The sequence below is a fragment of the Coregonus lavaretus genome (genome assembly GCF_964263955.1).
Source record: "Coregonus lavaretus genome assembly, contig: HAP1_SCAFFOLD_3645, whole genome shotgun sequence".
Taxonomy (NCBI): Eukaryota; Metazoa; Chordata; class Actinopteri; order Salmoniformes; family Salmonidae; genus Coregonus; species Coregonus lavaretus.
The window spans coordinates 1-52,500 of NW_028163082.1; the positions used below are offsets into that span (position 1 = coordinate 1).

Consider the following 52,500-nt stretch of genomic DNA (forward strand, 5'->3'; position numbering starts at 1 on the left):
TCAAATGTTAATATGAAAAATATTAGAAAAATGTATTGGTCTTGCAAATTAATTTCCAGGCAGACTACCGAGTTTTGTTTCCTCACATGTTTCGCGCTGTGGTTGCCAGGCGAGTTCGCTCATTCCACCTACGCTGCTACTCAGTCAGGCAGGTACAGAACTGACTGATTAGGCGCCGCCAAACGTCACATCAATAGCTAAAATGCCGGTAAAATGTAGATTCAATCCTGCCTTTTGTGCATATGGAACATTTCTGGGATATTTTATTTCAGCTCATGAAACATGGGACCAACACTTTACATATTGCGTTTGATAGTTTTGTTCAGTATAGTTTACCCACCTTTTACCACTACATCACTGGACCCAACCAACACACACAGTATAAGGTGCAAAAAATACATCAGACTTTGACATGGTGAGCATGGGTGAATCGGCCCAGAAGAGTCACATGAACGGGAAAAGACACAACGCTGCATCCTGCGCTGGTGCCAGTTCAACATAAAAAAAAGTTTTCTCTGCATCAACCTCCAGAGTTTTTTTGCTAATCGCCTCATTCACGGGGCGCCCGCGATATTACGCTTTATCAAGCGGCAGCCGTGCTCCTGCCGTTCTGGTGGCCGTTCACATGCTGTTTTTCTCACACAGCCCACACGCCCTTCTCCCGACCGGCGACACTAAAGCTGCCAGTTGGAAACAAGACACTTTTTCGTAGCTATTAAGTAGTAGATTCCCAAATGCCCAATAAAAGCACAGGCATTAAGCTGGAATTGTGTAGTAATGTGACTAGGACATGTGTTCACCACTCAAATCATCACTACTCAAATCATCACTACTCAAATCATCACTACTCAAATTACAAAATCATCAGTACTGACTTACCACTCATGTACAGTGGGGAAAAAAAGTATTTAGTCAGCCACCAATTGTGCAAGTTCTCCCACTTAAAAAGATGAGAGAGGCCTGTAATTTTCATCATAGGTACACGTCAACTATGACAGACAAATTGAGAAAAAAAATTCCAGAAAATCACATTGTAGGATTTTTTATGAATTTATTTGCAAATTATGGTGGAAAATAAGTATTTGGTCACCTACAAACAAGCAAGATTTCTGGCTCTCACAGACCTGTAACTTCTTCTTTAAGAGGCTCCTCTGTCCTCCACTCGTTACCTGTATTAATGGCCCCTGTTTGAACTTGTTATCAGTATAAAAGACACCTGTCCACAACCTCAAACAGTCACACTCCAAACTCCACTATGGCCAAGACCAAAGAGCTGTCAAAGGACACCAGAAACAAAATTGTAGACCTGCATCAGGCTGGGAAGACTGAATCTGCAATAGGTAAGCAGCTTGGTTTGAAGAAATCAACTGTGGGAGCAATTATTAGGAAATGGAAGACATACAAGACCACTGATAATCTCCCTCGATCTGGGGCTCCACGCAAGATCTCACCCCGTGGGGTCAAAATGATCACAAGAACGGTGAGCAAAAATCCCAGAACCACACGGGGGGACCTAGTGAATGACCTGCAGAGAGCTGGGACCAAAGTAACAAAGCCTACCATCAGTAACACACTACGCCGCCAGGGACTCAAATCCTGCAGTGCCAGACGTGTCCCCCTGCTTAAGCCAGTACATGTCCAGGCCCGTCTGAAGTTTGCTAGAGTGCATTTGGATGATCCAGAAGAGGATTGGGATAATGTCATATGGTCAGATGAAACCAAAATATAACTTTTTGGTAAAAACTCAACTCGTCATGTTTGGAGGACAAAGAATGCTGAGTTGCATCCAAAGAACACCCTACCTACTGTGAAGCATGGGGGTGGAAACATCATGCTTTGGGGCTGTTTTTCTGCAAAGGGACCAGGACGACTGATCCGTGTAAAGGAAAGAATGAATGGGGCCATGTATCGTGAGATTTTGAGTGAAAACCTCCTTCCATCAGCAAGGGCATTGAAGATGAAACGTGGCTGGGTCTTTCAGCATGACAATGATCCCAAACACACCGCCCGGGCAACGAAGGAGTGGCTTCGTAAGAAGCATTTCAAGGTCCTGGAGTGGCCTAGCCAGTCTCCAGATCTCAACCCCATAGAAAATCTTTGGAGGGAGTTGAAAGTCCGTGTTGCCCAGCGACAGCCCCAAAACATCACTGCTCTAGAGGAGATCTGCATGGAGGAATGGGCCAAAATACCAGCAACAGTGTGTGAAAACCTTGTGAAGACTTACAGAAAACGTTTGACCTGTGTCATTGCCAACAATAGGTATATAACAAAGTATTGAGAAACTTTTGTTATTGAACAAATACTTATTTTCCACCATAATTTGCAAATAAATTCATTAAAAATCCTACAATGTGATTTTCTGGATTTTTTTTTCTCATTTTGTCTGTCATAGTTGACGTGTACCTATGATGAAAATTATAGGCCTCTCTCATCTTTTTAAGTGGGAGAACATGCACAATTGATGGCTGACTAAATACTTTTTTTCCCCACTGTATGTAGTGAAACGTAGAACTTGTAAGGTAGTGATGAATACTAAGTTCATTTTTTTTTCCTCAATGAGGCTGTAGCGATATACTGCCACCAGGTGGTGACTAGAAACAATTACATAATATGAACTATTACAATTTGATGGTTCTTGAAAATATATATGAATGCTTGAAAATGTACTTGAAAGTCCTTGAATTTGAATTGCCACTGTCTGTACGAACCCTGTAGGATGTTCGGGGTGATCATGAAACATGATAAAGATATTGTATATGCTTTATTGTTTTACAGTTTTAACCCCACCTTTCTGTCCCTGTCTTTCTACAGATATGTCCAACCATCCCTAAGAGTCAGTCCAAGCCTGAACCCACACCTCAGAGCAAAGCCAGCAAAGCTCCTCTGTCCATCTTTGATGACGAGGAGGAAGAGGTGAGAAGATGAGCCTGACCTATATCAGTCCATAAAATATGATTAATTTGCATCTTCATATCTAACCACTTCCTTTCATCATGCAGGATCTGTTTGCGTCTGCAAAGAAGTCTAAACCAAGCCAGGCTGAAGCCGTCACACCACATGTCAAAAAACATCTCTCTATCGCCCTCTTCAGTGATGACAAGGTAATGGGAGGGAACGGAACCTTGCTACATAAACTTCAGTTCAACTTCAGCCTTTCAGAAAATAATGCCTAGCCCCCTCCTGTAGCCACTCCCCCTTTGGTATTCACAGATCTGAAATAACTGGAGAGGTGTGTGGGCAATTCCACGGTAACGGAGTGATACTGAGACTCCGTTTTTACCATTTTAAAAAGGTATGTAAAAAAAATAAAAAAAAAATAAAAAAAAAAAAAATGATTGCAAAGTTAAACAAACCATACAACTCTAGGCACAAGGAAAACACATTTACTTGAAGAACAGTACAGATGTAAAGTTTGGTAACAGAATGAGGGCACCAACAGCACAAACTGTCATTCTGTTACCAAACTTTGCATCTGCACTGTTCTTCAAGTAAATGTGTTTTTGTAACAATTTCTGTGGAAATTGTTAAACGTTGTCCTTGTGCATAGGGTTGTATGGTTTGTTTAACTTTTTAATCATTGGTTTTTGTTTGACATACATTTTAAAGTGAAAGATCTGAGTCTCTGCATCAGTCTGTAACCGTGGAATTGCCCATAGCCAATATGGTGATGGCAACTCCATCCAATGGGCTTAGGACAGCTTCAGATATGAATTAGCTTACAACCATCCTATTCCTACAAATCTGCAAACACCAGAAGGGTATGGGGCAAGGGCCAGATTTTGAACCGGGCTTGATAGTGAAGGTTGTCTCTAATACTTCAACAGATGCTATCTATTTAACCCTTTGTATTCTGTCTGTATCAGGACCAGTGGATGAACTCCAAGCCTAGTGCTGGTAAGACAGAGGGTAAGACTGGAGGGATGAAGTCCAGTGATAGCGCCCCATCTAGTCTACCCAGTGTCATAGCAGCTCCTAAAGACAGCCTGTTCGATGAGGATGATGACGATCTCTTTGCTACTACCAAGGAGTCGAGGTAAACTTCATATCCATAGTAGACAACAATGGAGACATTATGGTAAAATGTTTGACTAGTGCCCCCCCAAAAATACAAAAACATGGTTGACTCAACCTATAGTTAGGGTCTTAGTGTCGTTTTGATGGGTGTAAATGGCTGTGTTGATGCAGTCAGAAGAAGCCACAGAGAGTGTCTCTCCTGTTTGAAGATGAGACTGAGGATGATGAAGATACGCGATGCCTCTTCGGCTTCAAACCAGCCGTCAACAACAGCTCTACTCTAGCTGACCCTAAAGTAAGCCTGGGTTACAGATTCTGCCTGTGTCACAAATGGCACCCTATTCCCTATATAGTGCACTATATAGGGAATATGGTGCAAATTTGGGAAGCAGCCACTGTCATGAATGAATAATCTATAGGTGAAAAGCCTTTGAGGGAACAATGGAATTCAGTGATATGTAGGCTCTTATCTATTATTTTAAAACAATGAAAATATTGAATTAAAATGTGTTTTTATTCATGATAGTTTTCTTGAGAAAGTACAGTTTTTATGTACTCTTCATGGAATATATGTGTGGTAACATCCCTGCAGTGATATGTACAGTGCCTTGCAAAAGTATTCATCCCCCTTGGTGTTTTTTCCTATTTTGTTACATTACAACCTGTAATTTAAATTGATTTTTATTTGGATTTCATGCAATGGACATACACAAAATAGTCAAAATTGGTGAAGTGAAATGAAAAAAAATAACTTGTTTCAAAGAAGCCCCTAAATAAGATCTGGTGCAACCAATTACTTTCAGAAGTCACATAATTAGTTAAATAAAGTCCACCTGTGTGCAATGTAGGTGTCTCATGATCTGTCACATGATCTCAGTATATATACACCTGTTCTGAAAGGCCCCAGAGTCTGCAACACCACTAAGCAAGCGGCACCATGAAGACCAAGGAGCTCTCCAAACAGATCAGGGACAAAGTTGTGGAGAAGTACAGATCAGGGTTGGGTTATAAAAAAATATCAGAAACTTTGAACATCCCACGGAGCACCATTTAAAATCCATTATAAAAAAAAAATGAAAAGAATATGGCACCACAACAAACCTGCCAAGAGAGGGCCGCCCACCAAAACTCACAGACCAGGCAAGGAGGGCATTAATCAGAGGCAACAGAGACCAAAGATAACCCTGAAAGAGCTGCAAAGCTCCACAGCGGAGATTGGAGTATCTGTCCATAGGACCACTTTAAGCCGTACACTCCACAGAGCTGGATTAAAATTTAGCTTTTTGGCCATCAAGGAAAACGCTATGTCTGGCGCAAACCCAACACCTCTCATCACCCCGAGAACACCATCCCCACAGTGAAGCATGGTAGTGGCAGCACCATGCTGTGGGGATGTTTTTCTGCAGGGACTGGGAAACTGGTCAGAATTGAAGGAATGATGGATGGCGCTAAATACAGGGAAATTCTTGAGGGGAAACCTGTTTCAGTCGTCCAGAGATTTGAGACTGGGACGGAGATTCACCTTCCAGCAGGACAATGACCCTAAGCATAATGCTAAAGCAACACTCGAGTGGTTTAAGGGAAACTGTCTTGGAATGGCCTAGTCATAGCACAGACCTCAATCCAATTGAGAATCTGTGGTATGACTTAAAGATTGCTGTACACCAGCGGAACCCATCCAACTTGAAGGAGCTGGAGCGGTTTTGCCTTGAAGAATGGGCAAAAATCCCAGTGGTTAGATGTGCCAAGCTTATAGAGACATGCCCCAAGAGACTTGCAGCTGTAATTGCTGCAAAAGGTGGCTCTACAAAGTATTGACTTTGGGGGGGGGGGGTGAATAGTTATGCACGCTTAAGTTTTCTGTTTTTTTTGTCTTATTTGTTTCACAAGAAAAAATATTTTGCATCTTCAAGGTGGTAGGCATGTTGTGTAAATCAAATGATACAAACCCCCCAAAAATCAATTTTAATTCCAGGTTGTAAGGCAACAAAATTGGAAAAATGCAAAGGGGGGGTGAATTCTTTTGCAAGACACTGTATGTATGGTTGAATTTTAAAAAACTAGTCATTTACCCCGTAGCTCATGCCCTTGTCCTGTTCCCCAGACTCCTGCTGTGGCCTCCCCAGCCCCCTCGCTGTTCCACACAGACAAACCTGAGGAGGTGACGGCACCTCCTTCTCCCCCAGTGGATAAGAGGCGTGCAGAGAAGGAGAGGGTAGCGAAGGAGGGTCCTGAGGTACAGCACCTGTCCTCTCCACTAGAGGGCAGTGAGAGTAAGAAGAAGCCATTAGGGGCCGTCAGTCTGTTTGGAGGGATCAACGTGCTGGGAGCAGCCAAGGTGAGACGCTACAGAAGGCTCAGGGTAGAAGTTCTCTCTAAGCTCATCTAGGATCAGCTGAACTGAAATTTTGCCATAACCTAGTTTTGGTCATTTGGGTCGTTAATCAAATAATCTTTCCTTGATACCTCACATCCTCTCTCCTCAAAACGCATTGGAGAAGAAAGCCTGAGGGGAGGGACCTTGGACCTTCTCTTCCAATATGGTTGAGGAGGCGGCAAGGAGAGAGGAAAGGTGAATTGAGATGGAGCCCTGCTCCTAAGTGTGAGGTGCTGTACTCACTCACTCTCTATCTTCCTGTCCCTTAACAAGCAGACTAAGAGCCCATTGGACGAGACGGATGGTGATGACTTCATGTCTAAGGAGGGCTCGCCCCCCATGGAGAAGGAGGCCAAAACGAAGAACACTGTCAGTCTGTTTGATGACGAGGAGGGTGCTGACTGGACTGCCCCTGTCTCCATACCTAGCAAACCAACTGCCAAAAACACACTCAAGGTTTGTCTGGGTTCGTTTATTCATACTACTGACAATTCCTGTGTGTGTGTGAGTCTGTCTGTCTGAGTATGTGTGTAAATCCTGTGTCTGTGCGTTAGCCTGCAGAGGAGCGTCCTCGTACCAAGAGCAGCACCGGGGTGTTCCAGGATGAGGAACTGCTGTTCAGTCACACTCAGCAGAGAGACAACGACCCCGACGTTGACATCTTCGCCACGCCTGACAAGTCTGTGGTGAGTTCTAGGGACAGTAGACTCAGTGAGAGGGGAAAGGTGTTAGTGTTGGGCTAGAGCAAAAGCCTGCACTCACCAGGACCAGGGTGGATGTCTTGTATTGCATCAGCACATTGACGTGTACTAGTTGCTATTCCTTTTAGTGATAAATTAATTGTACTAATGATATTGGTGGTGATAAAGTGCTGTGTTCCTGTCTCAGAGGTCCAGGCCCAGTAATGATAATTGCTCAGTGAAGTCCGGGCCCAGCTCAGTGAGGTCGGCAGCCCCAACACTTTTTAGTGATGAAGATGGAGATTACCTCTTCAGCTCTGTCAAGCCCAAAGCTCTTCGGCCGGTTCCCTATTCTAAATCCCCTCAATCAATGAAAACAATAGGAATACAACTTGATTAATTTACTGATGACTGCACATCCTCAGTCCTTGTCTTTTATTTGACCTCAGAAAGTATCGGAGAAGCCCAGTAAACACAGTAAAGACGAGCCATCCCCAAAACCTTCTGTGACCGCACCAGTCACAGGGAGTGAGGTAAGGCTGATGAAACAAAGAGTCTTAGGCAGGCAGCCCAATTCTGAATATTTTTTTTTACACTAATTGGTCTTTTGACCAATCGCATCAGATCTTTTCACATCAGATTTTTTTCAGAGCTGATCTGATTGGTCAAAAGACTAATTAGTGAAAAAAATATCAGAATTTGGCTGCCTGTGTAAATGCAGCCTTAGTGCTATGCAGTCTATGTGATTGCCCATGTGTTTCAGAATTTGAAGGATATCTATAGACAGTAATGCTCTCTCCTCTCAGTTGAGACTTATTATACTGTGATATATTTCAAAGGAGTGTTATCCAGGCTGTTACATTGCTTTTGGAGATACTCCTGTCTGTGTCTAGATTACTTAAAGGTCCAGTGCAGTCAAAAACTGGATTTTCCTATGTTTTAGATATATTTCCACACTGAGGTTGGAATAATATTGTGAAAATTATGATAATGTACTTTTAGTGTAAGAGCTGTTTGAAAAGACCACCTGAAACTTCAGCCTGTTTTGGTGGGATGGAGTTTTAGGCTGCCTGGTTCCAAACCTCTCTGCCAATAACAGCTAGTTTTCCCGTCCACACTCAGACCACTCCCAGACAGTCCTAGCAAAATTATTGGTTGAAAAATTGCTCTTAGTTTTGTTTCTTATTTTCAATTAAAACGGTCAAAAATCACAGTAAGTTACTTAATTGTAATTTGATATTCAGATAAAAACAGCTGCATTGGACCTTTAACCTGATCTATGTTGTTCAATTGCACAGAAGCCGTCACCAAGCCCTGTAAAATCTAAAGAGCCTTCGTCATGGATTGGAAAACTCCAAGTAAACATATATATATATATATATATATTTTTTTTAATCAGTCAACGTTTTACTCTATCTTTACTCTTTCTGAATGAGCATTCATTCTTCCAACGTGTTTTCTCTGCCAAACATATTTGAACCTCTGCCTCTGCCTTTGACATGAAACATGTCGTCTTGTCTTTTCCACTGCTGGCATAAAAGCTAAACTGAGACAGCGTGACTGTCAGATTGATTCACATAATATTTTGTTTTTTACCGTCAGTCTGAAAGCGATTGCTCAGCCTTTCTTCTTCCTGAAACTGCATGAATAGATGTCGTTCCTACGTCTACATTTTTTCTTTCTTTATTCTTGGGCTCTCTTTCCTCTGTTTGTCTACAGCTTTGTTCTGATGATCATGAGGGACTGCATTAACCAAATTACTTGTAAATCCAATTATATAATGTGAGGACCATTCGCATGTGTCCTCACTGTGCTACAAACCCTCTCTTATAAAGGACTTTAGTTGGTGAACAAATGTGTTCCTCCTCCCCACTTTCAGACCAACCTGGTGATCAACCCTGCTGCCAACCTGCCCGGCGCGGTCCTACCAGGGATGAGCCCGAGCCCCAGCCCCAGCCTCACCTCCTCAGGCCTCAGCCCCAACCTCACCCCCAGTCTGCCAGGGACCCAGTCCCCTAGCGACGGAGGGGTTAGCTTCGACCACCCAGTCCAGGTGTCCGTGCTACAGAGTGCCAACAAGGTGGGTCAGAGGTCAGGCACTGGGGTGTGGTGGGCATAATGGAACACGGTGGGAGAAACAAAGAACGCCTACTTTTGATCCTCCAATGATAGAAATGTATAAAGCTCTAACCTTGTATCTTGTACCTTCCTGAATAAGCCCCTGTTATGACTCTGTGTGTCTTCTCTTCCTGTAGGGCCGAGCTAAAGGCTCCAGCCACCGCAGGCCCCAGACCAGGGCAGCACGGCAGACGGCAGCTCAGAGCTCTGTGGACCAGAGAGACCAGAACCAGGGAGAGGACCGGGCCGGACCCAGCCCAACCCTACCTAACCCAACCCAGCCTAGCCTGGCACTATCTAACCTAACCCTGCCCAGGCCTAGTCTACCCAACCAAGCCCCAACCACTGCCTTACCCTCCTCCTTACCTGCCTCCCAACCCACGCTCACCGATGTCTCTGTCAGACCGTCAGTGCTAACACTAGCAGTGTCCAACACCCCTCTAAAGAGAGAGACTTCTAAGGGTAGCAAGGTGAAGGTGCTGCCTTCTCCCGACGAGGCTGACCTGTTTGGCTCTGACAGCCTCTTCGGGTCTGTCCCTGCCCTAGCCCCAGCCCCCAATAATACCACCCACTCACCCAAACTCACCACAAAGACTACAGAGGGCGAGTTGACTCCGAAGAAGGAGAAAGAAGCGACCCCTCCGTCCCTCTTTGACGACCCCATGGGTGACCTTTTCCAGAAGGTGAAAACGAGGTCAGCTAAGAAGGCAAAGGCCTCTTCCTTCCTGGAGGATGAAGAGGATATATTTGTGCTGGGAAAGAGCTCCACTCCCACTACTAACATTACTGCTGGGGGGAAAGTCACTAAGGCAGGGGGCAACTCTACTCCCAAACAGGACCTCTTCCAGGTATTGGTCATGATGATCAATATTGTCAGTCAATTGACCAATCAGTCAGTTTATTTATTTATTTATTTATTTATTTATTTATTTATTTATTTATTGTACAGCCAGGAATGTACAATATCTTACAATCATTGAAATGTTAGTTTATTTTTCATCGTACTAGTTGGGGGGGGAAATATCGATAGTTACATATCGCAATATTATTTTGGACAATATTATATAGATACTTTGACTGAGTATTTTTATTTTGCTAGGTAGCAGTCGGTGGTACCTGTGCCAAAACTCCGGTATCTTTCATCCTATAGCTAGTTCTCCAACTTCTTTTTAAATAGTGAGACAACATGTTTTTATTTTCCTGATCAAAACTAATTTTGTAACATTAGGAACACCTTCCTGTTAGAGTTGCACCCCCCCCCCCCCCCTTTTGCCCTCAGAACATCCTCAATTTGTCAGGGCATGGACTCTACAAGGTGTCGAAAGCATAGGGATGCTGGCCCATGTTTCCCACAGTTGTGTCAAGTTGGCTGGATGTCCTTTGGATGGTGGACCATTCTTGATACACACGGGAAACTGTTGAGTGTTTTTTTTTTAAACGGCAGCGTTGCAGTTCTTGACACAAACTGGTGCACCTGGCACCTACTACCATACCCCGTTCAAAGGCACTTACTTTTTTGTCTTGCCCATTCACACTCTGAATGGCATACATACACAATCCATGTATCAATTGTCTCAAGGCTGAAAAATCCTTCTTTAACCTGTCTCCTCCCCTTCATCTACACTGATTTGAAGTGGATTTAACAAGTGACATCAATAAGAGATCATAGCTTTCACCTGGATTCACCTGGTCTATGTCATGGAAAGAGCAGGTGTTCTTAATGTTTTATATACTCTGTGAACAATATGTTACGAACATCATTGCAATAAAATCGCAATATCGAATCGCAATACAAATGGAATCTTGAGAATCGCAATATCGGCACCTAAGTAGCATGATAATATCATATCTTGAGGTCCCTGGTAATTCTCAGCCCTACAGTACATTATAGTAGTCTAAATGCATTTGGTCTGGCTCAGCGCATGCTGACTCAGCCTATCTGCTTATCCAAGAGTCACGATCTCTGCAACAGGAGGTGGAGGGAAATCCATATATTCCTTGGAAAGTGTGTGTGTGTCTGCTTCTTGTCTGAATATGTCTGTTTCTGTTGTCCCAGGATGAAGCGGAGACTCCACCCAAAGCCCACAAAGAGAAATCCCTGGATGCCAGCCTGTTTGACGACAACGTTGACATTTTTGCTGATTTGACAGCCACTTCAAAACTGAAAGAGAAGAAGTCCAAGAAGGCGGAGACTAAATCAATATTTCATGATGATATGGGTGGGTGTTTACAGAGCATATATTTCGGAATATCTAGGTTTTGCATTGTTTGTTGTTCCTCAATAACTGTTTCAACATGCACCACAGACAAATATAGGTATGCGTGCGCACACACATACACAGTCTTACAATGCCATTGCCACCAGTTTGAACTGAAACATCTACTGGACATGCTTTCTCTCCACAGATGATGTCTTCTCTCCCAGCACTGTGAAGCCAATGGCCAAGCAGCCTCCATCCAAGTCCAAGAAGAGCCCTCCCTCCCAGGACACCAGTGCAGCGGACGACTCGGGCAACATCTTCGACGACCCTCTCAATGCTCTGGGCGGGAACTGAACCGTGGACCGTTCCTGAGGAGCTAAAAGTTTGAGTCCCAAATGACACCCTATTCCCTAGATAGTTCATTACTTTTGACCAGGGCCCATAGGGCTTTGCATCCCAAATGGCACCCTATTCCCTAGATAGTTCATTACTTTTGACCAGGGCCCAAAGGGTGTGCTCTATGTGGGGAATAGGGTGCCATTTGGGATGCAGTCCCTAATTGTACAGAAAACCTTTTGTTGTTTTGTAGGACTGAAAAAGGGGTTGGAGATATTAACACTGTTCTTTATAGAGACGGTTTATATAAAAACAATCCATCGATCGACGTAACCTCGGATGGAAATTAAAACCCAGGTAGTAGGGGATGATTCTGATACTCATCTCTGATTAATAACAAGTAACTATTTGGCTTTATTTAATTTCCATGGTAGCAGCACTCCTTAGTCGTCATTAGGCCAGCTGCTAATAAATAAATAGTACATTATTTATAAATGTAGTTGAAGAGCTCTCTGTGTTTTAGCATTGCCATTTTGAGATTACATGTCGTCATTTGGCTGTGCCATATCACGGTTATGAAGTAATTGTTTTTCAATTAATATGAAATTGTTAAATTTGCCTATGATGAATGATTTTTTTTTTTTTATAATTAAAATAATATCTTCTGAAATTTGAAAAGTGTGTGGTAAGTTTGTTTCTAAGATCTGCAGCACTACTTTAAAGCCATTTAAGATGATGAATAAGGAAGCTGGACTGAAAGAGGAACAGCTGTTCCTAGATTTACACCGTTCCTTCCCTTTTATTACAATTCTACTAATGTGCTCTAAAAACAAGATTCACTGCCATCTCTCGACTGCTAGTCAACTTTTAAATGTTGACTAACTGCAATGGTACATTTAGAGGATTCTGCATCATCGAAATAGGGGCCTACATTTTATAATGCTAAGGAAAATCTATATTTTGATCCATTAAATTCTATCACTGATGGTATTTAAGTTTCAATTTCCACGTTTTAATGTCTCATGCTCAAGTACAGTGATGCCTTTCTTGCAAACTCAAAACCCAACAATGCAATAATCAATAACGATGTAATACTAAAAATAAGGTGGAACAAAAACACACAAGATATAAAAATAAGAACACAAAGTATGTCAGCATACTATATACAGGGTCAGTTCCAGTACCATATTTACAATGTGCAGGGATGCTGGATCGCTAGAGGTAGATACTGTATGTATATGGGTAAGGTGACTTGGCATCAGGATATATGATAAACAGAGTAGCAACATATGATGATTTGTATGTGAGTGGGTGTGTGTGAGTAGAGTTAGTATAAATGTATGTGCATATTATGTGCATGAAAAATGTATGCACTCACTAACTGTAAGTCGCTCTGGATAAGGGCGTCTGCTAAATGACAAAAATGTAAATGTGTGTGTGAGCAAATGATGGAGTGAGTGTTTGTATGTGTAGGGCCCTGTGAGTGTGCATAGAGACAGTGCAAAAATAAGAATAAAATACAGGGGTCAACTCAGTCTGTGTAGCCATTTTGTTAGCTATATAGCAGTCTTATGGCATGGGGATAGAAGCTGTTCAGGAGCCTGTTGGTATCAGACTTGATGCACTGGTACCGCTTGCCGTGCGGAAGCAGAGAGAACAGTCTATGGGTTGGGTGGTTGGAGTCATTCACGATTTTCTGGGCCTTCCTTTCACACCGCCTGATATAAAAGTATTGGATGGCAGGGAGCTCGGTCCCAGTGATGTACTGGGCTGTCCACACCACCCTCTGTAGCATCATGCGATCGAGGTAGATGCTATTGTCATACCAAGCAGTGATGCAGCCAGTCAAGATGCTCTCAATGGTCCAGCTGTATAACTTTTTGAGGATTTGAGGGCCCATGCTAAACCTTTTCAGCCTCAGGGGGAAGAGGTGCTGTTGCGCCTTCTTCACAACTGTGCACGTGTGTGGACCATTTGAAGTTCTTAGTGATTTGGACACTGAGGAACTTGAAGCTCTCTACCCGCTCCACTGTAGCCCCATCGATGTGGATGGGGGCATGCTCGCCCCCCTGTTTCCTGTAGTCCACGATCAGCTCCTTGGTCTTACTGACGTTGAGGGAGAGGTTGTTGTTCTGGCCCCACACTGCCAGGTCACTGACCTCCTCCCTGTAGGCTGTCTCATCGTCGCCGGTGATCAGGCTTACCACCGTCATGTCGTCTGCAAACTTGATGTTGGTGTCGTGCATGGCCACACAGTAGTGGATGAACAGGGAGTACAGGAGGGGCCTAAGCACACACCCCTGAGGGGCCCTTCTGCGAGGGTCAGCGTGGCAGAGGTGATGTAGCCTACCCTCACCACCTGGGGTCGGCCGGTCAGGAAGTCCAAGATCTAGCTGCAGAGGGAGGTGTTCCCAGGGTCCTAAGCTTGGTGATGAGCTTGGAGGGGACAATGGTGTTGAACTGTAGTCAATGAACAGCATTCTCACATAGATATTCCTCTTATCTAGGTGGGTGAGGGCAGTGTGGAGTGCAATTGAGATTGTTGTCTATTGATCTGTTGGGGCGGTATGCAAATTCGAGTGGGTCTAGCCTCTCAAAGCACTTCATGATTACAGATGTGAGTGTTACTGGGCATTAGTCATTGTGGCATGAAGCCTTAGAGTTTATGATTGCTTAAAGAGAACTTGTACACTTTTTTATCTACTTATTCAAATGTTGAGAGCCAACCGTTAGCATTATTCCATGAAAGGTTAGTATGTTAGGCTATCAGTTTCTTTGTCCCCTCGAAGCCGGTGTTCTTTTTCTAGCAGAAAGGGTCAGTCTCTGTGACCAAACAACATTTGTCCCGTCTCTGTCTACTCCTCATTGGTTCACCTAGACTTTTCTCGAGAGAACACGTTGCGTCATAGGATGCCTTTGTTGTCAATCAAGAGAGTCACAATGAGCTGGTCCAGGAGCCTCCTGTTTTTTTGACAGGTGAGATGAGTAGAGTTCAAGAAAACCTATCACAGTTCATGGGCAATAAGGATAGCTTTCGGCTGTCCTTTTTATTTTTTAAACATGAAGACAAGCAGACCCTTTGAATGATCTAATCTAGAATGTCGAATCTGAAGAGGAGAGTAGGCGTAGCTGCTTGCTAGCCAGCCATCGACCCAAGCAAGGTAGCCATTGTTTGGTTTGCTAAAGTGGTTAGCTAGCTAGCTAGTCGCAATCTATTTAATCGAGTTAGGTTAAAGAACTTGCTAGCTAGCTAAATAATTAATGCATTTAGTTTGCTAATACTGTCTTTCATTTGTGTTATTGTTTTATGTCCAGCTAGCTAAAAGACGGAGTGTTTGTAGTCTTGGGACGCCAGCCAGTTGTTCATCGCCGGTGTACTCTTGCCAGCTAGTCTTGGGATGCTGTTACGGTGAGTTCAAAACGCTAGGGTTTCTGTTGAGACGGAGAGAGAAAAGCTATCTGTCTGGTCATGTATTAACTAACTAAGTAACGTTCGCTAACTAGCTAGCGTTGAAGTTAACATCCTTTGTCAAGTATTTGGCAAGTGGTGCCACCATCCTGTGTAGCAAGTAAGCCGCTGATAAAGGAAAGATCAAGACCCTTTGTTTTCACGATTGACACACATTTGCAGCAACTAACTGTTCAAATGGTATAATGTAGCCCTAAACATTGGGAATACAGTAAACTTGGTCTTTACAGTGTTGGTGTGAAAGGGATCTTCTCAGCTGAAACGACAACAAATACACAAATCCCATCTCTCTAGTAGTACACTTCACCGATTCCCAACCTCACCCCATCTCTAGTCGTTTGAGTATCAATCAGCCCACAACTTTACATTTTAAAATGAAATATTACTGCAGTCACATAAAATACGGGTTAACTGTCAAGGGGCCTACTATCCCCAATGCCTGCATGGAGCGGTCTGTGTTTGACACCATACACTCCTCCCAATGGCTTAATGTTCAATTCTTGGGTGACTCTATTCTCTGTGTATGTCAATGATGTTGCTCTTGCTGCTGGTGAAGCTCGGATCCACCTCTATGCGGACGACACCATTTTGTATACATCTGGCCCTTCATTGGACAATGTGTTAACAAACCTCCAAACAAGCTTCAACGCCATACAACACTCCTTCCGTAGCCTCCAACTGCTCTTAAACACTAGTAAAACTAAATGCATTCTCTTCAACCGAACGCTGCTTGCACCCGCCCACCTGACTAGAATCACTACTCTCGGCGGGTCTGACCTAGAGTATGTGGACAACTACAAATACCTAGGTGTCTGGTTAGACTGTAAACTCTCCTTCCAGACTCACATTAAGCATCTCCAATCAAAAGTTAGATCTAGAATCGGCTTCCTATTTCGCAACAAAGCCTCCTTCACTCATGCTGCCAAACATGCCCTCGTAAAACTGACTATCCTACCGATCCTTGACTTCGGCGATGTCATTTACAAAATAGCCTCCAACACTCTACTCAGCAAATTGGATGTAGTCTATCACAGTGCCATCCGTTTTGTCACCAAAGCCCCATATACTACCCACCATTGTGACCTGTACGCTCTTGTTGGCTGGTCCTCACTACATATTCGTCGCCAAACCCACTGGCTCCAGGTCATCTATAAATCACTGCTAGGCAAATCCCTGTCTTAACTTAGCTCACTGGTCACCATAGCAACACCTACCCGTAGTCTGCGCTCCAGCAGGTGTATCTCACTGGTCATCCCCAAAGCCAACACCTCCTTTGGCCGCCATTCCTTCCAGTTCTCTGCTGCCAATGACTGGAACAAACTGCAAAAATCTCTGAATCTGGAGACTCTTATCTCCCTCACTCACTTTAAGCATCAGTTGTCAGAGCAGCTTACAGATCACTGCACCTGTACACAGCCCTTCTGAAATTAGCCCACCCAACTACCTCATCCCCATATTGTTATTTATTTAGCTTACGTGGTTAAATAAAGGTTAAATAAATAAAAATAAATGTAGGCTAACAGCTGATCAGCTAGCTAGACTATAGTGCAGCCAAGAGCTGTGGCCTGCGCCTTGCTCTCTGCTGAATGTTTCATGCAGGTGCTTATAAAGACTTACACTTCTCTTTTCAATTGTACTGTACTTTCTTGATCTAAAACTATTGCTCTCTCATATAGGCCTATTTAAGGTGACAGAGTTGGTGACATTTCAATGTGTGTCTTTGTCTGAGAATATTTTAGCATGCATTTCTTCCTGAATGACATAATGGAATGCTCTGCATTCTGCTCACTGGTGGGGGTATTTTTGGTATTTTGGTATTTTATTAGGATCCTCTTTAGCTGTTGCAAAAAGCAGCAGCTACTCATCCTGGGGTCCACACAAAACATGAAACATTAACATTAATAGACAAGAACAGCTCAAGGACAGAACTACATACATACAGGCCTCCTTGCACAATGTAGGACCTATATTTTTCATGTTGATTGTTTGTTGTCAGGGAAGTACAGGTCTCGTTACCTACCAGGTGCATACAGACATGTCAACCACCCCTCCTTTCCAACTCCCCTCAGAATCACTGTTTTTTTTTGTCAACTGTTATGCCTCATGGTGTCGGTGTATGAGGAACAAAAAGGGATGACCTTAGACTTAGAAGAAAGGGCAAGATACTGAGACCTCGCTCTCTCTCTCCACAGCTTGGGGCTTCCTGCATGATGTGTTACCGTGGTGACAACGGAGAACACCCACACCCATCCCCCTCTCCCTTCTCCTGGGCCGCCGCCCCTCCCACGCCCCCCTCCCCCTAAAGCAGTCCTGACCTCACCAAGATGGACAGGAAGGAGCCGCCTATCTATAACGACGACAGTGTGGGGACCTTTCAGTACAAGTTGCCGTTCTACGAGACCATGGAGCTGTTCATCGAAACTTTGACGGGGACCTGTTTCGAGCTGCGTGTCTCGCCCATCGAGACAGTCATCTCTGTCAAGGCCAAGATCCAGAGGCTGGAAGGTACGGTACATAACAGTACAGTAGTCACTTTTACTGACCCAGCATGTAGGCTATACGGCTATACTGTTTCCCCTTCCGTTACTTAAGCAGGATCGGCTCCCTCCCAGTCTAACACTGTCTGGCGAAATGCGACCTGAAAAATGGCCTATTGAAAAATGATCTATGAATATTCAAAAGCTCAGACTCAATACAATACTAATCCTGGCTGCCTGGAATAAGAAACTATAAAGACGCATGTTGATAATCACCTTCTTCTTGCACAGAAGATGAGCCAAGCAATACGAAATACATTTCTAAGCCAAGAAGAGGGATGGATACAAATGTATTCCAATGCAAAGAATGGCTTTCTGTTTTAGTAGAAACATTTATATCCTCACAGCTTCAGACTCACTATATCACCCCGCTGCTCTGCCAAGCAGACAAAGGCTCTGGTTAGTTGGCTTCCCACACACACATTAAACCCTGCCTTATTTAATACAACCACTTTACTTTTATCATTTATTTGGCCTCATCCTCCATCCGTCTTCCTTGAGAGCTCGATAGAGCACTGCACGTTTGGGATATAAAAAGCCCCAAACGGCCTCATCAATCCAGCCACGGCTGAGCTGAGCTGGGCCTGGTGAGGTGGGAGGCTCTGGGAGACAGTGTGTTTAGTAGTGATGAAGTACAGCTGGGTGGATGGAGGCGTTCGGGAGAGGAACATCGGTTGCGTCCCAAATGGCATCCTATTCCCTATATAGTACACTACTTTTGACCAGGGCCCATAGGGGAATAGGATATATAGGGAATAGGGTGCCATTTGGTACGCAGATTGTGTGTATATTGATGCCGGTTGTAAAAAATAGGCGTTTATGATGCAGCTATGCATGTTCTTCATCAGGTGGTACGACAGCCTATCGGAAACTGTACGACAGTACGACAGCCTATCGGAAGAGGCAGAGGGGAGTCGATCTGTTCTGAACGGTTGTCACTTGGTTGTCAGTGGTGTGGTAAATGGTACCAGTAACTGAATCTGTGGAAATTGATTCACCTCACAAATCATGTTCTTATTAAATTATATTGCAATGGCTATTTATATACAATGCTCTTTAAGAATCTTTGTTGTTTCTGGCCCCATATGTTAAATCTTTCATTTAGTTCTTATCTAAAATAGCCATTATTTGATTAATGTTCTAAGATAATTGACAGGATCATGCAATATCTTACAATATTGATCACCACAAATTGGCTTTGTACAGTTCAAGATGACTCACAGCCTGGTAAAAGCGTAAATCCCTTTTAGCTCTTGCTTACCACTTGCTTCAGCGGTAGGCCTACCTCCCAAGCCTTGCTTAAATGTTCATCCTTTAGTTACAGCCGTTTAGCTCCTTTCAACTGCGGTGTGATTTACAGGAAGCTCAGGTTTGAGATAGCGAACAGACTCTAGTGTTGACAACAGAGAGGTGAACGTCTCTAGCTGAGATGGACAAACAATTCCGTCAGGAGCCAGACTCTGAGAGAACTACTCTGGATGCATCTCAGTAGTCTACTGTAGCCTCCTGCTTGTCTCCTCTCCCTCATCCTACTCTTTTTGTTTTCTTTAGGGGGTAGATCATCTTTAATATTGCAGATAGATTGTAGCTTCCATCAATGTAATTTTCTGCATCACTTCCAATCCCCCATATATTTTTTTGCAAGTGTGTGTGTGTGTGTTATTGCCATCTAGCTGTTCTGTTAGACCTTCTATTTCCTTTGTTAGTATGGACTCTTTTGACCTAAATTGCTTTTGTTTTTGAAATGAGTACTGAATTGCATGGCCTCTAAAGGCACATTTTAAAGGTGTCCCATACAGTAAGGGGATTAGTTGTACCTATGTTATGTCGGAAAAAGTCAGTTATAAATTCCTCTGTCCTATTTAAAAACAAGTTATTATCCAATAGGCTTTGATTACATTTCCAATATCCTCGCCCACGTGGAAATTCCGTAAGAATAATGTATATGCCTATTATCTGATGGTCCGATCACATTCTGTCCCCTATCAACACTTTTTAATCTTCTGGTGACAACGAGAATGACATAAGAAAGAAGTCAAGACGACTAGCTTGATTGAGCCTCCGCCATGTACACTACCACTCAAAAGTTTGGACACACCTATCCATTCAAGGGTTTTTCTTTATTTTTACTATTTTCTACATTGTAGAATAATAGTGAAGATATCAAATCAAGTTTTATTTGTCACATACACGTGTTTAGCAGATGTTATAGCGGGTGTAGCGAAATGCTTGTGCTTCTAGCTCCAGTAATATCTAACAATTTCACAACAAATACCCAATACACACAAAACTAGTAAGGAATGGGATTTAAGAATATATACATATATGGATAAGCAATGACAGAGCGGCATGGACTAAGATACAGTAGAATGTTATAGAATAGAATGCAGTATATACATATGAGATGAGTAGTGCAAGATATGTAAACATTATTAAAGTGACTAGTGTTCCATTTCTTAAAGTGGCCAGTGATTTCAATAGGCAGCAGCAGCGTCTAATGTGCTAGTGATGGCTATTTAACAGTCTGATGGCCTTGAGATAGAAGCTGTTTTTCATTCTCTCGGTCCCAGCTTTGATGCACCTGTAATGACCTCGCCTTCTGGATGATAGCGGGGTGAACAGGCAGTGGCTCGGGTGGTTGATGTCCTTGATGAACTTTTTGGCTTTCCTGAGACATCGGATGTTGTATGTGTCTTGGAGGGCGGGTAGTTTGCCCCCGGTAATGCGTTCGGCAGACCGCACCACCCTCTGGAGAGCCCTGCGGTTGTGGGCGGTGCAGTTGCCGTACCAGGCGGTGATACAGCCCTACAGGATGCTCTCAATTGTGCATCTGTAAAAGTTTGTTTTATGTGCTAAGCCAAATTTCTTCAGCCTCCTGAGGTTGAAGAGGCTCTGTTGCGCCTTCTTCACCACACTGTCTGCGTGGGTGGACCATTTCAGTTTGTCTGTGATGTGTACGCCAAGGAACTTGAAGCTTTCCACCTTCTCCACTGCGGTCGTGTCGATGTGGATATGGGGGTGCACCCTCTGCTGTTTCCTGAAGTCCACGATCATCTCCTTTGTTTTGTTGACGTTGAGTGAGAGGTTATTTTCCTGGCACCACACTCCCAGAGCCCTCACCTCTTCCCTGTAGGCGGTCTCGTCATTGTTGGTAATCAAGCCTACTACTGTTATGTCGTCTGCAAACTTGATGATTGAGTTGGAGGCGTGCTTGGCCACGCAGTCATGGGTGAACAGGGAGCACATGAGGGGGCTGAGCACGCACCCTTGTGGGGCCCCAGTGTTGAGGATCAGCGAAGTGGAGATGTTGTTTCCTACCTTCACCACCTGGGGGCGGCCCGTCAGGAAGTCCAGGACCCAGTTGCACAAGGCGGGGTTCAGACCCAGGGCCTCGAGCTTAATGATGAGCTTGGAGGGTACTATGGTGTTGAATGCTGAGCTATAGTCAATGAACAGCATTCTTACATAGGTATTCCTCTTGTCCAGATGGGATAGGGCAGTGTGATGGCGATTGCATCGTCTGTGGATCTGTTGGGGCGGTAAGCAAATTGAAGTGGGTCTAGGGTGGCAGGTAAGGTAGAGGTGATATGATCCTTGACTAGTCTCTCAAAGCACTTCATGATGACAGAGGTGAGTGCTGCAGGGCGATAGTCATTTAGTTCAGTTACCTTTGCTTTCTTGGGAACAGGAACAATGGTGGCCATCTTGAAGCATGTGGGAACAGCAGACTGGGAAAGGGAGAGATTGAATATGTCCATAAACACACCAGCCAGCTGGTCTGCGCATGCTCTGAGGACGCGGCTAGGGATGCCGTCTGGGCCGGCAGCCTTGCGGGGGTTAACATGCTTAAATGTCTTAATCACGTCGGCCATGGAGGAGAAGAGGCCACAGTCCTTGGTAGTGGGCCTCGTCAGTGGCACTGTGTTATCCTCAAAGCAGGCGAAGAAGGTGTTTAGCTTGTCTGGAAGCGAAACGTCGGTGTCGGCGACGTGGCTGGTTTTCTTTTTGTAGTCCGTGATTGTCTGTAGACCCTGCCACATACGTCTCCTGTCTGAGCTGTTTGAAGACATCAAAACTATGAAATACCACATGGAATCATGTAGTAACCAAAAAAGTGTTAAACAAATCAGTATATTGTATATTTGAGAATCTTCAAATAGCCACTTTTGACTGGTACTGTTCTCTCTCTCTCGCTCTCTCTCTGCGTGCTGTGCTCTCTTGCAGTCAGTCAGTGGGAGGTGTGTTAGTCAGGGCTGCGTGACTGGGCATGCCTCTTCACAATAGAGTAGCATGGCACTGCTCTGGCCCACTCACAAACACTGGGCACCCTCCAGCACTCACTGGGCCAACAAGTGCATTCAACGTGGGGAGAGGAGCTGGAAAGAGGGAGTGAGGTTGCATCCCAAATGACATCCTATTTCGTGCACTACTTGTGACCACAGCCCCTATACTGTATAGGGAGTTCGGTGCCAGTTGGGATGCTGTCCTCAAGTACCCTAGCATGGTTGTAGAGCAGGGATGGGCAACTGGTGCATGCGGACCCCTTTTTGAAGGCCCTCGGATAACTTTTTTTTTTTTGGGGGGGGGGGGGGGGGATGGGGACATTTAGGGGGGAACTCAGTTGGGTTCTTAACTTATTGTTGCGAGGTAGAATAGTAGAATACACAAGGTGCCATTTGGTTGTGCACCAACAGTTTTTCTCTTAAAGTATGTCAGTCACTGTTAGTCACTCAATTAGCCCATGTCAGCAAACACTATTCTAACGGCCAGCTATCTAAACTTGTAGTAATCAAGGTGGAATTAGAGCCCGGGGCCCCCCATTGATTTTGTTAGTCAGTCTCAGGTATCATATTAAAAACTGCAAACATTTCTCTCCACCGTATGGTAAAATGTGTAGAATTGCACAAAATTAAAACTAAAACCAAAAAAATGTGTTTTAAATTAGTTCTAAAATTCTGAATCTTCTCTCTGCCCGATGGCAAAATGTGTAGAATTGTAGCAAACTAGCTTTAAAACAGCAGCATGTTCTCTACACTCCATGGTAAAATGTGTAGAATTGCACGAAATTCCCTTTATTAATTTCTCTCCGGGTGTGGGGGAGCAACTGCGGCACCTCATGATGAGTTTGGATTTTTAGTGGCCCCCACCCCATCAAAGTTGCCCATCCCTGCTGTAGAGAGAGGGAAGAGAAGGCTCAACTCAAGTACCTTAGCATGGTTGTAGAGAGAGGGAAGAGAGTTGCCTGTTAATGCACTGCAGGCGTCATGCTCGCTAGTTATGCCCATTTTGATCTATCGAGAGTGTTTTCACTCTCAAGTCAAGTGCTCTTCTCTAATGGTCTTCAGAGTGGAGTTTGCATTGTGGCCTGAGTCTGTCTGTTGTAGCATTCTATGTCCTGTAGTGGGCATGAATGAGTCGTCTTACTGGTCTGTGGTGATGGTGTTGCTGCTGCTGGAACGGGTTTCTCCTAGCCTAGCTTTCTGCTAGAGCGGAACATGTTGACTGTCTCAAACTGACCTCAACAAATAACCAGAAAATGTTTTCCCTCCAAAGAATACATCTGGACCCATATTCATTAAGCGGCAGAGTATGGGGTATCAGTCGATTTTAAATCAATTCATTAGGCCTTTATCTATGGATTTCACATGACTGGGAATACAGATATGCATCTGTTGGTCACAGATACCTTAAATAAAGAAAGTAGGTATCAGTATCTGGTGTGACCACCATTTGCCTCATGCAGCGCAACACATCTCCTTCGCATAGAGTTGATCAGGCTGTTGATTGTGGCCTGTGGAATGTTGTCACACTCCTTTTCAATGGCTGTGTGAAGTTGCTGGATATTGGCAGGAACTGGAACACGCTGTCGTACACATCGATCCAGAGCATTCCAGACATGCTCAATGGGTGACATGTCTGGTGAGTATGCAGGCCATAGAAGAACTGGAAAATGTTCAGCTTCCAACGATTGTGTACAGATCCTTGCAACATGGGACCGTGCATTATCATGTTGAAACATGAGGTGATGGCGGCGGATGAATGGCACGACAATGGGCCTCAGGATCTCGTCACGGTATCTCTGTGTATTCAAATTGCACTTGATAAAAATGCAATTGTGTTCGTTGTCCGTAGCTTATGCCTGCCCATACCATAACCCCACCACCACCACCATTGGGCACTCTGTTTATAACGTTGACATCAGCAAACCGCTCGCCCACACGACGCCATACACGTTGTGAGGCCGGTTGGACATACAGCCAAATTCTCTAAAACGACGTTAGAGGCGGCTTATGGTAGAAAAATGAATGTTCAATTCTCTGGCAACAGCTCTGGTGGACATTCCTGCAGTCAGCATGCCAATTGTACGCTCCCTCAACTTGAGACATCTGTGGCATTGTGTTGTGTGACAAAACTGCACATTTTAGAGTGGCCTTTTATTGTCCCCAGCACAAGGTGCACCTGTGTAAGGATCATGCTGTTTAATCAGCTTCTTGATATGCCACACCTTTCGGGTGAATGGATTGTCTTGGCAAAGGAGAAATGCTCACTAACAGGGATGTCAACATATTTGTGCACAGCATTCGAGAGAAATAAGCATTTTGTGCTTATGGAACATTTCTGGGATCTTTTATTTCAGCTCATGAAACATGGGACCAACACTTTACATGTTGCATTTATATTTTTGTTCAGTGTATTTGTCATGACTTGGCAAAGAGCTGACAAAATGGATTGTAATGACTCCGCCTCCCACTGGATGGAGCCAGAGAGACGTTTATTCAACAGAGAAGCCTCTGAGTGTCCTAGAACTGTCTTTTTTTTGTGTTCTGACTTATAAAACGGTGGGAAATTAATAAAATAAGTCATGTGAACATATTATCAGTAATTACCAGTAAATCTAGTGCCTGAAATCTTAAGAGGATACTGAATAAGATTATATGGACGGGGGACCTGATCCTACATCACCACTCCTACTCTGAGACACTTTGTGAATATGACCTCATCACTTTCTGACCATACTAGAAATGACAGAAGTATGTTTCTTGTTGCCTGGCTACCCAGACTCCTTGCTACGATCAAAAACTAAGCCACACCCACGGACGTTAGTTTCTTCTCCGCAATGAGTCTGAATCGGAGTACCTCCCCGACCCTTCACAAAATGCCAACACATTCGGGGCCATCTGATTGGTCCAGAAACTGATGGGTTGGGCCAGAGCCAGAACACGTGTGGGTAAAGCGGCGGTTTTAAAATGTGTCATTGGCTTTGATACTCTTGATTGGTTAGAGACGATCCAATCGCTGATGACCTTTGTTTTGTACAACGCCCCTCGTCAACACAAACAACTTCAATGATGGCAGTCTCAGACTAAAGTATGTAGCGATCGAGAGAGCAGAGGAAGAATTGAGTGTGAGTTGTCAGGCTATGGTTCTTCTTCCTCTTCTTTACTTTCTAAAAGCCTCAGTTACAGTTGATTTCTCAGTGTCTTGTCGTACTTCTGTTCGTGGATGTTCTGTACTGTAATTCTTCCTGTGTAGTTAGCCTAAAAGGTTGGTGGAAATGGGAGGGGTGTTCTGTACTGTAATTCTTCCTGTGTAGTTAGCCTAAAAGGTTGGTGGAAATGGGAGGGGTGTTCTGTACTGTAATTCTTCCTGTGTAGTTAGCCTAAAAGGTTGGTGGAAATGGGAGGGGTGTTCTGTACAGTAATTCCTTACTTGGTTATGAGGTTGGGGTGAGAGAGGGAAAGAGGGAGAGATCTTGTGTAAACTCACATCTGTCTGTTCTGTTGTCTTCCTCTCTCTCTCTTGTGCCCCCCTCCCCCCTCCTAGGTATCCCTGTTGCCCAGCAACACCTGATCTGGAACAACTTGGAGCTGGAGGATGAGTACTGTCTGCATGATTACAGGTGAGTTTACCTAGGTCATGTTCATTTGGCACCAAACTGAATGAAACAGGCTGGAGCTACCTGGACTTATTAAGAGTAGGTCATTTAGCTTTCTGTTGTAAAGCATTTTTAAATGTTTCCCGTTGCGTGGCCTAATTAACACAACCCTATTCACAACCCTTTTTATTTTAATTTATTTTTTACTCTGGTTAGTTAACTGGGAACCTATTTTCATATACAGCAATGCCCTGTAAATGAACCATCAACTTTGATCTCGTAATTAGTGGTTAATTGAAATGAGTGAAGTGGAAGACTTGACTATATGCTTTGAAATGAATTCCCCTTGTAGTGAATCAATGTTCTCCCCAAGTCCTGATATCAATGAACCAAAGATGGCGAATTGGCTACAGTCACATATTGAATGTGTTTGGAGCGCTAGCTGATCCCCGTTGAGTTGTCAGTTTTATTAGATACAGACCCACTCTACAGATTGCAGATGGTGGTTGCGTCATGAATGCTTGTCGCTTAATTTTCCACATGATCGGTCCCCGGTGTGATTTAGTTAGGTCTGAACAAAACATCCTTTTGAAGTCTCAGAAATGGAGGGTGAGAGGGGGTGGATTTGCATAAAACTGACGTTCCGTTACAATTCCAATGGAATTCCCAGACGTGTGCATAAGTTCATCTGGAGCGCAGACTGACTGAGGAACAATGTTTGTTCCGGAATAATTATCGTTTTCCCAGTCGACGTTTCCAGGGTCGTGTTTATTGGGCACCAACCGTAAGAAAACCAACTGAAACAGGGAGGGACTACTTTTTTTTTTTTTAAGATGATGCTAGGTTTTCCGCTGCGTGCCCTAATGAACACCACATGTGCTTGAACGATCCAGCTAGCTGTAGGGCAAAGCAATACGATGATAGCTTAACCGATCCTTCCAAGGGACTTGGGACAGCTTCAACCAACCATAATTGCTGACATTTATCTTGTTGTCTGTCTATGTGTCTGCAGTATTGCTGAGGGCTGTACTCTGAAGCTGGTGCTAGCCATGAGAGGAGGACCCATCAACACCAGGAGAGGTAGCTAGGGGGAGATGGGTTGGGATTTCTCTGCCTTCACTGCTGGACACCCATAAGTATTCACACATAGTCAATTCACCTATTCTAGTCATGTAGCCTCTAACAACATGTTGATTTGATGAACACTGCCCTAACAGTCTCGACTCTCACCCTAAAGTCCATGAAGTGATTGGTTGATTCTCTCTCTTGGGCAGTGTCCATGAAAGACTTGGTGTCTGACTGACTGACTGACTTGTTTCTCTCTCCCTCAGTGCCTGTTGAGGACCCAGTGAAGGAGATCGCTGAGAGAATGGAGGAGGGCTGGGAGAAGAGTCTGCCTAGCAACAAGCAGGTCACCTTCCTGGTGTACCGAGAGGGAGACCAGCTCAACTTCTTCCGGGTCGTCGACCGGGGGGACGGAACTCTGACCCCTGTCTCAGAATCACTCAGGTGAGCACCGTCCACTTTCAGATAAGTGCAATACCAATTTCCCAGTCCAAATTCAACTACATTATTTTCCACTCTGAGGCAATATACAGGTCTTAGATCCATGTGCTTTATTAGGAAGGGTAGGTGGCAGGTCCAAAGGTTAAGCGTAGGGAATTACATTGTTTAGGAGTAGGGACAGTATTTTTTTATGTCATTAAAATGACAGTTCTACACAGAGACAGTCCAAAAATAGACTTGGTTTATATTCTTCCTCAATAGATCTCTGGTCAAGGTCAATGTCAGGATGGGTGAATGTGTGGCATCATTCTGGACTAAAGCATCACTCTTCCCCCGTAAAAGGCCTGTCCATATGTGATCTTTTCATTTTCTGTCCAAGTAGTTAATGTGTGTGTGTTCCAGTGGTGGCTCGGTGTACAACATGTACGAGGAGGAGGAGGAGGAGGAGACGGTGGGCTTGGCTTTGGGACAGCCGTCCCTGGAGAACTCCATCACCATGAACAAGATGAAACTGCTCAAAGCCAAGATGGAGGACATGAACATCAACAAGAAGGTAGAAAGATTTTACTTCCTAGTTCTTTCCTTAGAATATCATTATTCTCTATCCATTAACACGGTTAGGAAAGACGAGAATATAATCTTTATTATCCAAAGCATTTTACTGGCAAAGTGCAAACTAAACCTTCAAAATGCAAGTCCAGGTGACGACTCAATGATTTACCAATCAACTTGCATCTCAAATAAATACTAATTTTCTAATCAAAATTAGTCATTCTCTGCCTCCCCTTGCTCGAACTGATCCCCTCAAACACGCTGTATGACTGTCTCTGTCTGTCTCCCCCCAGCCTAAGAAGTCTGCTGAGTTGAAACCTCTGTCACCCGTCGTTCCCCGGCCCTGCCGCAACTTTCTGGGGCCACCCCGACACCCCCGCCTCTTCAATATCCTGCCCCAGATCAACCAATCCCACCACTCCGCCTCACACTTACCTCCAATCAGGGACCAGGGATCCGCAACTCCCTCCCCTCCCGTTGCTGCTACCTCCGCCACCCACCCGTCAATCAGCGGCCAGGCACCGCCCTATTTCTCCTCCTCGTCCTGTTACATGCTCCAGGAGGAGGAGCCATGGGAGACCAGCCCCAAGTCGATCCGGCCCCCTCCCAAAGTTTCCCGGTTGGACATCGGCAGCACCAGGCTCATGAGGGACTGTGTGTACCCGCAGCTCCCCGCACTCCCCAGCAGGGGGCAAGCTGAGGGGGCAGTGGAGCTGCCCGACCCCAGAGGAGAGGCACTGGGGCTGGAGTTGCTGGAGGAGGTTGCAGGCCTGCTGGAGCCCACACCGCCTGGAGCTCTGTACGGAGACCTGCTCACTGACCCCCTCATCCTGGACATCTCTACCCAGCCAGAGGAGGGTTTGGGTGGGTTGAATGGGCTAGGAGCCCTGGAGGTTGGCGCAGAGCACCAGCACCAGCTCCCCTCCACCCCCTCTCTGCTCTCACAAGCTGAGGGGATGAACTCTTTAAACAACTGGGCGATGAGTGGTTCTGATAGGTTAGCCAGCAAAGGTGAGAGGACACAGTTACTAGGTAACACCCTTCATCATATACCCGACTCTCCTTCCCCCTCCCCCTCCTCATCCTCCCCCTCTAGTAGACGGAGACTACCACAACCCTTTGAGTTCACAGGCTCAGCAACGTCAACCATACGACCCAATCCCCCCTCCTCCCGCCCCACCACTCTTCTCTCCCCTGCTCCAACTCTCCCCTCCGTCTCTCTTCCACGTGGCTCTCTTCTGCGAGGCATCAAGGTGGACTCCTCAGGCAAGCGGCCGGAGATGATGAGTAAAAGTGAGGCACGGGGCGTCACCAAGCTGACCAACCAGGCCTGTAAGAACCCTCTCGGGTCCCTCGGCAACACAGAGCTCCTGGCCTCCTTGTCCTCTTCCTCCAGGACCCCAGGTGGCAGCAGCAGCAGGGAAGGCCTGGGACAGAGCCTGGGACTCGGTTTGGGGCTGCCCGCTGTTGGGGCCGGGCTGGGCAGGCTAGGCTCCATGGCCCCCTCCCTCCAAGCCAACATCCAGCTGCTCCAGGAGGACCTGATCCGACGAATGTCCCCACTACAGAGAGCGACTGCCTCTTACATGGTGAGTCGTGAGGACAGACTATTGAGATACAACCCAGCTAGGCAGGAAAATGGGTACTATCCACAAATAAGGACTCGATGTACTGCCTAAATAGAAATGAACAAATCAAAGCAGCACAATGATAGTGTGTTGTATTGTGAGGTACAGTACTCTTGAAACACTACATAGTTTGTGCGTAGCCTGAAATCTATAACCTGTTTTGCTAACATTCCACTCCTACTGTGTCATTGCCAAACATTGCTTAGCATGACAAGGAGCGGAATGATGGCTAAACAGACTTATACCCAGGCTAGTTTGTGCGGCGTCGATGTCCTTGTATTGACCTTGTCTGAAACCTCCTCTCGTTGTTCCAGGCACCCAACAGCATAGGATCAGCTGGAGGCTCCAGTTCAATAAGGAGACTAGGTGAGTGGGGAAACCCTAAAAACCCAGGGATCCGGGTCTGCTCAAAAGTAGTCCAAGTAGTGCACTAGAGAATAGCATGCCATTTCAAATGCAGGCCCCAATCAAAAGTAGTCCGCTATATACTAGGGTCGGTCTCTCCAACCCTGTTCCTGGAGAGCTACCGCCCTGTAGGTTTTCACTCCAACCCTGTTCCTGGAGAGCTACCATCCTGTAGGTTTTCACTCCAACCCTGTTCCTGGAGAGCTACCATCCTGTAGGTTTTCACGCCAACCCTGTTCCTGGAGAGCTACCGTCCTGTAGGTTTTCACTCCAACCCTGTTCCTAGAGAGCTACCGTCCTGTAGGTTTTCACTCCAACCCTGTTCCTAGAGAGCTACCGTCCTGTAGGTTTTAGCTACAACTCTAATCTACCGCACCTGATTCTAATTATTAGCTGGTTGATAAGCTGAACAAGGTTAGTTACAACTGGTGTTGGAGTGAAACAGGGGGGTAGCTCTCTGGAAACAGGGATGGAGAGCCCTGTACTAGGGAATAGGGTGCCCTTTCAAACGCAGACCCAGTCTTAATAGAAATATCTATTTGTCCTGTAATAAGACAGAATGAGACTTTCTCAGATCATAATCTCATTGAATCCAAGAGGAAATGTGGTGGAAAATATCGAAGGGAAATTCCAAATTTCATGAGAATCCCAAGTTCCAAATGTTATGAGAAACACCCAAACTATGTATACCCTCTTTATTGAGATGAAAAAAGCTGCTGGCGCGTTTTCAACCCAAGTCTTTGTGAAAGCAACGTGTGTAATCTAGTAGCCCAGCACAGGGTCTGTAGTAGAACGCATAAACACACAACACACACACAGTCAGACAGACAGAGAACAGCTCTCTGACCGACCCAGGGGTAGTCGTAGGCTGAGGGCACACGCATACAGACAGACACATTAGTGCATGGACAGACACGTCACACATACGTATACGCATGTACACAGTAACCAAGCAGCTCACTGACCTAGGATTAGTGCCAGTGAGAACACACACACAAAGCAAGTACATTTTCATGCAATTATACACATTTTGCCATGGAATGTAGAGAAAGTGTTGCAGTTTTAAAGCAAGTTGGCTGCAATTCTACACATTTTGACACTGGGCAGAGAGAATATTTAGCAAGTTTATAACTAATTTCATGCAATTCTACTCATATATTTCCATGGTGCTGAGAGAAAAAGGAGCTGTTTTACAGCTAATTTCCTGCAATTCTACACATGCTGCCATAGGGTGGAGAGAAATGTTTGCAGGTCTTAATGTATCTGAGTGAGGGACTAATTTGGCAATCTAAACATTGTTAGTTGACATGGGCTAATTGACTATCAGTGACTGACATAACGAGAAACTGCTGATGCAAAATCGAGTTTCGAAATTGCACCTTGTTTAGTCTAACTCGAAACAGTAAGTTGAGACCCTGACTGAGTTCCTAAAATTATATCTAAAAAAAATATTGATCCAAGGGCCAGTTGCCCGTCGCCGTGTTACAGCCTGAATTCAAAATGGATTAAATAGTAACCCAGAATGACAACGTGAAAACATGTTTTTAGAAATGTTTGCAAATGTATTGAAAATGAAATACAGAAATCTCATGACACTCCAAATTGAGCTCAGGTGCATACAATTTCCTTTGGTCATCCTTGAGATGTCACTGCAACTTGATTGGTGTCCACCTGGGGCCAATTCAACTGTTTGGACATGATTTAGAAAGACCCACACCTGTCTATATAAGGTTCCACTGTTGACAGTGCATGTCAGAGCAGAAACTATACCATGAAGTCCAAGGAACTGTCTGTAGATCTCCAAGAGAGAATTGTGACGAGGTATATACTGTATCTGGGGAAGAGTTTAAAACAATTTCCGAGAGCACAGTGGCCTCCATCATGGGGAAATGGAAGAAATATCTAACTACCCAGACTCTGCCTAGAGCTGGCCATCCGACCAAACTGAGCAACCGGGCAAGAAGGACCTTGGTCAGGGAGGTGACCAAGAACCCAATGACCACTCTGACAGAACTACATAGTTCCTTGGCTGAGATGGGAGAACCTGCCAGAAGGACAAGTCTCTACAGCACATCACCAATCTAGACTTTATGGGAGAGTGGCCAGACGGAAGCCACTCCTGAGAAAAAGGCACATGACAGCATGCCTGGAGTTTGCAAAAAGGCGCGTGAAAGACTCTGCGATCATAAAGCAAATGATTCTGTGGTCTGATGAGACAAAAAAAAAATTTAGCCTGAATGAAAGCGCTATGTCTGGAGAAAACCAGGCACAGCTCATCACCCGTGTAACACCATCCCTACCGTGAAGCATGGTGGTGGCAACATCATGTTATGGGGATGCTTTTCAGAGGCAGGGACTGAGTGACTGGTAAGGATAGAAGGAACAATGAATGGAGGCAAATCCTTGATGAGAACCTGCTTCAGAGTGCAAATGACCTTAGACTGGGGCGACAATTTACGTTCCAACAGGACAATGACACCAAGCATACAGCCAAAGCAACGCTGGAATGGCTTCAGAACAAGAATGTGAAAGTCCTTGAGTGGCCCAGCCAAAGCCCATACTTGAATCCCATTGAAAATCTGTGGAAAGATTTGAAGATTGCTGTTCGCCGCTCCCCATTTAACTTAACAGCGCTTGAGAAAATCTGTAAGGAAGAATGGGAGAAAATCCCCAAATCCAGATGTGCAAAACTGATACAGACATACCCAAGATGACTCAAAGCTGTAATCGCAGCCAAAGGTGCTTCTACAAAGTATTGTCTCAGGGGTGTGAATACTTATGTAAATGAGATATTTCTCTTTCATTTTCAATAAATGTGCAAAAATGTCTAAACATGTTTTCACTTTGTCATTATGGGGTATTGTGTGTAGATGGGTGAAGGGAAAACATATATTTAATCCATTTAGAATTCAGGCTATAACAGAACAAAATGTGGAATAAGTAAAGGGGTATGAATACTTTCTGAAGGCACTGTAAATTACCAAAGTTACGATAGATTGCCATAGATTTTCTGTTGATTACCAAAATGACTGAATATTCCAGTAACTTTGGTAAACTACCGGTAGCTTTGCAACCCTACAGGGGAGTATTGTGAAAGCAGCCAATGCATGTTGTATGAGCACTGCAGCGTGGCACGGCAATGGCATTAATTAATTATACACTACGTTACAGCTGCAGAATGAGCACCAGACACAATGACCCATACACACTATGCAATGAGCCAAGGACAGGCTTGCAGTACATGTTTGAGATTGGATACATTGCTGTCGGCCTGCACAGATCACTAATCTGCAAATGACCTTGCATCCGAAATAACTACTCATTATGTCATCAAGATTAGCGATTCTGTGTCTCGTCTTGCTCAAACTGATTCCCTTCAAATAGCTCATCTTAGTGCGGATGGCCTTTGAGTACGTACCAGTATTTCCTCTGGAAAATGTGTAGCAGTGCCTCTGGAAAATGTGTAGCAGTGGGGGGTGGGGGGGGGTGGGGGGGTAGCGTAGGTGCAGTTCAAAGGAGGGTCCCTCCTCCTCCCCCCTTGTTTTGGGGTTTTGTGGTCTCCCCCAGAGCAATTCTATGTAGAAGGACTGAGAAGCTCAGTTCTGGTGACTTTTTAAAAGGACATTATATTCCAAAATGAATGAAAATGAAATGATGCTGACACCATCTAAAATATAATTTCTACCTCCCAGAAATTAGCCCAATAAATTATTTAAAAGTGGCAGTATGTAACTTTTTGGGCGACGTGACCAAATTCACATAAAAAGGTGAGTTATAGATCTATAATTCTACCTTTAAGGAAGTCTAAGAAGCGTTAGATCTGTTCTATGTGCGCTGTTTCTATGCTTCCTGTTAAGTTTTGTTTTTGCATCTTTTACTTTCGGTTTTGTACACCAGCTTCAAACAACAATATAAACTGAAATTAGGCAAACTATTTGTTTTCGCAACCAGGAAATGGCAGAGTGATTTCTGCATTGTGCAACTTTAACATATTGGACCATGCATATAGCCTATGCATGGTCCATATTATTAGGTATGCTATTAGCAATAAGCATTATCACCTGTAGCCCAACTGATGCAAATCAAATCACATTTTATTGGCCGCATACACATATTTAGCAGATGTTATTGCTGGTGTAGCGAAATGCTTGTAATGCTTGCAGCATGGTGGCTATAAATAAATAGTCTGAAGCATGGAGTTGCCTATCTGCATTTAGTAAGCATGTATTGATGAATTTTATGTCCCAAAAAACTTGCATAAACACAGTGATTATAATGTACCTGTAGGGTAACTTGGGGTGAAACGCCACACGGGTTAGCACGCATCCTGCTTGTACTTCTCACATAAACCACTTCATTGAAAAATTCTCCCAACACTTACTCTTGCGCATCAAAAAATTTAATCTCTGTCTAATCACAATTTAAGTCACTCCCCAAAAAATATTTTGAGAGAGGGAGGTGTTTTTACCTCAAGTTACCCTATAATTGACCCGTCTTACATTTAGCCCCACTCCCCTATGCACTCATGGCGAATTGCAGAGCAGTAACGTGCTTAACCATGCCTCTGCTAAAAACTCAGGATTTAAAATGGTGCAGTTCACATACTGTATTTAAGAGTTTAAAAATAAAGTAGGAATGGAAAGCTGGGATCCCCCTCTTTTTTAACAAAGGCCATTAAAACTGCTGTTTTCCCCGCGATTGCATTAAGAATTGTTGTGCATTGACTGCTTGTCAGAATGCATGGTTCCCTCCCTATGGCACTCGCAACTTGAATGCAGCTTGAGAGGAATATTTCTCTCAAATAGAACGCGCAACACCAAGCCGACTAGGTAAATAGATAAACCATTCTACTATGGAGTTGTCAGGTTGTTCTATTCATTACTCGTCAGATGCTCTTATCCAGAGCGACTTACAGTTAGTGAGTGTGCACATTTTCTTCATACTTGCAGAGGAAAAGTAAATGTGGAATGTTCTAGCATCTTCAAAGTGCGCCTTAACAAAGTTTTGTTCATGTTAAATTCTTTTTGGGGTGGGGGTGGTCGTGGCAGCAATGATTTGTGCTTTGGCACAGGGCCACAGCGAAATGACTGCGGCAGAAACACTGTAGGACACACTGTAATAGTATATCAAAGCAGATTAGTGATGGGACACAACATCCGATCTCATGGCCCGTTGCCTGCCTGGTTGGGAGATTCTCCTGTCTGCTGTGTCACACTAACCTCTGTTTATATCAGTCCTGTTACGCCTGGCCTTCACCCCTCTTTCTCTCGCTCTGTCTTTCTTTCAGTTGATATAGCCTCTTCTTTTACATGTTGCTTTGGTAATAGTTCGGAAGCTTAACATCATTTAAGAGTGAAATATTGGATGTTAATATCACCTCAGTGATCTTGGCTTACTATATTCTTTTGATTACTCAAAATAGCTATAAAAACAAAGTCGCACAAACGTTTCGGCATCACTGTGCCTTCTTCAGGGTAATGTCATGAATGCTTGAACCAGGTTTTGTAGACAAACAGTGCAATTAGTGCAACCAATGACAGTAGTGAGGGGTGTGTTGTAATTGCTAGGTTGATCAGAATGAATTGAGCGAAAACGTTAAAAGACAATAGCCCACAGCATATTGAATATATTATGCCATTATTAGCATTAGCATTAGCATCAACATACATTGTTTCATTTAATTTTACCTATATATTTAAATATTTCCAATTTTATTAAATGTTTTTGTTCATGCTAACTCATGCTTTTTATTAGATTACTCAAAATAGAACTATCCTTTATTCTGGTCTCCTCCCACTAGGCCCCCCTGCATATCACCTGCCTCCAGTCAAGGTCCCGCTGGCCAATAAGAAGAAGGAATCTAAACACTGCTTCCTCTGTGGCAAGAAGACTGGTCTGGCCACCAGCTACGAGTGCAGGTACACCTCTCAGTTCCTCTGTTATTCTCTCTCTCCCTCCACCCCTCTCTACATCACGGTCTCTCACTTCCTGCTTCCTCTGTGGCAGGAAGACGGGTCTGGCCACCAGCTGTGAGGGTGGTGACACCTCCCACTTCCTCATTCTTCCTCCCTCATTAATCGTTGTCATCCAATCTAGTCAGTTTTTTTGTGTATCTGTCCTACTACTAGGTATGCCAGGAGTAAAAAAGTCAAGTTTTATTATTTGGATGTACTAGGGCTGGGGGTTTGAAATAATTTCACATCGTATAGTATCATTCAATTTTGTCAGATATCCGGATATTCAAAATACATGTTTTTTTTTTTAAAGTATGTTTAAACCTGAGCGTTGCTGTGGTAGGGAGAGAGGCTGGTGCGCTATTGCTGCAGCTGGCAGCGGAGGTTTATATGGGGTGGTGTGTGTAGCGAGCAGACAGAGGGAGAGGCGCCAACGCAATTTGGCTACAGCCAAGACTAGCTAACTAGCAGCCACAATGTTATTTATCATCCCATATACTAGTGCCTGTCTTGACTGGAGTAGCCTAGAGAAGCTAGCTAGCTATCTACAGTGCCTTCGGAAAGTATTCAGACCCCTTGACTTCTTCCACATTTTGTTACGTTACAGCCCAGATCACTAAAAAAACACTGAAATATCACATTTACATACAGTACCAGTCAAAAGTTTGGACACAACTACTTATTCCACCTACTCTGCGTCTCACAAAGACACGGCGGTTGGAACCAAAAATCTCAAATTTGGACTCATCAGACCAAAGGACAGATTTCCACTGGTCTAATGTCCATTGCTCATGTTTCTTGACCCAAGCAAGTCTCTTCTTCTTATTGGTGTCCTTAAGTAGTGGTTTCTTTGCAGCAATTAGACCATGAAGGCCTGAGTCTCCTCTGAACAGTTGATGTTGATGTGTCTGTTACTTGAATACTGTGAAGCATTTATTTGGGCTGCAATCTGAGGTACAGTTAATTGCCCATTTCTGAGGCTGGTAACTCTTAATGAACTTATCCTCTGCAGCAGAGGTAACTCTGGGTCTTCCATTCCTGTGGCGGTCCTCATGAGAGCCAGTTTCATCATAGCGCTTCATGGTTTTTGCGACTGCACTTCACTTGAAGAAACGTTCAAAGTTCGTGATATTTTCCAGATTGACTGATCTTCATGTCTTAAAGTAATGATGGACACTTGTTTCTATTTGCTTATTTGAGCTGTTCTTGCCATAATATGGACTTGGTCTTTTACCAAATAGGGCTACCTGATGTATACCAACCCTACCTTGTCACAACACAACTAATTGGCTCAAACGCATTCAGAAGGAAAGAAATTCCACAGATTAACATTTAACAAGGCACACCTGTTAATTGAAATGCATTCCAGGTGACTACCTCATGAAGCTGGTTGAGTGAATTTCAAGAGTGTGCAAAGCTGTCATCAAGGCAAAGGGTAGCTACTTTGAAGAATCTCAAATATAAAATAGATTTTGATTTGTTTAACACTTTTTTGGTTACTACATTAGTTATTTCATAGTTTTGATGTCTTCACTATTATTCTACAATGTAGAAAAAAGTAAAGATAAACCCTGGAATGAGTAGGTGTGTCCAAACTTTTGACTGGTACTCTATGTATTCAGACCCTTTACTCAGTACTTTGTTGAAGCACCTTTGCCAGCGATTACAGCCTAGAGTCTTCTTGGGTATGACGCTACAAGCTTGGCACACCTGTATTTGGGGAGTTTCTCCTATTCTTCTCTGCAGATCCTCTCAAGCTCTGTCAGGTTGGATGTGGAGCGTTGCTGCACAGCTATTTTGAGGTCTCTCCAGAGATGTTAGATCGGGTTCAAGTCCGGGCTCTGGCTGGGCCACTCAAGGACATTCAGAGACGGGTGAAGAGACAGGTGAACCTTCGCCCCAGTCTGAGGTCCTGAGCACTGGAGCAGGTTTTGATCAAGGATCTCTCTGTGCTTTGCTCTGTTAATCTTTGCCTTGATCCTGACTAGTCTCCCAGTCCCTGCCGCTGAAAAACATCCCCACAGCATGATGCTGCCACCACCATGCTTCACCGTAGGGATGGTGCCTGGTTTCCTCCAGACGTGACACTTGGTATACAGGCCAAAGAGTTCAATCTTGGTTTCATCAAACCAGAGAATCTTGTTTCTCATGGTCTGAGAGTCTTTAGGTGCCTTTTGGCAGACTCCAAGCGGTCTGTTGTGCCTTTTACTGAGGAGTGGCTTCCGTCTGGTCACTCTACCATAAAAGCTTGATTGGTGGAGTGCTGCAGAGATGGTTGTCCTTCTGGAAGGTTATCCCATCGCCACAGAGGAACTCTAGAGCTCTGTCAGAGTGACCATCGGGTTCTTGGTCACCTCCCTGACCAAGGCCCTTCTCCCCCGATTGCTCAGTTTGGCTGGGCGGCCATCTCTAGGAAGAGTCTTGGTGGTTCCGAACTTCTTCCATTTAAGAATGATGGAGGCCACTGTGTTCTTGGGGACCTTCAATGATGCAGAAATATTTTGGTACCCTTCCCCACAATCCTGTCTCTGAGCTCTACGGACAATTCCTTCGACCTCATGGCTTGGTTTTTGCTGTGACATGCACTGTCAACAGTGGGACCTTATATAGACAGGTGTGTGCCTTTCCAAATCACGTCCAATCAATTGAATTTACCACAGGTGGACTCCATTCAAGTTTTAGAAACATCTCAAGGATGATCAATAGAAACAGATGCACCTGAGCTAAATTTTGAGTCTCATCGCACAGGGTCTGAATACTTATGTAAATAAGGTATTTCTGTTTTTGATTTGTAATGCATTTGCAAGATTTTCTAAACCTGTTTTCGCTTTGTCATTATTAGGTATTGTGTGAATATTGAGGATATATATATATATATATTTTATCCAATTTAGAATAAGGCTGTAACAAAATGTGAAAAAAGTCGAGGGATCTGAATACATTCCGAAGGCACTGTAAGCCAGCCAGCTATAGCTAGCTAGGCTAGGCTACATGCTGCGCTTTCTCCCCAACCCCGTTCAGATAAAACAGCCTACCTGTTGTTTGCTCATTGTATTCTAGTTCTTCTAATTTCACTAACTTTTAATTCCCTCATTTTATTCCGTATTGCGTTTGTTAGTGAACTCCCACTCCACTTGTTACACATTGAGCCTCTTTGCCACTTTGATTGGCCAACATAAACAATGAGCTACACACTGTGAAGGCTACCTGTTGGCTACCGGCCTTTTTATGGTGCACACCGTGCACATCATAAAATCTAAATTCAGAAGTTTGTTTTATTATAATGTCATGGTATATCCTTGTTTGTAACAATGTCACATGGATATTTAAATTCAGTAAAAGCCTTTTCGGTGTTAAAATAGGCATTCAAATACTAACGTCGGTTCGTAATATTCGAGTAACCTTGCACATTCCTAGGATGTACAGGATACACATGGTATACACCGTCCAACGAAATGCTTAGTTGCAGGTTCGACAATGCAACAAAATATAATAATATGAACATGAAGTAAATGGCTCAGTAGAATAGAAAAAACGTTTTAGTATAATACAGAAAGGCACAATCTATAGTCTAATAGTTACACGTGTTTTAGGGAAGGTGGGATTGTTCCTGTCCAGTAGTTTATGTCATCAACATTATGATATCGCATGCTGCCTTAACAGTCACCACCACTAGAACCCTATTATCACTCCCCTCCTCCCTTCTCTCCTCCCCCCTCCCTCCCCCCTCCCTCCTCCCCTCTCCCTGTCCTTGCTTAAAGAACACAGTGTGTGGTGGTGATGTAACTGGAGCTGTGTAATCTCCTGGTCATAACACTAACCGTCTGATGTTGGAGTCACGCTGTGTTCAAAAGATTCTAATTGTAATTGGGACTAGAGCGGACTAGATCACATAGCGCTAACTGTGATACAGTGTTACACTTGGTGTGTGTGGTTGAGGAGATGATGCACCCATGGGTGTTATGAGTTCAGATGAAGGAAAGGAGATGATGAGATTTTTTTATTTTACCTTTATTTAACTAGGCAAGTCAGTTAAGAACAAATTCTTATTTACAATGACGGCCTACACCGTCCAAACCCGGACGACGCTGGGCCAATTGTGCGCCGCCCTATGGGACTCCCAATCACGGCCGGTTGTGATACAGCCTGGAATCGAACCAGGGGGTCTGTAGTGACGCCTCAAGCACTGAGATGCAGTGCCTTAGACCGCTACGACACTCGGGAGATGATGCACCCATGGTGTTATGAGTTCAGATGAAGGAGAGGAGATGATGCACCCATGGTGTTATGAGTTCAGATGAAGGAGAGGAGATGATGCACCCATGGTGTTATGAGTTCAGATGAAGGAAAGGAGATGATGAGATGATGCAACCGTGATGTTATGACTATAGAGTAGTCGAGGCCTGTTGGGATTCTGGAATACTGGAAATTATGATGCAATAACTTTCAATACTGTGCCCTTGGATGACTCTGAACCTTACCACTAGCTGCCTAGCACGAACCATCACACACACACACACGTTTTCAATGATTAATTGCTGTTAGTCATTCAGAATGGATTGTGGTCTCTCTTTCAGTTCCTCTGGGATGGGGAAAGGATAGAGCTCTAAACAACTAAAGCTTTCCAGTGCCTTCTGAAAGGATTCAGACCCCTTGGCTTTTTCCACTTTTTGTTACGTTGCAGCCTTATTCTAAAATGGATTAAATTGTTGTTTTTTTCCGCATCGATCTACACACAATACCCCAGAATGACAAATAAAAAAACAGGTTTTTTGAAATGTTTGCAAATGTATTAAACATAAAAAACGGAAATAATTTACGTAAGTATTCAGACCCTTTACTCAGTACTTTGTTGAAGCACCTTTGGCAGCGATTACAGCCTCGAGTCTTCTTGGCTGTGACGCTACAAACTTGGCACACCTGTATGTGGGGAGTTTCTCCCATTCTTCTCTGCAGATCCTCTCAAGCTCTGTTAGGTTGGATGGGGAGCGTTGCTGAATTTAGTGGCCTCCATCGTTCTTAAATGGAAGAAGTTTGGAACCAGCATGACTCTTCCTAGAGCTGGCTGCCCAGCCATACTGAGCAATCGGGGGAGAAGGGCCTTGGTCAGGGAGGTGACCAAGAACCCGATGGTCACTCTGACAGAGCTCCAGAATTCCTCTGTGGAGATGGGAGAACCTTCCAAAAGGACAACCATCTCTGCAGCACTCCACCAATCAGGCCTTTATGGTAGCGTGGCCAGATGGAAGCCACTCCTCAGTAAAAGGCACATGACAGCCCGCTTGGAGTTGCCAAAAGGCACCTAAAGACTCTCAGACCATGAGAAACAAGATTCTCTGGTCTGATGAAACCAAGATTGAACTCTTTGGCCTGTATACCAAGTGTCACGTCTGGAGGAAACCTGGCACCATCCCTACAGTGAAGCATGGTGGTGGCAGCATCATGCTGTGGGGATGTTTTTTCAGCGGCAGGTACTGGGAGAGAGATTTCAGTTTTCATAGATTTGCAAACATTTCTAAAAACCTGTTTTTGCTTTGTCATTAAGGGATAATGTGTGTATATTGATGAGGGAAAAAAACAAACAATGTAATCAATTTTAGAATAAGGCTGTAATGTAACAAAATGTGGAAAAAGTCAAGGGGTCTGAATACTTTCTCAATGCACTGTAGCTGCAGGCTTTCAATAAAGTGTTACCAATTGGTGTTCTACTTACTAATATTGTTATTGTTCAGTAGAATTTTGTAATTATATCATCACACTTTCTGCTGCTTTAGGAGGTGAAAATTGAACAGTCACAGCCGTACTGTCTGAATAGGGCTGTTGTGTTCTTTCTCTCAGGTGTGGTAACAACTTCTGCGCCACCCACCGCTACGCAGAGACCCACGACTGCACGTACAACTACAAGAGCGCCGGACGCCGCTTCCTCCAGGAAACCAACCCCATCGTCAACGCTCCCAAGCTGCCCAAGATCTGAGCCCCTCCCCCTGTCCCCCCTCTATCCCTGCACTCCTCTTTCCTCTTTTGGGATGGAGGGATGAAAGGAAAATTAAATAACGGAAAGAAAGAAGGGATTTGATCACCACTGTGTGCTTTTTAACGACGGCAAAACGGCAAGTGTGAACAGAACGGAGACCACCGAATATGAACTTTAGTAGCTAGCTATCACCTCCGCTCCGGACAATGTGAACGAACTGTTGATCCGCTTTTACTCATAAACCTTGATCGTTTTTCCAGAGCAGAAAAGTATTGCATGTACATTTGTAGTTTTTAAAGCAAAATGTGTGTTGTGTATTTCACGTTTTAACAGAACAGAAGTGCACGACTCCAAGCATATGTTATATCCTGATATCTTCTGCTTTGTTTCTTTGTTTATCAGATTGTTTCTAAAAATAGGACTGCAGATCACTTTTTCATGCGACAAGTCTTTGAGAGATGCACTTTAGAATTATCATATTTATATACACCAATGTTTGACTTTGACATTTTTTAGAGGGAAGGCTCTTCTGTGTTTCTTTTGTAATTAAGGGGTTTTATGTTGTCTTACTGTCTATCATAATGTTTTTATATCCAGTACCTATCTCTCCTTTCCCCCTCTCCTATGGGCACATACATACTGGCATCACTCTTACAACACGTATTTGACTAAAGGGTCTAACACTTCCCGTTGATGAGAAACTACACTGAACAAAAATATAAACGCAACATGTAAAGTGTTGGTCCCATGTTTCATGAGCTGAAATAAAAGATCCCAGAAACGTTCCATACACACAAAAAGCTTATTTCTCTCAGATTTTGGGCACAAATGTGTTTACATCCCTGTTAGTGAGCATTTCTCCTTCGCTAAAATAATCCATCCACCTTGACAGGTGTGGCATATCAAGAAGCTGATTAAACAGCATGATCATTACACAGGTGCACCTTGTGCTGAGGACAATAAAAGGACACTTTAAAATGTGCAGTTTTGTCACACAACACAATGCCACAGATGTTTGAAGTTTTGAGGGAGCGTGCAATTGGCATGCTGTCTGCAGGAATGTCCACCAGAGCTGTTGCCAGAGAATTGAATCTAGCCAGAGAATACATTTCTCTACCTTAAGCTGCCTCCAATGTCGTTTTAGAGAATTTGGCAGTACGTCCGAAGGGCTTCACAACCACAGACCACATGTAACCACGCCAGCCCAGGACCTCCACCATCCGGCTTCTTCACCTGCAGGATCGTCTGAGACCAGCCACCCGGACAGCTGATGAAACTATGGGTTTGCAAACCAAAGGATTTTATGCACAAACTGTCAGAAACCGTCTCAGGGAAGCTCATCTGCGTGCTCCTCTTCCTCACCAGGGTCTTGACCTGACTGCAGTTTGGTGTCGTAACTGACTTCAGTGGACAACTGCTCACCTTCGATGGCCACTGTCACCCTGGAGAAGTGTACTCTTCACGAATGAATCCCGGTTTCAATTGTACCATGGCGTCGTGTGGGCGAGCTGTTTGCTGATGTCAATATTGGGAACAGAGTGCCCCTTGGTGCTGGTGGGGTTATGGTATGGGCAGGCAAAAGCTACGGACAACAAACACAATTGCAATTTGAATACACAGAGATACCGTGACGAGATCCTGAGGCCCATTGTCGTGCCATTCATCCGCTGCCATCACCTCATGTTTCAACATGATAATGCAAGGCCCCATGTTGCAAGGATCTGTACACAATCGTTGGAAGCTGAAAATGTTCCAGTTCTTCTATGGCCTGCATACTCACCAGACAAGGTCACCCATTGAGCATGTTTGGTATGTTCTGGATTGACGTGTACAACAGCGTGTTCCAGTTCCCGCCAATATCCGGCAACTTCACACAGCCATTGAAAAGGAGTGTGAAAAGATTCCACAGGCCACAATCAACAGCCTGATCAACTCTATGCGAAGGATGAGGCAAATGGTGGTCACATCAGATACTGACTGGTTTTCTAATCCACGCCCATATTTTTTTTTTAAAGGTATCTGTGACCACAGATGCATATCTGTATTCCCAGTCATGAAATCCATAGGTTAGGACCTAACACATTTATTTTAATTGGCTGATTTCCTTATATGAATTGTAACTCAATAAAATCTTTGATTTGTTGCGTGTATATTTTTGTTAAGTGTATAATACAGATTACTTTCATGTTAATTCAAGATCAGCTTTGACATAAGTATGCAAATTGTATAATTTATGTACGTTTATCGGCAATACTCTATGCCTGTCAAACTAGTTTATGGAAATGCAGGGTGGGGTCACAGAATTTCGGCTTGTGGCTGCCAATTGCCATGAAAAAACATGATTTTGTATAATTTATTATTTGCACAGCTGTTGCAGAAAACATAACATTAACTGTAATGGAGGAAGGGGCTAATCTAATAAAATATCTTTGTGTTTACTAACATGTTTGAATGAATTTATTTGTTTTCTACAACAACTGGTCATTTGTCTGACTGTAAAGACCAATGACTGGAATATAAATGTCTAACGTGTACGTAGCCATTACAGGTTTAGCAGTTATCATTGCGTTTGGACGTAGCTCAAGACCTTCACGCGTTCAACAAAAAGCAATCATTTTACGTGATAACGGCATGTGAATTCGAACATCCGTCCATATATCTGCTGTACTTACTCGGTTGGGAGAGCATGGCGCTTGCAAAGGATTGTTGGTTAAATTCCTAGGGCCACCCAAAGCGTCTGCTAAATGGCATATTACTATACCTCCTCATCACTACTGTACTTAGCATACCTCATCACTACTGTACTTAGCATACCTCATCACTACTGTACTTAGCATACCTCATCACTACTGTACTTAGCATTCCTATCACTACTGTACTTAGCATACCTCATCACTACTGTACTTAGCATACCTTATCACTACTGTACTTAGCATACCTCATCACTACTGTACTTAGCATACCTCATCACTACTGTACTTAGCATACCTCATCACTACTGTACTTAGCATACCTCATCACTACTGTACTTAGCATACCTCATCACTACTGTACTTAGCATACCTCATCACTACTGTACTTAGCATACCTCATCACTACTGTACTTAGCATACCTCATCACTACTGTACTTAGCATACCTCATCACTACTGTACTTAGCATACCTCATCACTACTGTACTTAGCATACCTCATCACTACTGTACTTAGCATACCTCATCACTACTGTACTTAGCATACCTTATCACTACTGTACTTAGCATACCTCATCACTACTGTACTTAGCATACCTCATCACTACTGTACTTAGCATATCTCTTTTCCTCAGCCTACTCTTATCACCCTCCTCTGAGAAGTCTTGTGTAAGTATTTATTTTTGTCCTCAATACATTCCTTGTCTGCCGTTTGAGAGCCTCCAACCGTCGATGGCATTCTGTTCTTCAAGCACTACAGTACTGAAGGGACCTCCTCTTCTCCGCATGCCTCATCTCTTCTAAAAGTGTCCTTCTGAACGTTCTGGGATATAAGAGGATGACTGCCTACGAAATGGGCTCTGTCTGGTATTCTCCATTTATCCTAGTTAACTAGCTACTAGGTGACCAACTCAGTGGCCTTGTTAGTGTCCACTCTGAGATTGAAAAGTTGGGGGTTCGATCCCTGGTCAAGTCATACCAAAGACAAAAAATGGGCCCTGATTCCTCTGCTTGGCACTCAGCATTAGGGAGATTGATTGGGGGTAGGTCCCTGCAACAGACTAGCATCCTTGTCCAGGGGGGTACTGGTACATCAAGCTGGCTCACGCTACAGAAACAGGAGATAGGCTCCTTCCCTATGGGTCGTTCTGGCTCAGACAAGGCTTACTTGGTGAAGGCTTAGTTACTAGGGCTCTGGTCCAAAGATGTGGACGATACTGAACAGGGTGTTGGGTTCTGGTCAAAAATAGTGCAGTACTAATAGTGGTACTGCAGTAGAACCTAAATGATCCCAAGGAGGGAAGTTGGTGTCACCGGTCCACAAGCATCAGCAAATCACAGTGTATAGGAACTATATAGCGAACAGGGTGACCGAAGTAGTGCTCTACATTTCAGACCCAGACAGTATGCCAGGGAGATCCTATATTCTTTGAATTATAGGATCTTTAAGCAATAGGCAAATCTGAAAAGATTCCCTATTCCCTATGTAGTACACTCCTTTTCATTGTTAAATAGAATAGAAAATAATTTACTGATTCATGTCACATAGAACCCCCCCTTCTCCCCCGCCCAGACCCACCCAATGTGCCACTCCTGTAGTTTCTTAGCAACAAGCTGGCTTTTATTACAGGGTTACTTTGTGATTTTGGCAATGAAGCCCTTTATCAACTTCCCCAGAGTCCGATGAACTCATGGATACAATGTTTGTCTCTGCATCCAGTATGAAAGAAGTTACAGGTAGTTTTGAAAGCCAATGTTAACTAGCATTAGCGCAAAGACTGGAAGTCTATGGTATCTACTAGCATGCTAGCAGTTACCATAGACTTCCAGTCATTGTGCTAATGCTAGCAAGCAACTTCCTTCAAACTGCACGCAGAGATATAAAAATGGTATCTACGAGTTCATCTGACTCTGGGGTAGTAGATAAACGGCTTAATTGCCAAAATCCTGACGTATCCCTTTAACATGAGGAATTTAAGACCTCTCTCTCTCAATAATTCTGATGAAAACAGGAGGGATGAGCAGACCAGAGGAGAACATATTATAGCACCCCTTGATATGGAGATGGTGCTTCTTAAAGACTTCATCCTGCCAATGAAACCATGTCAAAGGTTAAAACTGTGTTCTGGGCCTGATTCACACCATAGCACCAAGCCAAGCTGTACTGGGCTGGCCTGGTTCCGCATCCACCATAGCAGAGTATGGTTTGGGTTGGCCCTATACTATAAATTAGGCATTGCACTTCTAGATTCTAGACTAATGACCGTTGTTTCGCCACAATGTCTTGAACTGTGATCCATAAAATATGTATAACCCATAAACAAATATATATTTCTAATCTGAAATCAGGTTTTAGCAGTGACCCAGATCAGGACCATCGTGATCCAAGAGGACAGGAGGCCATTGTGATCCAAATTCAGTTATGTGTTTACCACCTAATGATTGAGGTTAGGATTTGAGAGGGGTAAAATAATCCTAGATCTGTGATTATGGGAAACTTTTACCCAAAGTGGAATAAGCCCCAACTCATTCAGGAAACTGATTTCAACAATATGCCTATTGGCTTGGAGTAGAGATACAGTGGCTGGGAAACAGGTTTCTGTACTCAGACTCCATCTCATTACAAGGTCTAGAGCTTATCTGCGAATATAAGAACTCCGTAATACACTCTTGACCTCAATGACTTGTCACAGCCGTCTGTGTCTGTGAGAGAAATAGAATCAAGCCAATCTTAGGCAAGGGAAAAGGAAAGGACCTGTCAACCTCATATCATATAACCTGCTATTGTTACAAAATCACTATTTGAATAGGAGGGATTACCATGGAAAAGGTAGAACAGCGCTCCAAATCTCACTCATGGGAAAATGAGGGAAAGGCTATTTGTCTCCATAAATGGATTCACATGGCTGATCCACACACACACACCAGATGCAGAGCAGGTCCAGGGCCAGGCAGTCTGTTTCTAATAGGACTCAGTGTCAGAACAGCCCTAGACTGCAGGCTCGGCTCTTGGGTTGCATCTCAAATAACACCCTATTACCTATTTAGAGCACTACTTTTGTCCAGAGCCTATGGGCCCTAGTCAAAAGTAATGCACTGTAAAGGGAATAGGGTGCCATTTGATAAGCATCATTCTAAAAGATGTCCAACCTCCAGCACAATGGTTTGTGACTAAAAAGTGACTAACCATAATTTGTGCTTAGATTGATAGGAAGACAATATATAGGGTACTGGAGGTAATTTAAGTGAGCTTTGTTAGGAGTGTTTTCATATTGATTATTGGCATGAGTTCAGTATTTAGATGCTGTATGTGTATGTGTGCATTTGCAAAGGCAATGCACACCAGTAAGCCAGGAGAATTCCAACCAATCAGATAAAGGAGGAAACATTCTCCATCGATTGAAATCTAGTTGGTGTTGAGTTTTCTGTATTTGGTGTTTTATTAGGATCCCCATTAGCTGTTGCGAAACCAGCAGCTACTCTTCCTGGGGTCCACACAAAACCTGAAACATGACATAATACAGAACATTAATAGACAAGAACAGCTCAAGGACAGAACTACATACATTTAAAAAAGGCAAACATAGCCTACATTACAGTATAAATACATGCACACAAAATATCTATGTCAAATAGGGGAGAGGCTTTGTGCCGTGAGGTGTTGCTTTATCTGTTTTTTTAAACCAGGTTTGCTGTTCATTTGACCAATATGAGATGGAAGGGAGTTCTATATAATACTGTACGCTTTCTTGAATTTGTTCTGGATTTGGGGACAGTGAAAAGACCCCTGGTGGCATGTCTGGTGGGGTAAGTGTGTGTGTGTCAGAGCTGTATGTATGTTGACTATGGTAACAATATGGAATTTTCAACACATTAATGTTTCTTATAAAAAGAAGAAGTGATTCAGTCAGCCTCTCCTCAACTCTTAGCCAAGAGAGACTGGCATGCATAATATTTATATGAGCTCTCTGATTACAATGAAGAGCAAGACGTGCCGATTCTGTTCTGGGCCAGTTGCAGCTTAACTAGGTTGTTATTTGCAGCACTTGACCACATGACTGGACAATAATCAAGATAAGACAAAATTAGAGCCTGAAGGACTTGCTTTTTGGAGTGTGGTGTCAAAAAAGCAGAGCATCTCTTTATTATGGAGAGACCTCTCCCCATCTTTACAAGCATTGAATCTATATGTTTTGACCATAACAGTTTACAATCTAAGGTAACACCAAGTAATTTAGTCTCCTCAACTTGTTCAACAGCCACACCATTCATTACCTGATTCAGCAGAGGTCTAGAGCTTAGGGAATGATTTGTACCAAATACAATGCTCTTAGTTTTTGAGATTTTCAGGACCAGATTATGACTGGCCACCCATTCCAAAACTGACTGCAACTCCTTGTTAAGGGTTTCAGTGACTTCATTAGCTGTGGTTGCTGACACGTATATGGTTGAATCATCAGCATACATGGACACACAGGCTTTGTTTAATGCCAGTGGCAGGTCATTGGTAAAAAATAGAAAAGAGTGGAGGGCCTAGAGAGCTGCCCTGCAGTACACCACTCCCTACATGTCTGACATTAGAGAGGCTTCCATTAAAGTTCTATTAGATAGACAGCATCTGAATCCATTATATGACAGAGGTTAAAAAGCCATAAAACATACGTTTTCTCAACAACAGGTTATGGTCAATAATATCAAAGGCTGCACTGAAATCTAACAGTACAGCTCCCACAATCTTCTTATTATAAATATATTTCAACCAATCATCAGTCATTTGTGTCAGTGCAGTACATGTTCAGTGCCCTTCTCTATAAGCATGCTGAAAGTCTGTTGTCAATTTGTTTACAGAGAAATACAGTGGGGAAAAAAGTATTTAGTCAGCCACCAATTGTGCAAGTTCTCCCGCTTAAAAAGATGAGAGAGGCCTGTAATTTTCATCATAGGTACACGTCAACTTTGACAGACAAATTGAGAAAAAAAAATCAGAAAATCACATTGTAGGTGGAAAATAAGTATTTGGTCACCTACAAACAAGCAAGATTTCTGGCTCTCACAGACCTGTAACTTCTTCTTTAAGAGGCTCCTCTGTCCTCCACTCGTTACCTGTATTAATGGCACCTGTTTGAACTTGTTATCAGTATAAAAGACACCTGTCCACAACCTCAAACAGTCACACTCCAAACTCCACTATGGCCAAGACCAAAGTGTCAAAGGACACCAGAAACACAATTGTAGACCTGCACCAGGCTGGGAAGACTGAATCTGCAATAGGTAAGCAGCTTGGTTTGAAGAAATCAACTGTGGGAGCAATTATTAGGAAATGGAAGACATACAAGACCACTGATAATCTCCCTCGATCTGTGGCTCCACGCAAGATCTCACCCCGTGGGGTCAAAATGATCATAAGAACGGTGAGCAAAAATCCCAGAACCACACGGGGGGACCTAGTGAATGACCTGCAGAGAGCTGGGACCAAAGTAACAAAGCCTACCATCAGTAACACACTACGCCACCAGGGACTCAAATCCTGCAGTGCCAGACGTGTCCCCCTGCTTAAGCCAGTACATGTCCAGGCCCGTCTGAAGTTTGCTAGAGTGCATTTGGATGATCCAGAAGAGGATTGGGAGAATGTCATATGGTCAGATGAAACCAAAATAGAACTTTTTGGTAAAAACTCAACACGTCGTGTTTGGAGGACAAAGAATGCTGAGTTGCATCCAAATAACACCATACCTACTGTGAAGCATGGGGGTGGAAACATCATGCTTTGGGGCTGTTTTTCTGCAAAGGGACCAGGACGACTGATCCGTGTAAAGGAAAGAATGAATGGGGCCATGTATCGTGAGATTTTGAGTGAAAACCTCCTTCCATCAGCAAGGGCATTGAAGATGAAACGTGGCTGGGTCTTTCAGCATGACAATGATCCCAAACACACCGCCCGGGCAACGAAGGAGTGGCTTCGTAAGAAGCATTTCAAGGTCCTGGAGTGGCCTAGCCAGTCTCCAGATCTCAACCCCATAGAAAATCTTTGGAGGGAGTTGAAAGTCCATGTTGCCCAGCGACAGCCCCAAAACATCACTGCTCTAGAGGAGATCTGCATGGAGGAATGGGCCAAAATACCAGCAACAGTGTGTGAAAACCTTGTGAAGACTTACAGAAAACGTTTGACCTGTGTCATTGCCAACAAAGGGTATATAACAAAGTATTGAGAAACTTTTGTTATTGACCAAATACTTATTTTCCACCATCATTTGCAAATAAATTCATTAAAAATCCTACAATGTGATTTTCTGGAAACATTTTTCCTCATTTTGTCTGTCATAGTTGACGTGTACCTATGATGAAAATTACAGGCCTCTCTCATCTTTTTAAGTGGGAGAACTTGCACAATTGGTGGCTGACTAAATACTTTTTTCCCCCACTGTAGCATTGTATTTGGTCAAACACAATTTTTTCCAACAGTTTGTTTAGCTGGCAACAAACTGATAGGTCTGCTGTTAGAACCAGTAAAGGCCACTTTAGCACTCTTGGGTAGCAGAATGACTTTGGCTTCCCTCCTTGCCTGAGGACAAACACCTTCCTCTAGACTCAGATTAAAGATATGACAGATAGGAGTGGCCATAGAGTCAGCTACCATCCTCAGTAGCTTTCCATCTAAGTTGTTAATGCCAGGAGGTTTGTCATTATTGATCGATAACAAAAAAAAATCCACCTCTCCCACACTAACTTTATAAAATTCAAACTTAATGCTTTTATTTCATTATTTGTTTTTTTATGCATGAATACGATGGCTCACTGTTCGTTGTTGGCATTTCCTGCCTAAATTTGCCCACATTGCCAATGAAGTAATCATTAAAATAATTTGCAACATCAAAGGGTTTTGTGATGAATAAGCCATCTGATTCGATGAAAGATGGAGTTGAATTTGTCTTTCTGCCCATAATTTAATTTAAAGGACTCCAAAGTTTTTTTTCCATCATTCTTTAGATCATTGATCTTGGCTTCATAATACAGTTTCTCTTTTTTGTTTTGTTTAGTTACATCATTTCTCAATTTGCAGTAAGTCAGCCAGTCAGATGTGCAGCCAGACTTATTAGCCACTCCTTTTGCCCCATCTCTTTCAACCATACAGTTTTTCAATTCCTCATCAATCCATGGAGCCTTAACAGTTCTAACAGTCAGTTTCTTAACAGGTGCATGTTTATCAATAATTGGAAGAAGCAATTTCATAAATTCATCAAGTGCAGCGTCTGGATGCTCCTTATTAATCACATCAGACCAACAAATATTTTGAACATCATCCACATAAGAGTCACAGCAAAATCTTTTGTGTGATCTCTTATACACTATTTTAGGCCCAGCTTTTGGAACGTTGGCTTTCCTGGATATAGCCAATATATTGTGATCACTGCATCCAATGGGTACGGATCCAGCTTTAGAACAGAGTTCTACAGTATTAGTAAAAATGTGATCAATACATGTGGATACACTATCAAGCATTTCAAACACATTATTTAGATACTGACTGTTAGCACTTGGTGGCCTATAACAAAAATAATAAGCTTAAGATGAGGCAGATGAACCTGCAACAACAGCACTTCAATAACATTTGATATGAGATCTTCTCTAACCATTACAGGGATATGGCTCTGAATATACACTGAACAAAAATATAAACACAACATGTAAAGTGTTGGTCCCATGTTTCATGAGCTGAAATAAAAGATCCCAGAAATTTTCCAGAATAATAATCCATCCACCTGACAGATGTGGCATATCAAGAAGCTGATTAAACAGCATGATCATTACACAGGTGCACCTTGTGCTGGGGACAATAAAAGGACACTCTAAAATGTGCAGTTTTGTTACACAACACCACAGATGTCTGCTGAGTAGTATTTCTGTCTGTAATAAACCCCTTTTGTGGGGAAAAACTCATTCTGATTGGCTGGGCCTGGCTTCCTAGTGGGTGGGCCTATGCCCTCCCAGGCCCACCCATGGCTATACCCCTGCCCAGTCATGTAACTCAGTAAAATCTTTGAAATTGTTGCATGTTGCATTTATATTTTTGTTCAGTATATATAACAACACCTCCCCCATAAGCATTCCTGTCTCTTCTATAGATGTTATATTCTTGTATTGCTTCTGCTGTATCATCAAAGGAATTATCTAAGTGAGTCTC

General features: G+C 43.6%; 2 protein-coding genes across 2 annotated transcripts; both read left to right on the forward strand.

The window, feature by feature from the left end:
• Positions 1-2,811: 2,811 nt before the first annotated feature.
• LOC311118505 (WASH complex subunit 2-like) lies at positions 2,812-11,744 on the forward strand (the record flags this gene model as incomplete). Its single annotated transcript, XM_084193297.1, has 14 exons — positions 2,812-2,913; positions 3,000-3,101; positions 3,864-4,033; positions 4,186-4,309; positions 6,119-6,352; positions 6,665-6,847; positions 6,946-7,077; positions 7,280-7,414; positions 7,521-7,604; positions 8,370-8,429; positions 8,951-9,151; positions 9,327-10,037; positions 11,246-11,408; positions 11,596-11,744. Coding segments are annotated over 14 exons (2,550 nt in total), but the record flags the coding sequence as incomplete, so codon positions are not given.
• Positions 11,745-14,656: 2,912 nt separating this feature from the next.
• LOC311118506 (AN1-type zinc finger protein 4-like) lies at positions 14,657-44,064 on the forward strand. Its single transcript, XM_084193298.1, has 11 exons — positions 14,657-14,887; positions 15,042-15,135; positions 17,388-17,700; positions 25,557-25,632; positions 26,621-26,688; positions 26,940-27,117; positions 27,517-27,667; positions 27,960-29,255; positions 29,609-29,660; positions 35,500-35,617; positions 41,492-44,064. Exons 3-11 carry the CDS (start codon positions 17,520-17,522, stop codon positions 41,625-41,627), a joined length of 2,256 nt encoding a protein of 751 aa, XP_084049424.1. The 5' UTR covers positions 14,657-14,887; positions 15,042-15,135; positions 17,388-17,519; the 3' UTR covers positions 41,628-44,064.
• Positions 44,065-52,500: the final 8,436 nt, after the last annotated feature.

Coding starts and splice junctions, on each gene's coding strand:
- LOC311118506 (XM_084193298.1), top strand. CDS start 17,520: ATGGACAGGAAGGAGCCGCCTATCTATAACGACGACAGTGTGGGGACC. Junction 29,256..29,608: donor GAGCGACTGCCTCTTACATG/GTGAGTCGTGAG, acceptor TCGTTGTTCCAG/GCACCCAACAGCATAGGATC. Junction 35,618..41,491: donor GCCACCAGCTACGAGTGCAG/GTACACCTCTCA, acceptor TCTTTCTCTCAG/GTGTGGTAACAACTTCTGCG.